Source organism: Solanum lycopersicum, chromosome 6 (assembly GCF_036512215.1).
Source record: "Solanum lycopersicum chromosome 6, SLM_r2.1".
Classification (NCBI taxonomy): domain Eukaryota; kingdom Viridiplantae; phylum Streptophyta; class Magnoliopsida; order Solanales; family Solanaceae; genus Solanum; species Solanum lycopersicum.
Window position 1 is genome coordinate 30,421,013 of NC_090805.1, and position 72,089 is coordinate 30,493,101.

Consider the following 72,089-nt stretch of genomic DNA (forward strand, 5'->3'; position numbering starts at 1 on the left):
ATGTTGTTATATATATTGAGGAATGCATTTGAATTTTCTATGATTCCTAATTCCTTTTATGAGGAAAGAAACCCATCAAAAAGCTTTCTCTTGATTATATTAAAATAAATGGTTGTTCAAATAACTGCATGTTTTATTAAGGAGATACTATTAATGAGGAATCATGCAAACAGTGTCACCTTTCTAGATGGAAGCTTAAGAAGAAGAGCATCAATAACCAACCTGCTAAAAAAAAGAAACAAAAGAAGATACCTTCAAAAATTCAACATTACTTCCCACTAAAATTAGGCTCCTTTCTCATGAAACTAAAACTATTAGTATCATAAACTTTTTTCCTCATCGTATCAGAAAAGCCATTACTATTGCTTAGGTTTCATATGACCAACCCAACTTATTTGGAATTGAACCATATTTATTGCTATGGTTATAATGTAATTATCATCCAAGCAGTAGGCGACATCATTCATAATTGGACATTCTAAACAAAAAATTTACACATAACATATTAAAATCTCAAAGCATAATATTTTGAGTACTTGAACTAACAAATATCCACAAATAATAATAATGACAACCTTACTTTCCTTACAATCAATAAGAAAAACACACGTTGCTTAACATATTTTTGAAAAAGATAGTCTATCGGACTGTATCCAAGTTTACAGTTCACAAATTTAATTGAAACAAGCCAAAATAAAGAGTTATTACTTCTTTATCAAAAAGCAAAAAAAAATTATCAAAAGAAAGAGTTATCACTACAGAGAAAATGATCTTTAGAGAAAATTATAAATGTCTCTAGAAAAAGTCCATAGCAACATTGAATGTAATGACAATTAACTAATGTAGGTAAAGGCTCTAGCACTCTTCGTTACTATGCATATTCATTGCCGATAAAAATATTTTTGTTTTAGTGCATTTTTTATATTTATTTGTTTCAAGAAAACATGATCTCTCAGTATGCCTAGAAAGAAGAGACGAAGAAATATGACAAATTAGTTTACTTGAAAAGTAGTGAACTAATTTTCTCTATACTAATATTCTGGGAAGGGTTCAATGGCATATAAATGTTTAGACCTACGAATGAACAATCAATACTAACTGTGGTAAAGAAGAGAGCAATCTGTTTGGTTCTGTTAACAAACTTAACATTGGTTGTGTATTTGTTATCACATATTTATTGTTCTGTGGTATCAAATATAGCACAACTCACAAGAAATTTTTCCAAAAAGTATACGAATAAAACAAATAAAGATACAAAAAAGAAGATAAATTTTCAATCATCCTCGATAAAACACCAAAATAAAAAAAAATTGCAATAGATACATGAATTAATATGACTTACAGTAAAAAATTAAGCTTCATTATATAGGAGGAATTAAATTTTGAGGAATGAAAAACACTTCATAAGAAACTTAATCAATGTATTTAAATTCAACTCCCCTATAGCGAGAAAAAACCTACCAATAATAGTAGCAGAAATAAATGTTTTGTTATTAAAGAACGAAATATAATTAATTGAACCATTTCAACAACTTTCTGAGAGCTTCAAGATTAGTAATGTCACATTGGGATTAAAACCATTTTCTTTGTTTACTTGAAGCAACCTACAGGAAGGAAAGAAAGAGATAATCGATTTTAATCATCCTTGCTGAAATTTTTAACAGAGTATAAAAAAGGTCACTAAAATAGTAAAAAGAAATTGTCATAAATACATGAATAATTATGACTTATTGAAAAGATTAATCTCCATGAAGTAAGAGAAAGAAAATTGTAAGGAATGAAATAAACTTCAAAAGAAACATAATTAATGTATTTTAATTTGACTACCCTATAACCAGAAAAGACCTACAAAAAACAATGGCAGAAAATCCCTCTATTTATCTTAAACAAATTGTAGGTCACAATTCTTTGAAAAAGTTACAAACTCTTCGGAAAGATTACAACCTTACATAAAAGTCACAACTTTTCATAAAAGTCACAACTCTTCATAAAAGTCGTAAATCTTCGTAAAGGTCGCAACTTTTCATAAGAGTCACAACTTTTCATAAAAGTCACAACTTTTCATAAAAGTCACAACTTTCTACATAAGTCATAGCTCTTCATGATGTCACAACTTTTCATATAAGTCATAACTCTTACTGAAATAGGAATGCTAGTTTTGGTAATAGATAAATTTAAAGGGAAATTCTTGATTATGATGACGCAACGTAGGCGAGCCTAGGGTTCTCTTTTATATATATTTATGATTTAGGATTTTATAAGCATTTTGTTTAAGGCTTTACTCTTTGCACTTAAAGTATTAAATATAAGTCTTATATCCCTTTTATCAATTAAATAATCTTTTTTAAAAAAAAATTAAATTAAATAATAGATGTTACATTGTAAAAAATCTTATATTCTATGACTTTACTATTTGCTTAGTTCAATTATACAGCTAAAATATGTAGTGACTTGAGTTTAGCTTCGTTGCTTCAAGTTAGGTTCCAAATTTTCATTGTGTCTTGTCCAATGCTTGTATATTTGTGTCCAAAATTATATTTTCTGGCATGAATTTACTTGGCTATATGCTCTTTATTCAATATCATGAAAGTTTTGAATTGTCATACTAATTATTTTACTCTTTCTTTATTTGCATGAACTTGGGACCGAATGAGAGCCTCCGTAAAAGGCTATCGCTATTGCCTGAAGTCTTGCTTTGTGAGTCGACACTACTTCTCATCTGAGCAAGAAAAAGTCAACATTCTATATTTTTTAACTCATACTCGATAGAAAGAAAAGCAACAACTTGCATGGAATGCCTATGACTTGTCAACATACGACAATATGTAAATCAAACTCGTAAAAAAAACATTTCTAATTAAACTCTCATATTGCTACATTCATTAACTTATATATATATATATATATATATATATATATATATATATATATATTATAATTATCTACTAATTCAATGTTGAAGTCTAAATTATTTTCTTATAAGGTGTTTGGCTTATAATACTTATAATATGTCTTGAGAAGTTATATTTACACTTGTATGTTTTATCTTCATCAAGTCTTTTTTCATTAACCTATGTTTGACCTTTAAAATAATAAGGTGGCGACTCTTCAAAATAGCATTAAGATTCAGCAATATGTTATACATTATTTGAACCTCAAGTTTAAAGGAGGTATAACAGTTTGGATAGTATTGGGGACTTAGGTTCTGGTTAATTATTAATGTTTTTAGCATTTATTTTTTCATTTCATTTGTTTGTTTATCGTAAATGTCTAATGTTTTATTCTTCTATGCTTATTTGGTATAACTACTTATCTGTTACTATTTTTCATATATTGTATATTTGTTATTGATTTATAAGCTGACATCCATTCACACTTTCTCAAATTCAGAAAATTCACACGTACAAGTAAAGTGTGTTCTGTGCACCTGCAAATTTCTTTCAAAAATCCAAAATTTAGGAGAATTGGCGTATACGCAGGGTGTGTAGACCTTTTTCTCTATGACCGCGTAGCCATGTCACTCGAGTTGTATACTTGAGAAAGTTGTGTCTAGTAAGCCCACTCTTAATTTACCCAAAATAAAGCTAAATCAAAACCTTTTAATATACATGCATCATGCAAACTTAGAAGGCTTACTATCCTTGGTACATTAAGTTCATCACTCATCTTTATCTAATTATCCAAGTGTATTCAACACTCTGAGTGACTCTTATCATTTATGTACATTATTTGAAAATAGTTGTGCCAAAATATAAACCATTTGTTTTAAATTAATTAAATTTTTGGAGAAAGGGTATTACTAACCGTTTGGTGATGAAAATAGCTATGAAGATCCCAAGATTTCACATATGGAGATTACACAACTAACATGTCATGAGATGAAGATGCATCGATGCAATGGAGAACTTCAATTTTAATTCCTTTTTGGCATGTAATAAAGCTAAAGGTTATTTTTGTATTTAACTTTGAGAATAGATTCGTTTAATTAATTTAAGAGGAATGGAATGGCCTATTTTTACAAATTTATTTTTTCAAATACATGTTAAACCTACCTCTAGCATAAAGAGGTCACCTATTATAACACCTCAGAACCTAACTTAGATAAAACAAAAAAAGAAATGGTAAACCAGCCAAACGTAAACCAGCCAAACATGGAGGACCATAGGCCCCTCCACAGGTCATGAATCCCCACAAAAGTCGTAAGGTGGGCCGTGAAATTCAGGTAGATCCACCAGGGCTCAATTATTTAACCACGACCCCTTGACGGGTTGTGGTTCCACTGATGAGTCGTGGATGGGTTCGTTAATTGACCTAGAAGATCACTAGCCCTAAGAGAAGAACCATAGAGAACTTCACGACCCATGGTCCTGCACGGTCCGTGAAGTGGAACAAGGATGGGAGTTCCAATAACCAATAGCACTAGACACGAACCATGACCTACTTTACAGGTCATAATCTCAACGACAATTCGTGAGTGGCCCGCGTGGATGACCCTCGTCAGTTTTTAAGTCATTGTTATTTTGGTCTTTTTCATATTCATTGGGCATTTAGAATACATTATTTAATATTTAAACTAAGTAATTTTACTCATTCTGAGATTATTATACTAGTGAGAATCTAACAAAAACCGTCGTACTCCTACAGTCACCTAACTTAGAACAAAAAGAACTGAAAAGAGACGATAGTTTTCCCAATAAGAATCAGAGGTCTTCTTTAAGTTAAGCCCCAAACTTTAAAGAATTTTTGGGTTGATTTAATCACCAGGCATTTGGAATTTTAGTAGTGGATTATTCACATCCACTAGGTCCTTATAATTTACTCAATTCCTTGATTTCATATAACTTTTTTAGACCTAGAGTTTGTAAAATCGTGGGAATTGCACTGATTTAAGATGATATAGTATCCTTAGTTTAAATAACATGTTTTGTTGGAAAATTTTCTTAATTTTCTATATAAAACTTAGAAATTTAGTTTGTGTAAATTCTCGTATTTCATGAATTATACTTGCTAGGCAAGTAAATAGAAAATCATTCTTTTGATTTCAAATATCACATTCTTGGTATATAAATGTTGAATTTTCAATTAGCATGTCATTATTCAGAGTTATCCAATATTTAATGCATTTTAGATTCATATGTATTCAATTGGGGGTAGACGTAGTGTCGAGTTTTATTGAGGTTCAACGTACCCTTAGTCCCAAAACTACATGCCCGCGTAGGATTATAAGTCCCCTCTATTGGGCATCCATATTATTGATCATGCTACAATAATGCTTTTATTCTCCTAGCAAGGTATATTGGGTCTTCTTGATGAGACATATATATCGGACTCCATGTTTAGCTCACTTAGTTTATGCGATTAATAGTAGCTTCCAAATTTAGACTATTAGTGCATTTACCAGGTTTTCAGGAGTTACTTCAGTATATAGTTCAACCAGTTATCTCTATGATTAGTATTTGGTCATTGCATCCTGTTCAATTTTTAGTCATAATTCAGTGTATATATCCTTGTTCATATTTTATCATTGCTCATTAATGCATTGTTCAGCCTATATATTATGTTCACCTTAGCATATCTATATCCCGTATGCTAGCATATTCCAAATACTGACACATACTTTGCACTACATCATTTCATGATATAGTTGCAAGTACTCATCATCCAGAGCATGCTGACATTGATTCTGGATTCGACTTCAGCAACTTTAGTTCTGAGTCCTCATACTTCGAGGACAATAGAAATGATTTATATTTTAGTTCTTACTTCCAATTTTTTTGTTTTGTTAGAGTTAGCAAAAGGCATGTCCTTGCAACTTGCCTCAGTTAGAGGATTTTTAGACATAGTAGTAGATGTATTTATAGTTGTTAATTGGTTTTTTCAGTTATCACTAAACTCTTATGGTTTCACACACATATATATATTCAGACTTATTTGGTTTTTCTCCATTTTAGATATTCACTATTTTTCCCTTCCGCATATTACATGTTTTAATAAATTATTCTCAGTATGCTTGATATATGTCAGACTCATGGTTAGCTTGGGATCACTCGTGATCTTAGGTTCCGTGTTACATATACGGGGTAGACTCGGAGCATGGAAAACTTGGTATCAGAGTATTATGTTCAAGATTCCTATGGTGTCTAAAAGAAGCAATAAGTAGAGTCTCTCTCATGAGTATGAAGGATGCCAAACCTATGAGGGGGAGGTGATTAAGTATTTTAAGAAAAAAATCACTTTCTTTCTTTTCTTGTAGTGCGTGAGGTCTGATTCAACTTCTCCTTACTAATCCGTTGATATACATTTCAGATCATGCCTCCTAATAGAGCTAATGCACGATGTGATAATGCACGCAATATGTAGTTCCTCCGGTCCCGGACCATGAGGTTACGACGCAAAATTTTGGAATGTGATCCATTTCTTGACTCTAGAGCATAGCCAATAATAATAATCAATAGGCTCAATTCATGCAAAGACAAATGGTAGATCCGCTGGATATAGGGTTTGAGACTTTTTCGTATTAATAAGCTAGAATATTCATGGTCAAAGGTTGGTAAAAACCTACAAAACTTCATTGATGATGTTAAGAAGATTCTTTGAGTAATGCAAATGACTAGATCTGAGAGTGTTTAACTAGCATCCTATCAACTTAAGGACATGTCTCATATTTGGTTCACACAGTGGAAGGAAAACATGGGGGATAATGTAGCTCTTGTGACATGGGATTGTTTTTCTAGAACTTTTTTGGACAAGTTCTTTTAGAGAGAATTGATGGAGGACAAAGATCAAGAGTTAATGAACTTCAAATAGGGTATAATGTCAGTCCAAGAATGTGGGTTGAAGTTTTGTAAGTTCTCCAGGTATGCTCCACATAGGTTGCTGAGTCGAGGGCAAAAATGAGCCAGATCTTGTTAGGAGCATCCGATTTAGTTAAGACTAAATGCAGGAATAATATGTTGTTAGAGGATATGTCTATCTTCAGACTCATGAATCATGCTCAATAAGTTGAGGGAGATAAGCATAGGAATGACTAAGGAGAAAAAGAATGCTAGAACTGTGAATTATGAATACTCATAGTAAAGATCGAGTCGTGAAAATCGCTCACACTTTTAATAGAAGTCTACATCCCCAACACCTTCATTATCAAGCACTCCGTCGCCCAGGTTTTAGTAGGATCATAAAGTTGGGGCATCAAGATCTAAGTCACAGGGGAGTGTTTCAAGCAATCTAACTTTTCTAACATGCCTAAAAAGTTGTAAGAAACATCTATCTGAGTATCTTTATGGCATACGGGGGTGTTTTGTATACAGTCAATATGTTCATAGGTCCAAGGATTTACCATCTTCCAGGTTAGCATAAGGTGGTAACACGACTCTGTCTACTACAGCAGCGCCAGCAAGTTGCCCAACTCAGTAGGGTGCCTCATTTGATACAAGTGGCAGTCAGTGCAAGAATAGGTTGTATGTTCTCTAGGATTTCTAGGACCAGGAAAATTCTCTTATTGTGGTAACTAAAACCTTAGAACCAGGACGATTCACTTGATGTGGTAACTAGTACGTTACGATTCTTTCGTTGGATGTTTATGCATTGTTATACCCAAGGGCTACACCTTTTTTTAAGCTGCCCATATAGCAGTAGACTTTGGTTTCAATAAAATCTCTCAGATTTCTTTTACTCTTTACTTCAGTTGGTGATCCAACCATAACTAGATGAATACACAAGAATTACCCTATTATAGTTTCTCTGAAAGTCAGCTCCACAGACCTTTTAGAGATAGAAATGGTAGATTTTGATATCACTCTAGGAATGGATTGGTAACATTCTTGTTATGCCTTAGTCAATTATAGAGCTCGGATTGTTTGGATTAGTTGCCAAATAAGTTTGTCTTAGAATTTAAGGGTAGTACTTCAACGCATATAGGTCGATTAATATCTTACCTTAAGGCCAAAAATATGATCTTCAAAGGGTATATATCATCTCATTCGGGTTAAGGATTCAAACACCAAAACCAGAACTCTTAGTCAGTCACTAGTAAATGAGTTTTCAGAAGATCTTCCAGGAGTTCCTTTGAAAGGGAAATCGAATTCGGAATAGATCTCCTTCTACATACCGAGACCAATTCAATTCCTCCTTAGAGAATGGTTTTGCTATGCTAAAGGAATTGAAAGAAAAATTAACGAACTTCTAGATAAATCCTTCATTAGAACCATGACTTTTCTTTGTGGTGCTTCAATATTGTTCGTGCGCAAGAATGACGGTGCTCACAATATATTTATTGACTACCATTAGTTGATCAAAGTCACAGTCAATAATATGTATACCATCCCAAGAATTTATAAGTTGTTCGACGAAGGAGTTGGTTGCTTTTCTAAGTTGTCCTCAAATTCGTATACCATCAACTCAGAGTCAGAGATAGTGACAAACCGATGAAAAACATCAAGACTAGGTATGGTCACTATGAATTTGTAGTTATGTCTTTTAGACTAACAACTGCTCTTTCAGCTATCATGGAATTAATGAATAGAATGTTCAAAAATTCTTTGGACTTATTCGTCATTGTCTTTATTGATGATATCTTAATTTATTTACGAAATGAGGAAGAGCGTGCGACTTATCTGAGAGTTGTTTAACAAACCCTCAAAGATTACCTGCTTTGCTAAGTTCAGCAAATGTAAATTCTGGTTAGCATCAGGCACTTGGTCGTGTAGTATCCAGCGAAGGGATGCGAATAGATTCTCATAAAATTAAGGGGGTAGAACGTTATCCCAGACCCACCTCTCCAAAACATATCATAATTTTCTTAGTCTTGGGTGGTTATTACACGAGATTTGTCAACGGATTTTCGTCCATAACTTCTCCATTGACCAAGCTGACTCAAAAGAAGGTTAAATTTCAGTTGTAACATGAGTGCAGCGATTTAAGATCATTGTTCTTCTACACATCTTAAGGTCCACAATAAGAATTACCCGACTCATGACCCTGAACTGCAACCGTGGTATTTTTCCTAAATATTTTGAGACACTACTTCTATGGTGTCCATATTGATATGTTCAAATATCATAAGAGCCTCTAGGATGTGTTCACCTAGAAAGAGTTGAATCTTAATTAGAGGATATGGTTTGAATTCTACAAAGACAATGGCATGAATGTGTTTTACCGTCTGGATAAGGCCAACGTAGTGGCTGACACTCTCACCACACTATCTATGGGTAGTGTAGAACATTTTGAGGAATGAAATAAAAGGTTATGAAAATATGTTCACCGACTTGCTCATTGGGAGATTTTGTCATGCCCGGAGCTTACACCCTGGGCGACACTGATACTCGAGATCCATTGTTATCCCCAAGCGAACCCTTATCCTGGCTAAACCCTTAATAGAAAGAAGACTTAGTAAAAAAAATACTTAAATACAGTCTTAACATAGATAAACGGAGAATGTATTAGAAGTTAACATTCAACTAGCCAAAGTTGCAACTCTAGTCTATTACAAAAGAGCTGAAATGCAAAGACTAAAAAACAATAGTTATCTATATGTGAAGCCCTTAATACTATAAAGGATGTCGCAAAAAAACATCCATCATTCTAACAAATAAAATACTAAAATAAATATGACAATCAATCCTCCAAAAAAAAGGCATACCAAAATGACTTTGAATTATTAATCGGATCAACTAAGCACTGGATGCTGATCCTAATTGGATGTATCTGCATCATGAAAAGATTCAGGACAAATAGCATAAATATATTGAATGTACGATCATGCGAGGGGAAATCTAAAAAAGTATAAGCATGAATGTCTACGAGATACACTTACCTCTTCTTAACTAAAGTCATCTTCAATATAATGTAGAAATAAGGGTGCGATATAAAGAAAACATTAATGCATGTAGATAACAAATTAATATATAAAAGACCCAACAATAACTTAGTTTTGTATATGAAAATACAAGTAACTCTATAAATATAAGAATACAAAATATCTCCCTGGGAGTTTCTCTAACCGACAACAATCACTACAAGCTAAGTGGTGGGGGTACAGTATGTTATCTCACGCTGCCAGGAACATCATATACCTTGTCATGGGTATAGAACCTAACTCACTAAGTGGATCCGTTGGTCTATGCTAAAAGCCTTAAGGAATCATCAAAAAAGTATGACCCTTTTATAACATGTTATCTACACTGTTTATGGAGATATTGAATTATCTGAACACAAACTCATCCCCAAATAGGTTCTAAATTCTACTCCAAAAATATATTATCTCATACGTTTAAAAATATAACTCTTTCTGTGATTTGAGTAACTCTTTCTGTGATTTGAGATTATTACTCAAAAACTAGCCAAAAGCTCTTTTGGAAATCGGTGTTTCCTCTTCTGTTTAAATGTGAAAACATTTTAACTCTTGGAATAATTTGTTTCCATAGAATCTTTTGAAAGACTTAAAAGGTAGTGATGTCATCCCAACTGATACTATTTTCCTCTTCTTTAAGTTTTGATCTATTTTAGAAACAAACACTTAGACTTGTACTTATTTTTAACATATAACTTTATGTATTTAGTGGCCTGTAGATGTGAAAAAAATGATTTTAGGGGTATTGTTTAGAATTAGTAAATTTTCCTTCTTTTTGTTGTAATAGCTTTATATTTCTTCATTTCTTTCATTTTGTTAAGTTGACATTGACTTGTCTTGGTGCGGATATACAAGTGTCATCAGGTCTATTTTTTTTATCGTGAAAAATGGTATGGTAGCTCAAATTTCATAGGTCTCACAGGCATAAGCCATGTCTAAGTAGAGTCTTGAGGATTAGTATGGAGACATCCGTACTTATCTTCAAGAGGCTGTAATATTTCCAAGAAACTTCCTTTTTGTTCATACTTTCTGATCGTATAGTAGTAAAAATTAGAGGTTGTGCTCTTCGACTGGCACTAGCCTAAGATAGAGCTAGAAGTGATTCTCCAGAACGGACATTGAGGTTGTCAAACACCGAATTACTCTCATGTTTGGAGCTTCCTTGTTTCATGAGAACTTATTGAGGATCTTAGGCATGCTGGAGAACTTCTCTTAGAGTGGTGTGATACGTACCCTAAATCAACAGCGAGTTACATGTATTCAGGATCATTTCGGTCAGCCACATATGGTTATGACACAGGTTGTTGGTGATCATATTGCTTCTGAGGTTTTTTTGCTGATTTCTAAGCTGAAATGTTATGAGAGGATTCGAAAGATGAGACCGCCCCTATTCCAGGTGGTAAGAGTGAGGATTCTCAATGAGTTCTTGACTTTTTGCCATGATATACTTGAGGTAGTTTGTGTGATGGATGCTTGTAGCGTTGGATTTGTTACACTGCAACTTTGTTGACACGCTAGAGAATGTTGAAGATATTTTGTGAGGTCTAGAAATGTTGGATCTTCCCCGTTGGAGGACTCTTGAGAGATCTCGACTTGTTTGATCTTCCATATTTGAGTGGAATGCATTTTCTAGTTCCTTCCAGTATCGCTTCATTATTTAGAATGTGAGGGAGGTGAATCCAATGAGGTTCAAGAGCCTGACTAAGGGAAGTTTGTTTAGGAACGCGTATGATGCCCATTTTCTTTGATCTTTCTAGGCATGCCATGACTATTAGTTCAGATGAAGAAAAAGTGTTTGCAGGTTTTTGAGATGGTTGAATTTCTCTGTCACTTTGTTCAACCCTTTTCACTATTAATTCTTATTTTTTACAAAGTACAAAAGATGTTAAAGAGGATAAAATAATATATTCTAAAAACAATTATACTTTTATCGTAAATAATCAAATTTTTTCTATAGAATTTTGAACACATAATTTATTCTTTACAAAAGCATTATATTTCATAGCATAGAGTTGGCCCTGCCTCAAACTCAAGAAAATAAAATAATGTAGCTTTCTAGAATCTGGTGTCAGAACCAACGAAAACAACCTATAGACATTTGGTAGAACCATGGTTCAGTCTTAGACTTGGGAGAATTTCAAATCAAAAAATGACATCTATGATCGTGAACCACGGTCCGTTGATTTACTCACAGAGCGTAGGTTTGTTCCATCATTGAGGTCCAGAGTTTTATGGTCTCTAAACCCATCCACGGTCGACCATTATGGTTCGTAGTTTGAGCTAAAAATTGTAGGTATTATTGTAGATGAGGGCCAACAACCAATTAGAGAGAAATGGATGTTGGGTCAACTTCAAATTGACGTATATTTTAGCAGAAAATGAATTATATGGTCCAAGACCTATCAAATTAAATATAATTTATTCCTCTTTCCAATGCGAAAGAGTTTGCATTAAGTAAAATGTAGTGCTCGTCTTAGTGAAGCCCTATCGGGCACACCACAAATCATGACTGCAGTCGGTTGTTGGTAGTCCAAACGATGGTCCACAGGTTCCTCCATGAATGGTCATCATCATCTTTTAAGTTAGAGGTATTTAGGTATTTTTCCTATGCATTGGGCCCTTAAACTGCAGCTAGGGTTTGAGTCTTCGGTCTGATGAATCCGCCTTAGTTTCTAAGGACGAAGATAGCTGAAGACCCACAAAACTTTATTGTTGAGGTTAAGAAAAGTCAAACAGACTTACAAAGAAAAATCAACAATTTTATTTAAGTTTCAACCCCGAATTCCAGAGGATTTCCCCGTAGATTTTTTCACCAGGTACATGGGATTTCACTAGTGGGTTTCTTTCATCCACTAGGTCGCTAGAATTTAGTCAGTTCCCTGATTCTCCATATTTTATTCAGACCAAGGGTTTCTTAAACCTTGGAGTTTTGTTCTGATTTAACTATTATAATATCCTTAATCTAAATGACATGTTTTCTCGGAAAGGTTGCTTAATTTCTTATGTGAAAATCAGAACCCTAGTTTGTATATAATCTTTTAGTTCAAAATTTGTACTTTCTAGGTAATTAATTAGATAATAATGGTCCAGATTTTGAATATTACATGATGCCCCAATAGGAAATCAATTCACTATGTGGGCTTGTATTAACATCAACTTTGTTATAGTACTAAATCTGTACATGTATGGTATTTTTTCCTAAGATTACAATAGAAGTTGGAACTCAAAAGTAATTGCAAAAACATTATTTTCCCCTTTACCTGTCAGGTATCCCCTGGATCTTTTACTCTCCCTCATAAATTATTAACTATTTGATGAAAAGTTTCCCCTTTCATCATGCTAATTAAATATTGAAACACAAAAACATTCTCAACCTACTCCTTTGATGGTCTCTACCTCAAGAAACCATAATAAATTACTTCAAATCACAACACGAAAAGCAAGTACAATCTCTTTACGTTATTATCATTTTAAATTAAGAAGGGGGGCTTGAAACAATTGTATAGTTGTCTCGGTAGAATCAGCCTATAATATCATCAAGTAAGGATGTCTACTTATAATCAGGGAAGATAAACAGACCATGCCTAGATTCAACAGAAAAGCACCAGGCAACCCTTATAATTTTAACACCAAATTTATAGATTTGATTGACTATACTCGTTGTTAATACAATAACAACTTATAAACAAAAAAATATAATCCTAATAATGGACTTGAATACAATAAACATCAACATAATGTTTCTTCAAGTATCGAGGATCAATATCTTTACAACTATTTGGATTTTAATCAGCCACTTCTTATTTATCATTAGTATAATAACAAATTTTGTTCGTGACCTGACTTATCCTTAATCATTAATGCATAAATCCATCAATGCTAATCTGTCTCACTATTGAAACCTAAACCGTCTATGCCTCGTCTGAATGTATTAGCTGCTTAATATTCATCGTGAAGACACTTCACTTTAAGGCTGCTTACACATCACCCTACTCAGACATGACTTATAAAATTACATTGAGTTTGTTGGGGTTGTTTTTTGCACTTTAATTCGTGCATAATAATGATATTTTAATTTTTCGAACTTTTAGGAAAATAAATAGGATGATTCATAAAGAACTTTTTCTTCAAAATCCCCGTGCTAATATAAAAAATTATGCAACAAAGAATGTTCCCTTGTTCCATTCAATACCAAGTACTTATGAGTCAAGCTTTGATTACAAAAGGAGTTTAATGCTTAAAAAGATCAACAAATAACAAAATTCATAGGTATACTCTCACGGATATAGTATACATTTACTGCATAAAAGCTAATGATATGTAAGCTTTCTCAAGGTACCACCTTCTATTTTCCATGACAAGAGAAAAATAGAAAATCATGAGATGTTGACTGGATCGAGGAGTTTTCTGCATACCAGAGGTGGACGATCCTAATAAGAATATCAACAAAAAATTTGTCATGAATTTCCATTACAACCGAGAATTGATTGATGATCCATGAATGACTAATAACAGAAAAATATCGTCAACATACAAGACTAGAAACTATTTAGGTGAGCTCGCATGAACTATCAAGACCAAACACAAGAGACTCTAATACATAAATTGATCAAGGTATTTTATATCAATATAAACCTTTTTAGAAGGGTCTCGCACCACAGCAAAGCCTTATCAAAGGTATTGACGATTGGTTCCATATTCATAGTTTATTCAACATTCTCTGCCTCATTCTGTAACGAATAACACTTTGTAAGTTATGTCACAACATTAAAAGAAACTATTGTTGTGTCAAATTGTAAACATACTTTTGCCTCCCTTTGTCGAGACATCTTTGGAATCTGCTCAACTTGGTGTCTGTAGGGTATATCGAGATCAAAAAGAGTTAGAAATCATTTGATTCATGAACTTGAACAACCAAATGGATGCTTTCACTATGTAATATCATAGCAATAACAAGTTATCTTGCAAATAATACAAACTAATTCTTTTGGTAAAATTTGTGTTGCACGAAACCTAATGGAAACGTGATTTAGTTATAGAAAAAAATAGAATGAAGTTACCTAAGATCAATTATAAATGCTGCCCTCTCAGAAGAAGATGATGGCACAACAAAAGGGACTTGACGTACCACATTATCCATAGTCTGTGCAACCTTAGAATTTAACCAAATCATGCATTTAGATTATCATATTGTAGTCTAAAAAAAGGAGAAATTTAATCTAGAAAAAGTTAGGGAAAACCTCAGCATATCGATCTTTGGCATGTTCTACCTGAATAGAGCTAACATACTATAGAAAGTATCCCACCAATCTACTAGAAAACCCTCCCGAGATTCGATAGTTGAAACAAATTGCAGAACTAAATTATTGTACATTAGTACATCACAACAAATAAAAAAATCAGTCATTATATTTTGCGCAACACTCGAAAATAAAGAACAACAATTAATACAATTCTATAAACACGAAAACAGTTGTTGTAAAATAATTTACCCTCGATAGGTGAACCATCAATTTCAAAGAATTACATCAGCTATCATTCCCTCCATTATATTTCTGTGGATAGTTTTTTTAAGTTAAACTCACTTTAATTCCCATTTTATGTGCCACTTCCCTTTTTAATTTATCCCCCCACCCCAAAATGTAGCATTTATGCATTTAAAAATAATTTTAGCTTTAAAATCCTCATGTTAATATGTTATATTTTTAGTCATACATGTTTAAACCTTTCTTTAGACCACATGTTTCAAAAGTCTTCTTTTCTTTCTCTAATTTTTGGCCCGGTGACACATAAATTTGAATAAGGTGGGGTGGGGAGTATAATTGGAGAAACTAAATTGTTCTCTTAATGCATAAGAAAGAAGCTTCCCTCAGAATGTCCTTAGATTATCATGAATGTGAAAGACTATACATTCATGTTTACTCAACTGTCCACGTATGCTTGGACAATGGTTGATTTATTTAGGGTACACATGAATAAGCTTGTCTATGGTATTATTTAGATGGTAGAATGTAGGATTGTGATATTGATCAAGAACATGGACATTTCTCTCTTGATAACTCATTCTCAAAAGCTCAAGGAGAGTGATAGGGATAACAAGCGGGCTACAATAGATAGTGTTGACTACTCTTAGTAGAGTTCGGGAGTGGTAGTCGATCACCGTTTCATTATAAGTACTCAACCCCGACCCCATATTATACTAATTCCCGAGTTCCTAAGTTCAGAAAGCAAAACATGGATAGGCATCAGGCTCTATAACATACGGTAGTGTTACTACTGGCCAAACTTTCTAGTTTGTCAGGAAGTGTTAAAAGAATATTTAGAGAGAGTGTATGATGATTTTGATATCATTTGTGGCATGTACTTGATACACACATTTTGTGCCTTATTCAGTTGTAGGATATGAATCGTTATATCTGAATTTCCTAATGAGTGAATCATAGGATGTAAGAGTAGTGTGTCAGCACAAATAGGTCGATTTGTCTGTTACCTTAAGGTCAGAATGACTACTTATAAGAGTTGCATCAACCATCTAGTTTCTTTTAATGATTCCATTAACAATGCCCCCACTCTTTAATTAGTCCCTTTAGTGAGTGAACTACCAAAAGTGTTTCCCTAGGATCTTCGCCTATTCATCCAAAAGGGATATTAAATTTTGAATAGACATTTTTCATAATATCGAGCCTATCTTCGTCCTTTCTTATAGAATGACTCCAACAAATCTAAAGGAGATGAAAGATTAATTAAAGGACCTTTTGAAAAAAGGATTAATCTGATCCACCGTCTTTCCATGGGGTTCTCCAATTCTCTTCATGCATAATAAAAATTGTTCTATCAAAATGTTCAAAGATACATGAAGAACCCTCATAAACCAATCTCTTCTCTCTCAAGTTTTCTATAAAGCAACACCAGGGTTCCAAACTTTAAGTCTCCATTCAAGAAATTCAAGCTAGGTTTCTTCATTCTAGGCATAGTGGTATTTCAAGAATGGATATCCTTTCACCCATTGAGTCGCAATGAATATCAATTTTTTAAAATTTCTTTTGAAGTCTCCAAATCTATGGTTTCTATGACTTTATGGGTTTTCATGGTAAATCAGTTCTTCTTCATAAATGATGCTTAATTACATGTCTAACTTGTGAATTTCCTGTTTTAAATGTTATTTTCATGAAAGCTTCAATATCAAGTGTTTTCACCAGTTCAAATTATGTTATTTTACATACATGTCTCAAATTATTTTTCCTGCATAATTTATTATGCTTAATATAAAGTCTTTTTTAGTAAAAATTTTAGTCTTCATGATTTATAATCTACTCAATATATCAATTATTAATGTGATTTAGTATTATTAGATTATTTTTGTTTCCATTATAATTGCATGTTTCACTGAAAGTTCACTTAGCACTAAGTGAATTAAATGATGAAAGATTCGGGTCTAACATCTGTGGACCTTTATTTAATAAAACTGTAAATCCCAAAGCTACATTGATCTTCCATGAATGTCTAGCATGATCCATCTTTAATTCATCCAAAATCCAATAAAGTCTCGCAACACAAACATATACGACTTAGGCAGCCTATCATAACTCAAATATCGAAGATTGATTTCGCATCTCACCCTATGTTACATGTCACATCGAGACTATTTTTAATAATTATAATCTGTCATAAATTTAAAGACACTTATAATCATCTGAGAGATGCAACATCAACATCATTGGCGAATGTCGTAGCAGTCTCATACATCCCCTTCTAAACAAAGTAAGCATAAAGACACTTGTCCAACCTGAAGAATAACCAATAAAATCTCACTAATTTGATGTAAACTATTTAATCTAAAATATATTTCTGATGAAGTCCCCATCAAATTTCAATCAACAGAAAAAGAAAATATAATTTGACTCTATACTATTTTATATTGGTCAATTTAGCCTTTGATTGTACTTTTTTCACCTCATGACCTTACAAATATCAAATTATCTATTTGTTCTTTATATTAGTTGAGCTCAAGGTGAATATGAGAAAAATGAGTTAATACTAAAGTAAAACATTACTTTAAGTTGGATCTTAATTAAAGGTTACGAAAATGAAAATATAGTAACATTAAATAAAAACTTTAATAACAGAGAAATTTCCTAAATTTTGGATAATATAAGTACAAATTATTTTTCTTCCTTCTATATCCATCTACCTTGTCCATATTTTAGTAGTTTGGATTTAATATATTTCATTATTAGATCATTTTGGGCATGACACAAGGCATTTGTACATAACTTAGGGTCATTTTTATTAGATTTGTAGCCCAAAATTTCATAAAAGAATAAATCTTAACATAAAAAAATATGTATTTTTTCTTGATTAAATTCACGGTAAATGAAGGAAAATGTATTTCGTCGTTTCATTTAAAAAGTATGAAAGTAAGACTTTAAAAAATGAAAAAGAATTTTGAACTCGATGGATTGAGTTATGACCTATTATATTATAATTTTAATGCAACAATTTATTTTCTATTGATCTCACCAAGATTGACCCCAAGCAAGAATCAGACATAACACCATTATAAAAATTTATGTTTTACATCAACTGTAACGACCTGTTTAGTTGTTTTGAGCAACAAACTTCAATTCTGGAAAAACAGGCTGAGGCGACGGACCAAACGACGATCCGTCATGGGCACAACGGACCGTCGCAGGGTCTCGTTTCAAAACACTTAGAAAATCTGAAATTGGGTACTGAAAATCGACTCTCTGAACTTCGTGACGGAATGGCAGGACGGACCGTCACAGGCGTGACGGACCGTCATAGATTGTTCAGTGGAAATTGACTCTCTGACTCTTGCGACGACCTGCAGGACGGACCGTCGCAGGCATGACGGCCCGTCACAGGTTGCGCAAATCCCAGGTAGAATCGGATTTCCTTACACGTTTTAAGGGACGTTTTTGGACTATTCCTTCCTTAATTATAGATTTTGTGGGTTTATATTAATAACTCAAATTCTTGGGGGTTAAAAGAGGTAACCCTAAGTTAATTAGTGGGGTATTATTGCCATCTTTTACACTTAATTATTAAAAGAAAGAGGGTTTGAATAAAGAAAATAGAGAGAACAAGGAGAGAGAGAAATTTATCGATCAAGAGGCAGAGGGAATATCAAAGCTTGGGAAATTGCTTGTTGATTCCAATTCTTTGGTGAAGGTAGGTTATGGTTTTCATGCTTTCATAGTAAACTCTTAATAGAGAATGATATGTATTAGTAGTATTGTAAACCCTGCGATGTGCTTAATTGTATGCATGCATGAACGTGATTATATAATTGTGATTATATTAAGCATGATGAAGTTATTGAATCCCAAATCTTGATAAAAACCTAATCTCTTTTAATGATGATGCCTTGGTAAGGGAGAAGGCTTGATGAATTGATGGAAGGAGATTAGGGGATCGGGTGTCACGAACCGACACGTAGAATTAGGGGATCGGGTGTCACAAACCGACACGTAGAATTAGGGGATCGGATGTCACGAATCAACACGTAGATTCAGGGGATCGGGTGTCACGAACCGACACGTAGAATTAGGGGATCGGGTGTCACGAACCGACACGTAGATTTAGAAGATCGGGTGTCACGAACCGACACGTAGATTTAGGGGATCGGAGTGTCACGTACCGACACAAGAGGATTAATGAATATGAGGGAGCGGAGTGTCACATACCGACACAGGAGAAATAAAGATAATGAATCTTGAAAGATGTAAATATACTCAATCTAATGAACATGATTCCCAAATGAGTATGGTATTGAGGCTTGAGTCCTCATGTGTGAACTTGACGGTAATTGTTAACGATATAGTGCTTGTTGTTGCTACATGTTGAGTATCATAGTTGATTTTATGATATTACTTGATATATATTGATTTCTATTTTGAGTTGGCCGATGATATCTACTCAGTACCCGTGCTTTGTACTGACCCCTACTTTTATTGTTTTCTTCTTGTTTAAATGTGGAGTGTAGCAAACGTGCCGTCATCTTCGACTCAACAGTAACTCTAGCCAGTCTTCGTCACATCGGATCTTCAGGGTGAGCTAATGCTTCTAGCTTGGACTGGATCTTCTTCTTCATGTCTTGATGCCTTGAATCTCCGGCATGGACTAGCTTCTTATTTATTTTTAGCTTTTAGAAACTCTTAGAATTAGTAATTTAAAGTAGATGTTCTTGTGATGATGACTTCCAGGTTTTGGGAATAATAGATGTTGAATATTGATAGTTATTGAATTGGTTTTTATTAATGATTTTAAGTCTTCCGCATTACTTTCTGTTGCTATTACATTGAAATGTTAAGGTTTAGATTGGTTGGTTCGCTCACATAGGAGGGTAAGTGTGGGTGCCAGTCGCAACCCGGTTTGGGTCGTGACAAAACTTGGTATCAGAGCATTAGGTTCGTTGGTCTCATCACACAAGAACAGGTCTAGTAAAGTCTTAAAGAATGGTAGGGGGACGCCTTTACTTTTCCTTGAGAGGCTATAAGACGTTAGGAAAAAATTCACTCTTTCATTCTTTCTTTCGTGCTACTACTTGAGTCCAATTGGTATCTAGGCGATACTAATTGGTATCTGACCATCTTCACTCTCTTTCGCAGATGGTTAGAACTAGAGCAACGACTACGTCAACACCAACACCGTCCAGACAAGAAACAACTGAGCCAGCCACTGGGGCTGTGGCTCGAGGAAGAACAGCGGCAAGGGGCCGTGGTAGAGGTCGTGGGAGGACGTCCTCTAGAGGAAGAGGACGAGCACCGAGCCCATCTGGTACTAGGGCGGTGACTCCTCCACCGACTGAGGAAGTGATAAGAGAGGGGGAGGATGGGGTGAATGAACAAGTGCAAAATGAGGAAATGCCACCCCAACCTACCCCAGAGATGATCAATCAGGTTCTGGCTTATCTTAGCGGGTTATCTGATCAGGGCAAGACACCCCCAGTGTTTTCTGCACCAGCACCTCAGGCTCCGGAGGTACAACATGCGGCTACTATGGCTCCCCGCATGGATGTTCCATTGGAAATAGGCACGTTTCCACGTCTGACTACTGGGCCTATGATGACAAGTGATCATCATGAACTTTTCAGTAAGTTCTTGAAATTGAAACCTCCAGTCTTCAAGGGTGCTGAATCGGAGGATGCTTATGATTTTCTGGTTGACTGTCACGAGCTACTACACAAGATGGGTATAGTAGAACGGTTTGGTGTGGAGTTTGTGACTTATCAGTTTCAAGGGAACGCCAAAATATGGTGGCGGTCATATATTGAGTGTCAACCAATAGAGGCACCACCTATGACTTGGGCCTCGTTCTCTAGCTTGTTTATGGAGAAGTATATCCCCCGGACTTTGAGGGATAGGAAAAGGGATAAGTTCCTGAGCCTAGAGCAAGGTAGGATGTCGGTTAATGCTTATGAGGCTAAGTTCCGTGCACTATCAAGATATGCCACTCAACTCTTTTTCAGTCCTCAAGAGCGGATTCGCCGATTTGTGAAGGGGTTGAGGTCAGAATTGCGGATTTCGGCCTTACAGATAGCGGCAACGGCCAAATCCTTCCAAGAAGTGGTAGACTTTGTGATAGAAGTGGAAGGAGTGAAGCCAGACGACTTCACCACAACATCGACATCAAAAAGGCTTCGAAAAGGAGGTGAGTTTAATGGTTCTTACACTAGAGGACAGGGTTCGGGAAGTTACTCAGTCCGACCAATTCAGTCTTCACTACAGACTGTAGTTGGGGGACCACCCCAGACCGGTCAACACTTCTCCGAGGGGCATATTATTGACTCCAGAGAATGTTATGGATGTGGGGAGATTTGACATATTAGGAGAAATTGTCCCAGACCAAGTTATAGACCCCCAATAGCTAGAGGTAGAGGTGGTCATGGCAGAGGCCGTTATTCTGGAGGACGTGGTGGTCGAGGAAATGGTGGTCACCAAAACGACCGAGGTAATGGGAAAACTGGGACCACCACATCACAACATGGCAGGGGCAACGGACAGACGAACGATCGGGCCCATTGTTACGCTTTCCCTGGGCGGTCTGAAGCGGAGGCATCTGATGTTGTCATCATAGGTAATCTTCTGGTTTGTGATTGCATGGCTTCTGTATTGTTTGATCCTGGATCCACGTTTTCTTATGTATCTTCCTCATTTGCTAATGGTCTAAATTTACATTGTGAATTACTTGATATGCCTATTCGTGTTTCTACTCCGGTGGGTGAGTCTGTGGTAGTTGAAAAGGTATATAGGTCTTGTTTGGTGAACTTTGTGGGGAGCAACACTTATGTAGATTTGGTTATCTTAGAAATGGATGATTTTGATGTAATTCTGGGTATGACTTGGCTTTCTCCGCAATTTGCGATCTTGGATTGTAATGCTATAACGGTGACGTTAGCCAAGCCTGGGACAGATCCGTTAGTTTGGGAGGGTGACTACACTTCCAATCCGGTGCGTATCATCTCCTTTATTCGTTCTAAGAAAATGGTTAGTAAAGGGTGTTTAGCTTTCTTGGCACATCTCAAGGATGACACTACCCAAGTACCTTCGATTGAGTCGGTTTCAGTAGTTCGTGAGTTTCTGGATGTGTTCCCTGCAGATCTTCCTGGTATGCCACCGGATAGGGATATTGACTTCTGTATTGATCTTGAACCCGGTACTCGCCCCATTTCTATACCCCCTTATAGAATGGCTCCCGCGGAGTTAAGAGAGTTAAAGGCACAACTTCAAGAGTTATTGAACAAAGGCTTCATTAGACCAAGTGCATCCCCTTCGGGTGCTCCAGTTTTGTTTGTAAAGAAGAAGGATGGGAGTTTTCGAATGTGTATAGACTACAGACAACTAAACAAGTTAACCATAAAGAACAAGTATCCGCTTCCCCGCATTGATGACTTGTTCGATCAGTTACGAGGTGCTTGTGTCTTCTCTAAGATTGACTTGAGATCCGGTTATCATCAATTGAAAATACGGGCAACGGATGTGCCAAAGACTGCTTTTCGAACGAGGTATGGGCATTACGAATTTGTAGTGATGTCCTTTGGTCTTACGAATGCCCCTGCTGCGTTCATGAGCTTGATGAACGGGGTTTTTAAGCCATATTTGGACCTCTTCGTGATCGTATTTATTGATGATATATTGGTATACTCAAAGATCAAGAAGGAACATGAAGAGCATTTGAGAATGGTATTGGAAATGTTGAGGGAGAAAAAGCTTTATGCCAAGTTCTCTAAGTGTGAGTTTTGTCTAGATGCAGTGTCCTTCTTGGGGCACGTGGTTTCTAAGGATGGAGTGATGGTGGATCCTTCTAAGATTGAGACAGTGAAGAATTGGGTAAGACCTACTAATGTGTCAGAAATAAGGAGCTTTGTTGGGTTAGCTAGCTACTACCGCCGATTTGTCAAGGGATTCTCTTCTATTGCTTCCCAATTGACGAACTTGACTAAGAAGAATGTTCCATTTGTATGGTCGGATAAGTGTGAGGAAAGCTTTCAGAAGCTCAAGACTTTGTTGACTACCGCACCTATCCTTACCTTGCCAGTAGAGGGTAAGAACTTCATTGTTTATTGTGATGCATCCTATTCTGGTTTGGGTGCAGTACTAATGCAAGAGAAGAGTGTGATTGCTTATGCTTCAAGGCAACTAAAGGTGCATGAACGTAACTATCCGACCCACGATTTGGAATTGGCTGCGGTGGTGTTTGCATTAAAGCAAGGGAGACACTATTTGTATGGGGTTAAGTGTGAGATCTATACGGATCATCGTAGCCTACAGTATGTCTTTACTCAGAAAGATTTGAACTTAAGACAGAGGAGATGGATGGAGTTACTAAAGGACTACGATATCACTATCTTGTATCATCCGGGAAAGGCGAATGTTGTAGCGGATGCTTTAAGTAGAAAGGCGGGAAGCATGGGAAGCCTAGCTCACTTGCAAGCTTCTAGTCGCCCACTGTCTAGAGAGGCTCAAACTCTAGCTAATGACTTGATGAGATTAGAAGTAAATGAGAGGGGAGGATTGTTGGCTTCTATGGAGGCAAGATCTTCTTTTCTTGACAAAATTAAGGGAAAACAGTTTGATGATGAGAAACTAAGAAGAATTCAAGATAAAGTATTGCGAGGGGAGGCTAAGGAAGCACAAATCGATGAGGAAGGTGTTTTGAGAATCAAGGGAAGGGTATGTGTACCCCGCGTCGATGATTTGATCAACACTATTCTGACAGAGGCTCATAGTTCAAGGTATTCTATACATCCGGTTGCAACCAAGATGTATCGTGACCTAAAACAACACTTTTGGTGGAGTAGAATGAAGCGTGACATTGTGGATTTTATTGCCAAATGTCCAAACTGCCAACAAGTAAAGTATGAACACCAAAGGCCCGGAGGAACACTTCAGAGAATGCCCATTCCGGAATGGAAGTGGGAAAGAATTGCAATGGATTTTGTGGTTGGTCTTCCAAAGACAATGGGTAAGTATGACTCCATTTGGGTGATTGTTGATAGGTTAACTAAATCTGCTCATTTCATTCCGGTCAAGGTAACTTACAATGCAGAAAAGTTAGCCAAACTTTACATCTCGGAAGTGGTGCGATTGCATGGGGTTCCACTATCCATCATATCAGATAGAGGTACGCAGTTTACTTCTAAGTTTTGGAAAACATTGCATGCGGAATTGGGTATTAGGTTGGACCTTAGTACTGCGTTCCATCCTCAGACCGATGGTCAGTCTGAGCGAACGATTCAAGTGTTGGAAGATATGCTTCGTGCGTGCGTGATAGAATTTGGTGGCCATTGGGATAGCTTCCTACCCTTAGCGGAGTTTTCATACAATAATAGCTATCACTCAAGCATTGATATGGCTCTATTTGAAGCATTGTATGGTAGGAGATGTAGGTCCCCCATTGGTTGGTTTGATGCATTTGAGGTTAGGCCTTGGGGTACTGACCTTTTGAGGGATTCGATAGAGAAAGTGAAGTCTATTCAAGAAAAGCTTCTAGCGACGCAAAGTAGACAAAAAGAATATGCAGATCGAAAGGTTAGAGACTTAGAGTTCATGGAGGGTGAACAAGTCTTGTTGAAAGTTTCACCCATGAAAGGGGTGATGCGATTTGGTAAAAGGGGTAAACTAAGTCCAAGGTACATTGGACCATTTGAAGTACTTAAGCGAGTAGGGGAGGTGGCTTATGAGTTAGCCTTGCCTCCAGGGCTGTTAGGAGTACACCCGGTATTCCATGTGTCGATGTTGAAAAGATACCATGGGGATGGGAACTACATTATCCGTTGGGATTCAGTTTTGCTTGATGAGAACTTGTCTTATGAGGAGGAGCCTATTGCTATTTTAGATAGAGAAGTTCGCAAGTTGAGGTCAAGAGAGATTGCATCCATCAAGGTGCAATGGAAGAATCGACCCGTTGAAGAAGCCACTAGGGAGAAGGAGGCGGATATGCGAGAAAAATACCCACATCTGTTTACAGATTCAGGTACTCCTTTTCGCCCTTGTTTTCCTTCTTTTGATCGTTCGGGGATGAACGATGGGTAAATTGGTATCTATTGTAACGACCTGTTTAGTCGTTTTGAGCAACAAACTTCAATTCTGGAAAAACAGGCTGAGGCGACGGACCAAACGACGATCCGTCATGGGCTCGACGGACCGTCGTAGGGTCTCGTTTCAAAACACTTAGAATATCTGAAATTGGGTACTGAAAATTGACTCTCTGAACTTCGTGACGGAATGGCAGGACAGACCATCACAGGCGTGACGGACCGTCATAGATTGTTCAGTGGAAATTGACTCTCTGACTCTTGCGACGACCTGCAGGACGGACCGTCGCAGGCACGATGGCCCGTCACAGGCACGACGGCCCGTCATAGGTTGTGCAAATCCCAGGCAGAATCGGACTTCCTTACACGTTTTAAGGGACGTTTTTGGACTATTCCTTCCTTAATTATAGATTTTGTGGGTTTATATTAATAACTCAAATTCTTGGGGGTTAAAAGAGGTAACCCTAAGTTAATTAGTGGGGTATTATTGCCATCTTTTACACTTAATTATATGTTAATTAGGGTAAAATAAAGAGGGTTTGAATAAAGAAAATAGAGAGAACAAGGAGAGAGAGAAATTGATCGATCAAGAGGCAGAGGGAATATCAAAGCTTGGGAAATTGCTTGTTGATTCCAATTCTTCGGTGAAGGTAGGTTATGGTTTTCATGCTTTCATAGTAAACTCCTAATAGAGAATGATATGTATTGGTAGTATTGTAAACCCTGCTATGTGCTTAATTGTATGCATGCATGAACGTGATTATATAATTGTGATTATATTAAGCATGATGAAGTTATTGAATCCCAAATCTTGATAAAAACCTAATCTCTTTTAATGATAATGCCTTGGTAAGGGAGAAGGCTTGATGAATTGATGGAAGGAGATTAGGGGATCGGGTGTCACGAACCGACACGTAGAATTAGGGGATCGGGTGTCACGAACCAACACGTAGATTCAAGGGATCGGGTGTCACGAACCGACACGTAGAATTAGGGGATCGGGTGTCACGAACCGACACGTAGATTTAGGGGATCGGGTGTCACGAACCGACACGTAGATTTAGGGGATCGGAGTGTCACGTACCAACACAAGAGGATTAATGAATATGAAGGAGCGGAGTGTCACGTACCGACACAAGAGAAATAAAGATAATGAATCTTGAAAGATGTAAATATACTCAATCTAATGAACATGATTCCCAAATGAGTATGGTATTGAGGCTTGAGTCCTCATGTGTGAACTTGACGGTAATTGTTAACGATATAGTGCTTGTTGTTGCTACATGTTGAGTATCATAGTTGATTTTATGATATTACTTGATATATATTGATTTCTATTTTGAGTTGGCCGATGATATCTACTCAGTACCCGTGCTTTGTACTGACCCCTACTTTTATTGTTTTCTTCTTGTTTAATTGTGGAGTGAAGCAAACCTGCCGTCATCTTCGACTCAACAGTAACTCTAGCCAGTCTTTGTCACATCGGATCTTCAGGGTGAGCTAATGCTTCTAGCTTGGACTGGATCTTCTTCTTCATGTCTTGATGCCTTGAATCTCCGGCATGGACTAGCTTCTTATGTATTTTTAGCTTTTAGAAACTCTTAGAATTAGTATTTTAAAGTAGATGTTCTTGTGATGATGACTTCCAGGTTTTGGGAATAATAGATGTTGAATATTGATAGTTATTGAGTTGGTTTTTATTAATGAGTTTAAGTCTTCCGAATTACTTTCTGTTGCTATTACATTGAAATGTTAAGGTTTAGATTGGTTGGTTCGCTCACATAGGAGGGTAAGTGTGGGTGTCAGTCGCAACCCGATTTGGGTCGTGACATCAACAAAATTTATCAAAAAAAATTCTTCACCTCAAATTATAAAAGCATAAAAGTAGAAAAGAACACTACAATAACACCATATATCGTTTAATCTACCCTATAATAGATCCAGCTAAAGCAGCGCTTGGAAGATTTCTTTCTCAATCATGAAAAAAGTAATAAATTTTATACTCACAGTTTTTGATTATTAGATGAGTCCATGATCGAAAATGAAAATGGAGAAACAGAAGAAAATGAGAGTGAAGATCTAATGGAAGACAAGACTTGCAAATAAAATATACTTTTGACTTGAGAATAATGAGTGATAAAAGAGACAAGAAAAACAAAATAGAAATAAAGAAAAGAAAGAAAAAAATGATATCAATATTTTCATTGTTAAAATGGAAAATTATTTATTAAAATGTATATGTAATAAAAATAATATGGAATAAATGAATGACAGGTTACATTTTACAAATAGAAAAAAACTTGACTAGAAAGAGCCAGAAAGAATAAAGAGAGGACTAAAAGGATTAAAGATGGAAAAAGAAATCTAGAATTTCATTGTTAAAATAGAAATCATTTATTATAATAGTGTCTAACACAATGTACCCAAAATATACAAAAAGATCAATGATGGATAATGATTTACAAACAAAAAATTGTATTGGCTTAAGGAGATTGAGAAAGAGATGATAAAAAGATGTAGAAAAATAAAAAAAAATCATACTATCATTGTTAGTATCAAAAAATAACATTTTAATGTGTGTATAAAAAAACATAAGCCATCAAAATGGTGGATCGTTATAATATTGTTAGTGCAAAAAATAAAAAGAATATGACCAAAAGCATTGAAAGTAATAAAAAGTATTCTTATTTTATCTTCACAGCTATGATTTTCAATATGACTTGAATGTTTTTTTTCTTTTAATTAATTTTTCACATTAAACTTTTTTACTTATGAATTTCCCTTCTATATAGTAGTTCAAAAACAATTTATTTACTTAATGTGACTTGGACTCCTAAATTCATTGGTCAATTTAAAATATCTTTTTGGAGAAAATACGGGTGATATTTAATAGAAAAATTACAAAGTTTGATCCATTAATTCTATTTATAATAAATTGATGTGTTTACCAAATTTAAAAAGTTTCTGAATATCAATTTATAACTATTTGAGAACATTTTAAACGAATTCTCATATTTATTCATTTCCCAATTAGTTATGAAGATAATTAAAGGACATTGCATGGTCAAACTCTTCAAGTTTATTAATCTTCTTTATCCGATTAACTCAGGAGTGGAGAATTAATATTTCTTTAAAAGAAAAAGAAGAGGAACAACAAACAATTTTAATGTATTTAAAAGAATGGGATAAACACAAATCACAGAAAATATTGTTGTTTTGAAAGATATCGTTTAGGGGAAAGAAGGTGGCCTTTTTGGTAACCCTAATTTCCCCCCCCCCCCTTCTTCACAATTTTCTTCTCGAAAGGTGAAGATATAAATTGCTTTTGAAAGTTTTATACATAAGTCACCCATTAGCTCTTAAAGTCCGTGTTATTTTGATCATTTCCTATGTTTTTAATACCTAAGTTATGTCATTTCAATTCTTATTCTAAGCCTTCTATAAATTAATTAAATCCCAAATTGTTCATTGTTTACACACAATTTTGGCCCCAATTTCTTGCTATTTATTATTTTCGAGCTTCTAAATTAATAATGTACTAAATTATATTTTATAGAACTATTTTGAGTATTTATCTTTACACAGTTGTTGTTATCTCAAAATTCTATAATTACACCTAAATTGTATGTTTTATTCTTAAAATTATATTATCGCATTTTACACCTCTTATCTTAAATAATTGATTGTCGTCATTTTATTTCAAGTTTCACATTTATTTAAATTAATTATAAATCCATATTCTTGTATCTATATTCCTATTAACGTAAAGTCATAGTATTAATATTTTTGTTATGTAGATTTTTAGTAGTTATCATATCATAATATATATTGTATTAGTTATCAAGTTAGAAGCCTAAATAATAAAAAGAAAGAAGATAAAAGACCTTCTAAAATCAACCTAAGACCCTCACTCAGCTGAAACTTAGCCAGCAAAAAAAAGCCCAAATCCACTCCAAATTATGGCCCAAAGAAAGCTTGGACCGGTGCAGTTTCTCGTTAAAAACCAACAACGCCCCTCTTCTTCAACTTTTCATTTTTTGTCATAGAATATGTACTTCATCGGGCATTGAAGACCTTGTCATACCATTTTGGTGCCATTACTTTCACCTTTAATGTTTAAATTTCTATCTTCGGAATGATGGTGAAGCTTCACCATTTTTTGATGAATCCAAAAAAAAACTCTTGCAAACTCAGTCAAATTTTATAAAATATTGTGAGGTTGTTTTAAACTTCAAACATTCCAATCTTTTTGATTTGAAAGTTCAAAATATGTTTTCCCGCTCAACATAATGAAGAACCCTAATTTTACCTTATAAATACTTGCAACAAAAGTTCATATTGGGGGGATGTTGTCCTAGTCATCTTGGAATAACCATTGTAGCCACTATCCTTAACCTTTTGTTTTAAACTTCAAACATTCCAATCTTTTATATTTGAAAGTTCAAAACATATTTTTCCGCTCAACATAATGAAGAACCCTTATTTACCTTATAAATACTTGCAACAAAAGTTCATAATCGGGGGATGTTGTTGTAGTCCTTTTGGAATAACCATTGTAGCCACTATTCTTAACCTTTACAAAAAAAATATCTCTAGACCTTTAGTTAGTTTTCTATTCTGTCTCAGACCATAACAATTACACATTTCGCTTGCTCTATTGTTGTTTAAATTTCTTAATCCGACTCGAGGTCATCATGTTCGCTGCCCTGCAACAAGTAATCTTTTTCCCTTTTCCTCTATTTTGTTTGGTGTCGAGAATAAATTTTATTTGGTTCAGTTATGAAGACTTGTATAAAATATTTTTATTTGTTCCATTGGAGATCTCTATAGTTGGAGATGTTTTCCTTCACATTTCACACCTTGTATTTGGATAATATGTTAGTCCTAGAAGTAGGTTTTCATACGGAACATGTTAATGATTTAGTAATAGAGGTAGTTTTATATGAAATTTCTTTCTAGAGGAGTTTTCTACTGTCACATGTTTTAGTTAGAAATAGTTACGTGTACCATTACCCCCAAAAAAGGATTTGGGATACGTTTAATTGAGGGGATTATGATAACCTCCTAAAAAATACATTTTAATGTGGGGGTTATCTTAGACCCCACAATTTTTTTTAAAGTTATTGGAGTCCAAACCTACAATATTTTTTTTTTAAAAAAAGAAAGGCACCTGTAAATATTTATTAACTTCATTAATTTGCTTTTTACTCTAAGCTAACTAACAAGCGATACAAACTCATTTCTATATCTCTAAGCTGAATATTTCTCTCTCTAAGATCACTCTCAAGCACCCATTTTTCTCTCTCTTTCGGCTCTTTCTCTCACTCTGATAGCTCTTCTCTCTCACTCTACTGATTTAATAAGTTTTGGCATACATTGAACAGAAATGAAGCTGTTCACTCTGATAGCTCTTCTCTCCTCTATTGAGTTAATGTATTCATCTTCTTGATTTGTTTGATTTTTCTCTTTAAATTCTAGTTTGCATGTGGGTTTTTGAACTTTCTAGAGCAATCACTAGTGAAAAAAGTTTAAAATAGGTTTGTTCTGAAATTTACGTAAATTTTTGGGGAATTTTAAGGATAGTGTTAAGTCTGATTCACCACTTTTAATTGGTAGAGGTTTGGATAAATCGGTCAATTTTATCGTTGAGAGAGTGCATATTGTTTCTTCTTCCAGTGGTTTTCTAAGATGCAATAGGCTTAGAAGTTGGCATAGGGTTTATTATGTCTAAAATCCTAGGCAACGTTTGGATGTCCCTAAAACTCGAATTCAATGGATGATACTTTTGTTAGATTTACTTGTAATGTAGATGAAGATGCCACTGTCTCATTTACTATAATTCGTTATGTAATTAGGGAATATTATTAGTTTAGCATAACAATTGAAATTTAATCTTCGGAGAATAATGTGTGGATTGCTAATAATGTCATTCATGATTTTATCCATTGAAACCTAGAAGGGATGAGAATTACTTATCATCGTGTTTTGTAATCAATGGAGTATTTTGTTGGATTGATAATTCTTGACAAGGAACGAGTGTTTATTGCAATTAGAAAGAAAGCTTGTTAGTTTGAACAAATAGTTCTTTAGGGGAAGCTTTTGAATTTAAACTTGAAGTTTCACAATTCAACCTTTAAGGTATTTAACTCTAAACTCACTCTACTTATAATTCCAAGAAGATTATATATAATTTTCAAACAACTAATTTTTTATCTGAATCTATATTTACTGTCTTTGTTTTAATTTTTAATTAGTCTTTATGTTTGTCTTGATCTGCAATTAATGTCTTTCTTTTCAATGTATTGATGTACTTTTTACATTTGCAACATTTTTTCTTATTATTGTGTTGTATGTACTTACTTTCTTTCCTATCTCTTACATTTGCAACAATTGTACTTTTATCAGGGGGTTTACATTCAACTCAAAGGTTTATCAGTTTCACTTCTAGTTACATTCAACTCAAAGGTTTATCAGTTTCATTTCTAGTTAATATGGATAAATCTTAGGTTGGAAAGCCTAGAGCCACAACAAAATATTTGATTGGGTTGCAACAATTTCTAGATTTTGCATTATGAATGGAGCTTTTGAATATAAAATAAAATGAGAGTGTCCTTAATGTAGATTTATGAAGTGGCAGACTAAAAATATAGTTTAGGATCATTTGATTAGCAAGCCATTTCCTAAATAATATGTCACTTGAATTATGCTTGGAAAAACATAAGCATTGAAAGTTTTCAGAAACACATATCTTATTCTAGATACGCTACCTCCTAAAATCGCATAGAACTATTGATTAATGAAGCATTTTAGGATTCAATTATATCTGAAAACATTAATGTTGGTCCGTCACATATAGTTGGAGAAGAAGAGATGTCATATGATATGCCTTCTTCAAGCAAGAACGATTTTTTGAGTTGCTTAGAGATGGAAGTGAAGAATTTTATGAAAGGTCTAAGTACTCGAAATAAATTTTTTTATTGAAGTTATATCACATAAATTGTTCATCTGGATTAAGTGATAAACAAATGACTATGTTGTTAGATCTATTAAGGGATGAATTTGAATTTGCTAGGATTCCTAATTCCTTTTATGAGGCAAAGAAAACCATCAAAAAGCTTTCTCTTGATTATATCAAAATAGATGCAGTTCAAATAATGGTATGTTGTATTGGGAGATGATATTAATGAGGAAACATGCAAGCATTGTCACCTTTCGAGATGGAAGCTTAACAAGAAGAGAATTAATAACCACCCTGCTAAAAAAACAAAAGAAGATACCTGCAAAAATTATGCGTTACTTCACACTAAACCAAGGTTGCAAAGATTGTTCATATGTTCCAAAATTGAGAGCATATGAGATGGCATGCAAAGGATAGTAATAGAGATGGAATTAGGAGGCATCGTAGAGATTGTGAGGAATGGATGAAGTTCTATACTTTTTTTCCTGAATTTTCTACTTATCCCCGAAATGTTCGTTTAGGCCTAGCTAGAGATTGTTTCAATCCTTTTGGAAATATGAGTACTACTTACAGTATTTGGCTAGTTGTTTTGATTCCATATAACTTTCCACCTTTTATATGTATGAAGCAACCAATATTAATTCTATCAATTATCATTCCAAGTCCACGTATGGTGGGGAATAATAGAGATGTATACCAATAACCTCTTGTTAACGAGTTGAATGAGTTGCGGTATTAAATTGGAAACTTTTGATTCATCAAAAAATGAAATATTTAGAATGAGGGCTTCTCTAATGTGGACAATCAATGACTTTTCCGAACTTGATATTTTATCTGGTTGGAACACACTAATTGTTTATGCATTTCCTTCTTGCAATTTTGATACAGAACCTTGTTGGATTCATCATAATAAAAAGTAGTGTTTTATTCGTCATCGTCGATTTCTGACAAAAAATAATAAATTTAGATTGATGAGGCATCATTTTTTTTTGAAATATTGAAGAGAGGACCCAACCAAGAAATTAATCGGAATATTCTGCAACAATTAAAGAAAACTGATGTTACATTGGAAGACCAGTAGAGTTATCTTAATAATAAAAAGAAATAAAGGTAAAATATAACCCAACAATGGAAAAAAGGAGCATATTCTGCGATCTTCCTTATTGTGAGTTCAACTTATTATGTCATAACTTCGATGTTATGCATATTAATTATGCATATTAAGAAGAATGTGTTCTATAATGGTATATACTCTTTGCTAAATGATAAGTACAAATAAAAGAATCATGTTAATGCTTGAAAAATCCTACATGATATGGGTGTAAGGAGCAATCTTTGGCTTGATGAGAATGAGAATGTTGGCTTGGTGCATTTTTCATTCTAGTCATAAGAGACTTGCCTTCCTCAATCATTAAAAATTGTCTTTGTGTCGGATGGTTACTCAAGTAATATTTCTCACCATATTGATCTAGAGAATAAGAGGATATTTGAATTAAAGACTCACGATTGTCACATTATTATGCAACAATTGTTGCGTATAGCAATCGTGGCATCTGATATCATCAAAATGCCTAAGGAGTTCATCTATAAAGAGCTTAAATTTTCCAAGAAAGGTTTCATTCCAACGAGAATTACAACTACATTGATACTTATTTCATTCTAAAGTGCATTTGGGACTATTTTTAGAGAATGTAGTAGTTTACTTATCTAAGTTGTAGTTTACTGAATATGATTTTATTGTGGTCTTTTTGATTAATTATAACTTAAAATTTTTTTCTAGCCAAGTCATGCAGCTCGTGGATCAATTTCATGTATGAATGCAAGAAGATCCGCTGATTGAAGTAATTCAAATAACAATTAATTAAGTATCGTCGTGCAATTGTGTTGGATAATTAAGTATTTAAATTTCTTGAATGGATGTAGTAGATCTTTTATAATAATGGTTGGGATGAATTTGCTTAATGTTTAGTTTTTGAGACAAATGATGATACTAATGTTTGTGTTTACTCGTTGAAATATATGTTAATGACTAATGTTATATTGTTTTATGTTAATGTATTTTAGTTTGATAATATCTTAAAGTTAGCCTATGTGATTTCAATTTGTATGATAAAATTCTATTATCAATCAATTTGTAAGAGTTATAAATAAATATATAAATAATAAATGAACAATAGTAAAACGGTCACTGGTCAACAGGGACATTATACAATGTTGTGTAGGTCTTAACCCCGCACTAAATGAGCATATATCGGTTGTTTTGTACCCCTTAACTTTTAAATAAATAACTTAAAAAAAATACATGTTTCGAGATTTTAACCTCCGCTATAAAACCATTGTTAAAATATTGCACCTGCAAGGATTACAACCTCTGCAAACTTGTAAGGGCGAACATTTTTAGGGCGGTTTTGAAAATCGCCGTGGCAGCTAATTGCAGGGATTGTTGACCGCCCAACATAAACCCCCGCAAGGGATGCATTTTTTTTGTAGTGTAGTAGGTGTTCTTTTATTTTTATTAAATGTTATAAGCATTTTGTGTAAGGCTTCACTCTTTGTACTTAAGTATCAAATATGAGTCTTATACCCCTTTTATCAATTGAATAATGTGTATATATTTTTCTTTGTTTTTAATTTAAATCTTAGATGTTACATTGTAAAAAGACATAATACACATATTGGAGGCTAAACTTGGCTTCAAATTTTAACTTTGACCTTCAACTTTCATAATGCACAAATAGGCACATTAACTATCCAACTTTTAAATAAATAAACACAGGAGTCCTACATGTTACAACACACATATGACAAAAAAATGACATGTAGGACATGTGTATTCTATTTGCTCAACTTTATACAAGTTTCTGTGTCTATTTGTGCACATCCAAAGTTGAAGGGTATAAATGTGATTTGAAGCCAAGTTAAAGGGCACATCATGTATTATACCTTGAAAGAAATTTGAAGATCTATGACTTGACCTTTTGCTTAGTTCAATTATATAGCTAAAATAAGCAGTTACTTGAGTTTAGCTTTGTTGCTTCAAGTTAGGTTCCAAATTTTCATTGTATCTTGTCCAATGCTTGTATATTTGTGTCCAGAGTTGTATTTTGTGGCATGAATTTACTTGGCTCTATATGCCCTTTATTCAATATCTTGAAACCTTTGAATTATCTTATTAATCTTTTTACTCTTTCTTTATTTGCATGAACAACTTGGGAGCGAATGGGGAGCCTCCGTAAAAGACTCTCTCTATTGCCAGAAGTCTGGTTTGAGAGTTGATGCTACCTCTCATCTCTTGAAATAAAAATTACATATTCTTAAGTCATATTCGATAGAACAAAAAGCAAGCAACATTCTTGGGATGCCTATGACGTCCTCTATCCTTATTTCTCATGTGTAGCTTATTTGTGTTCTTTATTTTTTTGGTGTGTTTACATTTATTTTCACGGTTTGGATTATAATTTGAGGCGTAGAGTTAACATAGGAATATATCTAAAAAAAACTAGTTAATTACTTGATATCTTGTCTAACAAAATATTTAAGTTGGTTGTGAATGTCTAGTTTCTCAAATATTTCCCTAACTTTATGAAAATACTTTTTATGCCTTATTATTTTATCCTATATTTAAACAAACATGTTTCCTTAAATAAGTCAAATTTATATTCATAGAAGCACTTCGTTAAGGATTGTTACCTTAATTCATTTAAGTGTTAGAATATCAAATCCTTTTATTCCAATAAGCATAAGTCGCATTTTTTAGTCCATATTTGACTCGAAAAAAAAATATAATGACTTGAGTTAATTTTTATTTAATATTAAAAAGGACTTACCAACATACGGTAATATTTAAAAATCAAACTAGTGAAAAATAACTTTTCTAATTAAATGCTCAAATTGCAATATATATATACTACTTAAATTTACTGCGCTTCGCGCAGAGGAGAACTACGTCAATAATGTATTTACGAACTTTTGATAATATATAAGTGCTTTTGAGTGGCTATAACACTACAATAAATTGTAAAGAATGTTTTATCGAAAGACAAATGACTTTTTTTTTAAAATCTAAAAACCAAAAAGATTTTATTCTAAATTTTTATGTATTTTGTTATTAATTTATCATTTTATTGTGGATAATCATCACCAATGTCTTTATAAAATATATATAAGTGTTTCATTGTCTATACTATAGTTGTATTTTAAAAAATTGTTATAAACGTTTTATTCATCAATTGCGATAGTTTTTCTCCTATTAATTACCTCTACATATAAAATATAAATATTATACAGCTTATATAATTAGATGTGTACTTGATAATCTAATTAATATTTAAAAGGACAACTCTTGGAGTTCAATGAAATAAGGTATTTCTCTCAAATAATTTGGATTAAATGATGTCTTGGCAAGTCCCTTATTCAAAACCATTCGCAATCGATGACACTACTTTGATATCCATAAGGCATATTATGTTGTTTATGTTTCGATCAATATGGATAAAGCTTTATATTTTGCGACTTTAATCTAATATATATAAGGATATAGTTATTTAATTAATATTTCATTATTATGGATCCATCCTACTTCGAGGAGTAATTCATAGACTCTAATCAACCATTTGAAAGCAATTTTTTTATTAAGGGTGAGTATAATACTTACCATCCCACTAATTTTTTTATTTTTAAATGTCATTAATCGATTGAATGCGTTGGTAACATAGAAAGTTGAATAACTAAAGCTCTAAGATAGTATGGAATCACCATAACTTTGATCATTCAAAAGTCCATTCTTGGACACTCCTTTGTCTATTAGCCATTGAAAACATTAAAGCCATTAATTTTAAAAGTTAAAGAATTATAATCTACATGACACTAGTAGTCTAATGATTACATAAAACTCTTGATTAACATATTTCCACATAATGAACAAAAGCATAAATATAAACAACAAAGATTAAAACATGTTCTAAAAATAGAAATTAATAACATAAGTATAAATTAATGATTGTAAAAAATATACCAAGTTCTCTAATAATAGAATAAATGCTTATTTATAAACAACAAAGAGTAGTGCGAATAAATATTTATTGTGTCTTATCAAAAATGTCAGAAGTCCTAAAAGTTAGAACATTTCATAATTCCCACAAATTTTATAAAATAATATTTTAAACCTATTAGTAATTAACACGAAAAAACTATATTATCATTTATTATAATATAAGCATAAATTAATAATTGCAAAATTTCATACCAAGATCTGTAACATAAGCAATGATGTCAGCGAGTCACTCAAATTGAACAAATATTTAGTTGGGAATAAGAAGAAGAAAATGCAGTTTATGATTTTTATGGTTTTAAATTAGAGGGAAAACCTCTATTTATATACAACAAAGGACAAAACAAATAACATATCCGGACCTAAGATTTTATTATATATATATATATATATATATATATATATATATATTTACTTATTCAATGTTGAAGTCTATATTATTTTCTTATAAGGTGTTTCTGATTAAATACTAATAATATGTCTTCATAAGTAATGTTTACACTTATATTTTGTCTTCATCATGTTTTTTTTTAATTAACCTATGTTTAATCTTCAAAATAATTAGGTGGCGACTCTTTAAATAGCATTAAGATTCACCAATATGTTATACATCTTTTGAACCTCGGGTTAAAAGGTGGTATAACAGTTTGGTGACTATAGGGGACTTAGGTTCGAAATCATAACAAATTTAGGTTAATTACTAAGGTTTTTAGTATTTTATTTGTTTGTTTTTATCATAAATATCTAATGTTTTATTCTCCTATGCTTATTTGTTATAAAATGATTATTTGTTACAATTATTCATCAATTTTATATTTGACCATTCACACTTCCTCTTATTCTGGAAATTTACACGTACACGCGAAGTGTGTTCTACGAACCCGCAAATTTCTTTAAAAAGTCAAAGTTTAGGAGAATTTGCGTATGCACACAGTGTCCTGATATTTTTCTGTACGACCGCGTAGCCTTCTCACTCGAGTTGTCTACTCTAGAACATTGTGTCTAGTAAACCAACTCTTAATTTACCCAAGTTAGAGCTAAATTAGAACCTTTTAGTAGACATGCATCATGCAAACTCTAAAGACATACTCTCCTTGTTATATTAAGTTCATTACTCATATTTATCTAATTATCCAAGTGCATTCAAGACTCCGAGTGACTCTTATAATTTATGTACATTTTTTAAAAAAAAGTTGTGCCAAAATATGAACCGTTTTTTTCAAAATTGATTATACTTTAGGAGGGAGGGTATTACTAAACCTTTTTTGTTATAAATAGCTATGAAGATTCCAAGATTTGGCATATGGAGATTATACAAAGAACATGTCATGAGATGAAGATGCATCAATGCAATGGAGAACTTTGATTTTAGTCCCTTTTTTGCATGTAACAAAGCTAAAGGTAATTTTTGTATTATGCATTGGGAATAGATTTGTTTGATTAATTTTACGAGAAATGGAATTACCAATTTTGACAAATTTATTTTTTCAAATACATGTTAAACCTACCTCTAGTATAAAGAGGTCACCTATTGTAACACCTCAGAACCTAACTTAGACAAAACAACAAAAAAAGGGGTAAACCAACCAAACATGGAGGATCATAGGCCCCTCCATAGTTTGTGAATCTCCACATAGGTCGTAAGGTGGGCCGTGAAATTCAGGCAGATCCACCAGGGCTTAAGTGTTGAACCATGACCCCTTGACGGGTTGTGGTTCCACTGATCAGTCGTGGATGAGCTCGTTAATTGACCTAGTCACTATCCCTAAGAGAAGAACCATAGAGGACTTCACAGCCCATGGTCCTTCACACAGTCCGTGAAGTGGACCAACAATGGGAGTTCAACAACCAATAGCACTAGACACGGACCATGACCTACTTTGGTGGTCGTGATCCCAATGATAATCCATGAGTGGCCCGCGTGGATGGACCTCGTTAGTTTTTAGGTCAGGGTTATTTTAGTATTCTTCATATGCACTGGGCATTTAGAATACATTATTTAATACTTAAACTACGTAAATTTACGCATTCTAAGATTATTATACTAGTAAAAAACTACCTGAAACCCTGATACTCCTACAATGACCTAACTTAGAACAAAAAGAATTGAAAAGAGGCGATAGTTTTCCCAGGAAGAATCAGAGGTCTTCTTTAAGTTCAGCCCCACAATGCAAAGAATTTCTAGGTAGATTTCATCACCAGGGATTAGAAATTTCACTAGTGGATTCATTTCATCCACTAGATCCTTATAATTCAGTCAGAATCCTTGATATCATATAACTTCTTCATTTGATCTTATTTTTACAGCTCATCTAAAGTAAAATTTGTAAATATATATTCATTTTATTAACTAATCGGATTGGTTTAAATTTCCATCTTTTCTAATATATAATAAAAGCCACATTTTCAGAATATATATTTTTAAGTTAATAATAAAAACAATATATGATTCATATTTTTACCTAATACACATGAAAATAATATTTTAAAAAATTAGTTTGTTTATATCTTCATATTTCCCTATTGTTAATCAACCTTTAATTTATTATAATCTAATTCATAACTGGAGATCCAAACTAGAACAAATACTCGTCAAGACTGCTTGTCCATCTATGTTTTTCTATTATTCTTATTAATATAAATTTTTCTATCAATTATGAAATTGTCTTGTTCATCTCTTTTTTTTTTAATTTTAAATCCTTAATAATAATTAGGATATTAAGGACTCAAACATTAAATGAACTTACCCTACATCCATTTTATGAGTTTGAACTGTTAGACATAATGTTGTATTTTTTAAAAGAAAAGATTGATGTCAAGGGTATTTGAGGTTCAAAAGGTTGATGAAGGATAGTGCTGTACTAATTCAAATAGTTGAGGCGCATTTTAGGTCTTTCTCAAAAGTTTATAGACTCCTTTGATATCTCTTGTACCTGATCGATCCCGTCTAGCAGTTACTTCTTGAAATTGGAATGGCCTCGAAAGATGCTTTATTAACACCCGAACCTACATGAAGAATACACATGGGATCAAAGTGAACAAGAATAACTTCAAAATTGTTATCTAGAAAGTAAGCGGAGTCTTATGGTGTCATTATTGACCATTGATATTGTAATACCTCAGACTAGAGAAAAGAAAAAAATGTAGCTTTCCAGAAGCTGGTGACAGAACCAAAAAAAACAACCCATAGACTGTAGGTAGAACCCATGGTTCAGTCCTAGACTTAGCAGAATTTTAATATCTAAAGATGACACTAATGGTCATGAACCACGGTCTGTTGATTTACTCACGGACCGTAGTTTGGTTCTGTTGTTGAGGTCCAGAGTTTTAGGGTCCTTAAACTCACCCTTGGTAGGCAAGTATGGTCCATAGTTTGACCTACAAATCATAGTTCTTTTTGTAGATAAAGTTCAACAACCAATTAGAGGGAAATGGATGTTGGGTCAACTTCAAATTGTTGTATCTTTTAGCAGAAATGAATTAGGTTGTCCATAACCTATAATATTAAAGATAATTGACTACTCTTTGAAATGCCCAAGAGTTTGCATTGAGTAAAATGTTATGCTCATTTTAGTGAAGTCCTATCGGAAAGACCATGAACCATGACCACAGTCTGCGGTTGGTAGTCCAAATGACGGTCCGTAAGTCCCTCCATTGAAGGTTATGTCAACTTTTAAGTTAGGGTCATTTAGGTCTTTTTCCTATACATCAGAGCCCTTAAACTGCAGCTAGGTTCGAGACTTTGGTCAAATGAATCCGCCATAGTTTAAGGGTCAAAGATTGCTAAGGAACCATAAAACTTTATTGTTGAGTTTAAGAAAAGTCAACCAAACTTACAAAGAAAAATCAACAATTTTCTTCAAGGTTCAACCCTGAAATCCAAAGGATTTCCCCGTAGATTTTTTGACCAAGTACATTGGATTTTACTAGTGGGTTTCTTTCATCCACTAGGTCCCTAAAATTCATTTTGGATTCTCCATATCTTGTTCAGACCTACGGTTTCTTAAACCTTGGAGTTTTGTTGTGAGTTAACTGTTGTAGTATCCTTAATCGAAATGACATGTTTTCTCAGAAAGTTTGCTTAATTTGTTATATGAAACTTAGTACCCTAGTTTGTATATATTCTTTTAGATCACAAATTGTACTTGCTAGGTCAATTAATTAGATAATTATGCTCCAGATTTTGATTATTACATGATCAGTATATGAATGCTGCATTTCAAGATGGCATGACAATATTTTAAGCTATTCAATATTTCAATTGCATTCGTCTCATTACACATTCGGTTGGGAGTAGTAGACTCAAAACTTACTTGGACTAGGATTAATTATACTCTCATATTTCCAAATCTATGTGTCTCGTAGGAGTATAAGTCCCCTCTTTTGCGCATCAAATTTTGTGATCACGCTAGTTAAGACTTTATGACTCTGGCAAGGTATATTGGCCCCTGATAGGAATAGACATTAGACTTCATGTTTAGCTCACATAATTTATGTCATTTAGTAGTATCTCCCATAGTCAAACTCTTATTGCATTTGAATAGGTTTCCAATGTATGCTTCAATATTCAGTTTAGTCTGTTATTTTCATGATTAGTACTTGGTCATTGCATTACACTTCCCTTTTAAGTTAGTATCTACATTCTTGCTCAGTTATGCTATGTTTAGCCTATACATATTATTCCACATAGTATTTATATCCTGCATGCTCAGTACATTTGAAGTACCGATACATATTTTACACTACATCCTTTCAGGATGTTCAAGTACTCAACATCTAGATTGTGCTTAGATCGATTCTCAGTCCGCATTAAGGAGTTTAAGTGTCAATTACTCAAATTTCGAGGACAATAGACATAGATTTCATTTTAGTCTTTTTATTTAGTTCTCAGTTTTGTTTGATTTGTTGGGGGCATGTCCCACCAACTCAGCTGCTGTAGAGGCTTTTAAGACATAGTATTAGAATCAACTTGGATTGTTAAGTTTATCATACATTTATTATTAAACTCTTAATATGGTTTATACACTGAGACTAGTTTAGGTTTCCCAATTTTATAGCTATCTATTGTTTTAGTTTTTGCATGGTATGTCTTATTCAGTTATTCACAGTATAATTTATAGATACCAAACACAGGGTTAATTTGGGGTCACTCGTGATCCAACGTATTGTGTTACATCAAGGGGTAGCCTCAGGCATGACAGATTTGAATATTAAAGCCATAAATCAAGGAAAACAAGGAACTATTACTTCATGATAGAAGTCATGCATTTTAGATTGCTTTTTGCTCGCCTTCCCTGAACCTTTGCATCGCTGGAGCTTTAGTGCATTGGGTTTCACTTCAAATAATGATTCACAAAATAATCCCTCCAATAGGCAATCATTTTACTGCGCTAGCTTGTATTAACATCAACTTTTTTATGATACTAAATTTGTACATATATGATATTTTTTCCTAAGATGAGATAATAGGAGTAAAGGAACTAGAAAGTAATTGCGCTAACATTATTTTCCCCTTCACCAATCCGGGATCCCCTACATCTTTGACTCTGCCACATAACTTATTCACTATTTGATGAAATGTTTCCCTTATCATCATGTTAACTAAATATTGAAATTCAAGAACTTTCCTCACCCTACTCTTTTGGTGGTCTGTACCTAAAGAAACCGCATGAATAAATTACTTCAAATCACAACAAGAAAAGCAGGTACAATCTCATTACGTTTTTATCATTTTTATATTAAGAAGGAAGGCTTGAAAAAATTGTATAGTTGTCTCGGTTGAATCAGTCGATAATATTTGCATCAAGATAGGATGTCTACTTATAATCATGGAAGATGCACAGACCATGCCCAAATTCAACAGAAAAGCAAGATATGTCATGCACCATGCAACCCTTATACTTTTTATACAAAATTCGTAGATTTAATTGACTATACTCCTTGTTAAGTCGATAACAACTTATAAATAAATAATATAATCCTAATAATTGACTTGAATACAATGATCATCAACATAATGTTTCTTCAAATATCGAGGATCAATATCTTTACAACTATTTCGAGTTTAATTAGCCAGTGCTTATCAATCATTAGTATAATACCAAACTTTGTTTGTGACCTTAGAATTATCCTGGATCACTAACACATAAAGCCATCAATGCTAATATGTCTCACTATTGAAACCTAAACCCTCTATGCCTATTCTGAATGTATTAGCTGCTTAATATTCATCATGAAGAAACTTCACTTTAACGTTGCTTACACATCACCCTAGTCAGACATCACTTATGAAATTACATTGAGTTTGTTGGTGTTGTTGTTTTCATTTTAATTCATGCATAACAATGTTATTTTCATTCTTCAAACTTTTAGAAAAAATAACACGATAATTCTTAAAGAAACTTTTCTTCCAAATCCCTGTGTTAATGAAAAATAATAATGCAACAACTACCTAATAAAAGAGAGAGACCGACAACATAGAATGTTCCCTTATTCCATTCACAACCAAGTACTCATGAGTAAAGCTTGGATAACAAAAGGAGCTTAATGCTTAAAAAGATTAAGAAATAACAAAATGCATAGGTCTAGTCTCACAGATAAAGCCTACATGTACTGCATAAAAGTTAATGATATGTATGCTTTCTCAAGGTACCGCCTTCTATTTTCCATGACTAGAGAAAAATAGAAAATCACAAGATGGTGATTAGATCAAGGAGATTGCTGCATACCAGAGGTGGACGATCCTAATAAAAAGATTAGCAGAAAATTTGATATGAATTTCCATTACAACAAAGAATTTATTAATGATTCATGAATAACTAATAACAGAAAAAATATCGTCAACATATAAGACTATAAATTATTTGGGTGAGCTCACATGTACTATAAATACCAAACACAAGAGTTTCTAAAACATAAATTCAAGGTATTTTATGTCAATACAAACCATTATTCTAAGGGTCTCACACCGCAGCATAGCCTTGTTAACGGTATTGACAATTGGTTCCATATTCATAGTTTGTTCAACATTCTCTGTCTCATTCTGTAACGAACAACACTTTGTAAGTTATGTCACCACATTAAAAGAAACTATTGTTGTCTTTAATTGTAAACATACTCTGGCCTCCCTTTGTTGAGACATATTTCGAATCTGCTCAATTTGGTGTCTGTAGCGTATATCAACATCAAAAAGAGTTAGAAATCATTTGATTCACGAACTTCAAAAACAAAATGGATGCTTTCACTAAGTAATATCATGGAAATAACTAGTTATCCTGGAAATGATACAAACTGGTCAAATTTGTGTCGCACAAAACATAATGGAAACGTGATTTAGTTAAAGACTAAATAGCATGAAGTTACCTAAAATCAGTTATAAATGGTTTCCTCTGAGGAGAAGATGATGGCACAACAAAAGGGACTTGACTACCACATTATCCATAGTCAGTAAAGCTTGGGAATTTAACCAAATCACGCATTTAGATTATCATATACTAGTCTAAAAAGGAAAAATTTAATCTAGGAAAAGTTAGGGAAAACCTCAGCATATGGATCTTTGGCATGCTTCGCCTTAATGGAGCTGAACATACTATAGAAAGAATCCCACCAATCTTCTATAGATCCCTACCGAGATTTGGTAGTTGAAACAAATTGTAGAACTGTCACGACCCAAATCGGGCCGCGACTAGCACCCACACTTATCCTACTATGTGAGCGAACCAACCAATCTGAACCCTAACATTTTAAACATAATGAACAAAATACAATGCGGAAGACTTAAACTCATTAATGAAAATCAATTAAATAAACTTCTAAAAAATACTCAACAACTATTATTCCCCAAAATCTGGAAGTCATCATCACAAGAACATCTATCCTCAAATTACTAAAGCTAAGAGTATCTAAGAAACAAAACATAAATAATAGCTAGTCTATGCCAGAACTTCAAGGCATCAAGACATGAAGAAGAAGATCCAGTCCAAGCTAGAAGCATTAGCTCACCCTTAAATCTGGTGTAACGAAGACTGGCTAGAGTTGCGGTTGAGTTAAAGATGACGGTACGTTTGCTGCACTCCACAATGAACAAAAAGAAAACATACAAGTAGGGGTCAGTACAAAACACAGGTACTGAGTAGATATCATCGGCCAACTCAAAATAGAAAACAGTATATATCAGATAATATCATAAAATCAACTACAATACTCAACATGCGGCATTTACAATTATCATAACCCTTGGTCGCAACACCAAGCTCATCAATGAGGATTCACGCCTCCCCATCATACTCATTTGTGAATTAGGTTCATTAAATTGAGTATATTGACATATTTCAAGATTCATTCTCGTTACTAATCCTAGTGTCGGGACGTTACACCTGATCCATATATACTATCCTGGTACCGGAACGTGGCACCCGATCCATATTCTATCCTGGTGTCGAAACGTGACACTACGATCCTCATATACTATCCTGGTACCGGAACGTGGCACTCGATCCATATTCTATCCTGGTGTCGAAACGTGACACTTCGATCCTCATATACTATCCTGGTACCGGAACGTGGCACCCGATCCATATTCTATCCTGGTGTCGGAACATGACACTCCGATCCTCATATACTATCCTGGTACCGGAACGTGGCACCCGATCCCCTAATCTCACTACTTTCATTCATCAAGCCTTCTTTTATACTAAGGCATCATCATTAACAAAGTAGATTAGGTTTTCTTTATCAAGATTTAGGATTCAATAGCTTCGTCGTGCTTATTTTATCACAATTATATAATCACAACATGCAAACACATAATTAAGCATATAGAAGGGTTTACAACACTACCCAATACATATCATTCGCTATTAAGAGTTTACTACGAATAGTATAAAAACCATAACCTACCTCCACCGAAGATTAGTAATCAAGCAAGCAAGTTCCCAAAGCTTTGTTCTTCTTCTCGTTTCTCCTCTTTCTCGTTCGATCCCCTCTCTCTCTTTCTGTTCTTTTCTTTTTCTTATTCCAACCCTCTTTCTTTTACCCTAATTAGCATATAATTAAGTATAAAAGAAGGTGAATTAACCCATTAATTAATTAAAGGTTATCTCTTTTAACCCTCAAGTAGTTAAATTATTAACATTAACCCACTAAATTTATAATTATAGCAGGAATAGTCCAAAACGCCCCCTTAAAACATTTAAAGAAATCCGACTCAGCCTGGGATTACGCAGCATGTGACGGGCCGTCGTGCCTGCGACGGTCCGTCCTGCTGCTCCGTCACAGAGTTCAGAGACTCCATTCAATTAACGGGTCTGTGACGGTCCATCGTGCCCACGACGGTCCGTCCTGCCATTTTGTTACGAAGTTCAGAGAGTCAATTTCAGTACCTAATTTTCAGAATTCTAAGTATTTTGGAACGAGACACCCTCGACGGTCCGTCGTGCCCATGAAGGTCCGTCATGGGTTCTGTCGTCTCAGCCAGTTTTTCTAGAAATAAAATCTGCTGCTCAAAACGACTAAACAGGTCTTTATAATAGATACCAATTTACCCATCGTTCGTCCCCGAACGATCCTAATAAGAAAACAAGGGCGAAAAGGAGTACCTGAATCTGTAAACAGATGTGGGTATCTTTCTTGCATGTCCGCCTCTTTCTCCCAAGTGGCTTCTTCAACTGGTCGATTCTTCTATTGAACTTTGATGGATGCAATCTCCCTTGACCTCAACTTGCGAATTTCTCTATATAGAATGGAAACAGGCTCCTCCTCATAAGTCAAATTCTCATAAAGCAGAACTAAATCCCAACGGATAATGTAGTTTCCATCCCCATGGTATCTTTTCAACATAGACACATGAAATACCGGATGCAATCCTGACAGTCCTGGGGGCAAGGCTAATTCATAAGCCACCTCCCCTACTCGCTTAAGTACTTCAAATGGTCCAATATACCTTGGGCTTAGCTTACCTCTTTTTCCAAACCGCATCACCCCTTTCTCTAATGAATCCCTCAAAAGATCAGTACCCCAAGGTCTAATCTCAAATGCATCAAACCAACCAATGGGAGACCTACATCTCCTCCCATACAATGCTTCAAAAAGAGCCATATCAATACTTGAGTGATAGCTATTGTTATATGAGAACTTTTCTAAGGGTAAGAAGTTATCCCAATGTCCTCCAAATTCTATCACACATGCACGAAGCATATCCTCCAACACTTGAATTGTTCGCTCAGACTGACCATCGGTCTGAGGGTGAAATGCAGTACTAAGGTCCAACCTATTACCTAATTCAGCATGCAATGTTCTCCAAAACTTAGAAGTAAACTGCGTACCTCTATCTGATATGACTGGAACGAAGAGAGCAGACTTAGTTAACCTATCAACGATTACCCAAATAGAATCAAACTTCCCCAATGTCTTTGGAAGACCAACCACGAAGTCCATTGCAATTCTTTCCCACTTCCATTCAGGAATGGGCATTCTCTGAAGTGTTCCTCCAGGCCTCTGGTGTTCATACTTTACTTGCTGAAAATTTGGACATTTGGCAACAAAATCAACAATGTCACGCTTCATTCTACTCCACCAAAAGTGTTGCTTTAGGTCACATTATATCTTTGTTGCACCAGGATGTATAGAATATCCGGAACTAGGAGCCTTTGTGAGAATAGTGTGGATCAAATCATCCACACGGGGCACACATACCCTTCCCTTAATTGTCAAAACACCTTCCTCATCCATTATTGCTTCTTTGTCGTCTCTTTGCAACATCATATCCCAAATTCGGCTTAGTTTCTCATCATCAAACTGTTTCCCCTTGATCTTTTTAAGAAAAGAAGATCTCGCCTCCACACTAGACAAAAATCCTCCCTTCTCATTTACTTCTAAACTCATAAAGTCGTAAGCAAGAGTCTGAACTTCTCTAGCCAATGGGCGTCTAGAAACTTGTAAGTGGGCTAAACTACCCATGCTCCCTGCTTTTCTACTTAAGGCGTCAGCCACAATATTAGCCTTTCCTGGGTAATACAAGATGGTAACATCATAATCCTTCAGTAGTTCCATCCATCTTCTCTGTCTCAAATTCAAATCCCTCTGAGTAAAGACATACTCTAGGCTACGATGATCCGTGTATACTTCACACTTAACTCCATATAAATAGTGTCTCCATTGCTTTAATGCAAAAACTACCGCATCCATCTCTAAATCATGGGTTGGATAATTATGTTCGTGCACCTTTAATTGCCTTGAAGCATAAGAAATTACATTCTTCTCTTGCATTAGTACTTCACCCAAACCCGAGTAGGATGCATCACAATAGACAATGAAATTCTTACCTTCCACTGGCAAGGTAAGGATTGGTGCGGTAGTCAACAAAGTCTTGAGCTTCTAAAAGCTTTCTTCACACTCGTCCGACCATACAAATGGAACATTCTGCTTGGTCAAGTTCGTCAATTGAGAAGCAATGGAAGAGAATCCCTTGACGAATCAACGGTAATAGATAGCTAAACCAACAAAGCTCCTTATTTCTAACACATTAGTAGGTCTTACCCAATTTCTCACTGTTTCAATCTTAGAAGGATCCACCATCACCCCATCCTTAGAAACAACATGCCCCAAGAAGGACACTGCATCTAGCCAAAACTCACACTTGGAGAATTTTGCATAAAGCTTTTTCTCCCTCAACATTTCCAATACAATTCTCAAGTGCTCCTCATGTTCCTTCTTGCTCTTTGAGTATACCGATATATCATCGATAAATACGATCACAAAGAGATCCAGATATGGCTTAAAGATCCCATTCATCAAGCTCATGAAAGTAGCAGGGGCATTCGTAAGCCCAAAAGACACTACTAAGAACTCATAATGCCCATACCTTGTCCGAAAAGCAGTCTTAGGCACATCTGCTGCCCGTATTTTCAATTGATGATAACCAGATCTCAAATCGATTTTTGAGAAAGTACAAGCACCTTGTAACTGATCGAACAAATCATCAATGCGAGGAAGAGGATACTTGTTCTTAACCGTTACCTTATTCAATTGTCTGTAGTCTATGCACATCCGAAAGCATCCATCCTTCTTCTTCACAAACAAAACAGGAGCACCCCAAGGGGATGCACTTGGTCTAATGAAGCATTTGCTCAACAACTCTTGAAGTTGGGCCTTTAACTCTCTTAACTCCGTGGGAGCCATTCTATAAGGAGGTATAGAAATGGGGCGAGTACCCGGTTTAAGATCAATGTAGAAGTCAATATCCCTATCTGGTGGCATACCAGGAAGATCTGCAGCGAACACATCCAGAAACTCACGGACTACCGAAACCGACTCAATTGAAGGTACTTGGGTAGTGTCATCCCTGAGGTGTGCAAAGAAAGCTAAACACCCTTTACTAACCATTCTCGTAGCACAAAGAAAGGAGATGATACGAACCGGATTTGAAGTGTAGTCACCCTCCCACACTAATAGATCTGTCCCAGGCTTGGCTGACGTCACAGTTTTAGCATTACAATCCAAGATTATGAAATTTGGGGAAAGCCAAGTCATACCCAGAACTACATCAAAGTCAACCATTTCTAAGATAACCAAGTCTATATAAGTATTGCTCTCCATAAAAGTCACAGGACAAGACCTATACACCGTCTCACCTATCACAGACTCACCCACCGGAGTAGAAACACGAATAGGCATGTCAAGCAATTCACAATTTAATTTAAGACCAGTAGCAAATGAGGAAGATACATATGAAAATGTGGATCCAGGGTCAAATAAAACAAAATCCATGCAATCACAAACCAAAAGATAACCTGTAATGACAGCATCTGATGTCTCCGCTTCTGACTGCCCAGGGAAAGCGTAACAATGGGCCCTATCACCTGTCTGCCCGTTGCCTCTACCAGGCTGCACTGCAGTAGTTCCCATTTGTCCGTCACCCCGACCGTTTTGGTGACCACCATTACCTCGGCCATCACGCCCTCCAGAATGACGGCCTCTTCCATGACCACCTCTACCTCTGACTATTTGAGGTCTGTAACTCTGTTTTGGACAATACCTCTTAATATGTCCAGTCTCCCCACATCCATAACACTCTCTAGATTCAAGCATAGGTCTCTGTGAAAATGACGAAGTCTGGGGATAACCTCCAAACTCAAAGAAGTGTTGACCAGTCTGCCGTGGACCCCCAACTACAGTCTGTAGTGAAGACTGAATTGGTCGGACTGAGTAACCTCCTGAACCCTGTCCTCTAGAGTAAAAACCATTAAAATCACCTCCCTTTTGAAACCTTTTTGATGTCGATGCCATGGTGAAGTCATCTGGATTCACTCCTTCCACCTCTATCACGAAGTCTACCATTTCTTGAAAGGATTTTGCCGTAGCCGCTACCTGTATGGCCGAAATCCGCAATTCTGACCTCAACCCCTTCACAAAACGGTGAATCCGCTCTTGTGGTCTGAAACACAGTTGGGTGGCATACCTGGAGAGTGCACGAAACTTAGCCTCATAGGTAGAAACTGACATCCTGCCTTGCTCTAGGCTCAAGAACTCATCTCTTTTCCTATCCCTCAAAGTCCGGGGGATATACTTCTCTATAAACAAGCTAGAGAATGATGCCCAAGTCATAAGTGCTGCCTCTGTTGGTTGACACTCAACATGTGACCGCCACCACATTTTGGCGTTCCCTTGAAACTTATAAGTCACAAACTCAACACCAAACCGTTCTACTATACCCATCTTGTGTAGTAGCTTATGACAGTCAACAAGAAAATCATAGGCATCCTCAGATTCAGCACCCTTGAAGACTGGAGGTTTCAATTTCAAGAACTTACTGAAAAATTCATGTTGATCATTTGTCATTATAGGCCCTGTAGTCAGACGAGAAAACGTGCCTATTTCTAATGGAACATCCATGTGGGGAGCCGCAGTAGTTGCCTGTTGTACTTCCGAACCCTGAGGTGCTGGTGCAGAAAACACTGGAGGTGTTTGACCTTGATCAGATAACCCGCTAAGATAAGCAAGAACCTGATTTATCATCTCTGGGGTAAGTTGGGGTGGTAGTTCCTCATTTTGCACTTGCTCAGTGTCCCCTTCCTCACCTTCTGTTACTACTTCTTCAGTCGGTGGAGGAGTCACCTCCCTAGTATCAGATGGGCTAGGTGCTCGTCCTCTTCCTCTAGAGGACGTCCTCCGACGACCCCTAACACGGCCTCTTGCGCTACTCTTCCTCGAGCTACAGCCCCAGTGGCTGGCTCAGACGCTTCTTGTCTTGCCGATGTTGGTGTTGGTGCAGTCGTTGCTCTAGTTCTAACCATCTGCGAAATAGAGTGAAGATGGTCAGATACCAATTTGTATCACCTATATACCAATTGGATCCAAGTAATAGCACGAAAGAAAGAAAGAATGGAATTTTCATAAAGTCTTATAGCCTCTCAAAGAAAAGTAAAGGCGTCCCCCCACCGTTCCTTAAGACTCTACTAGACTCGTTCTTGTGTGATGAGACCAACGAACCTAATGCTCTGATACCAAGTTTGTCACGACCCAAATCGGGCCGCGACTAGCACCCACACTTATCCTACTATGTGAGCGAACCAACCAATCTGAACCCCAACATTTTAAACATAATGAACAAAATACAATGCGGAAGACTTAAACTCATTAATGAAAATCAATTCAATAAACTTCTAAAAAAAAGAACTCAACAACTATTATTCCCCAAAATGTGGAAGTCATCATCACAAGAACATCTATCCTCAAATTACTAAAGCTAAGAGTATCTAAGAAACTAAACATAAATAATAGCTAGTCTATGCCAGAACTTCAAGGCATCAAGACATGAAGAAGAAGATCTAGTCCAAGCTAGAAGCTTTAGCTCACCCTTAAATCTGGTGTGACGAAATCTTGCTAAAGCTGCGGTTGAGTTAAAGATGACGGTACATTTGCTGCACTCCACAATGAACAAAAAGAAAATATACAAGTAGGGGTCAGTACAAAACATAGGTACTGAGTAGATATCATCGGCCAACTCAAAATAGAAAATAGTATATATCAGATAATATCATAAAATCAACTACAATACTTAAAATGCGGCATTTACAATTACCATAACCCTTGGTCGCAACACCAAGCTCATCAATGAGGACTCACGCCTCCCCATCATACTCATTAGGGAATTAGGTTCATTAAATTGAGTATATTGACATATTTCAAGATTCATTCTCTTTACTAATCCTGGTGTCGGGACGTGACACCTGATCCATATATACTATCCTGGTACCGGAATGTGGCACCAAATCCATATTCTATCCTGATGTCAGAACGTGACACTCCGATCCTCATATACTATCCTGGTACCGGAACGTGGCACCCGATCCATATTCTATCCTGGTGTCGGAACGTGACACTCCGATCCTCATATACTATCCTGGTACCGGAACGTGGCATCCGATCCATATGCTATCCTGGTGTCGGAACGTGACACTCCGATCCTCATATACTATTCTGGTACCAGAACGTGGCACCCGATCCCCTAATCTCACTACTTTCGTTCATCATGCCTTCTTTTATACTAAGGCATCATCATTAACAAAGTAGATTAGGGTTTCTTTTTCAAGATTTAGGATTCAATAGCTTCATCATGCTTATTTTATCACAATTATATAATCACAACATGCAAACACATAATTAAGCATATAGAAGGGTTTACAACACTACCCAATACATATCATTCGCTATTAAGATTTACTACGAATAGTATAAAAGCCATAACCTACCTCCACCAAAGATTAGTAATCAAGCAAGCAAGTTACCAAAGCTTTGTTCTTCTTCTCGTTTCTGCTCTTTCTCGTTCGATCCCCTCTCTATCTCTTTCTGTTCTTTTCTTTTTCTTATTCAAACCCTCTTTCTTTTACCCTAATTAGCATATAATTAAGTATAAAAGATGGTGAATTAACCCATTAATTAATTCAAGGTTATCTCTTTTAACCCTCAAGTAGTTAAATTATTAACATTAACCCACTAAATTTATAATTATAACAGGAATAGTCCAAAACGCTGTAATGACCCGAAAAGTCATTTAAAAAAACATAATAATTTATACGAAATTTCAATTGTTATCCATATCGATAGTTGCCCCGAGTATTTTGATTAGTTGGTGAAATTTATTTTGAAATTTTAAACCATCTAATAACTATAATTATTTAATTAACATAAAATATTTTAATAATTAATTTAATTAATAGTTGATGAGTGAAATATATTATTTATTAAATATCCGATGTTTTGTGACCCGTACAAAATGAACTAAAATTTATAGGGTTGAGTATTGACTCTTTCGGATTCAAAAAAAAATATAGAATGTCGAGATGGCCACAACTGTTGCGGCGGCAATTAATATCTATAATGTTGTGCTTCAGGTAAGTGCCTCACAAAATCACAAATATGACCTTTCTTTGGTATCATATTATATAATATTGTTAGTGTTGATTCTGTTAAAGCTAAGGGACAAGAGATAGTGGTCTAATTATGACATTATGATGAGTAAATTACTAATCTAAATTAATAGAAGGGTGGGGTGCATAATTCCTACTAATTATAATAGTTTCTGTGTTTTAATTCAGTTTGGGAATACATCTTACAATCGTGTTGTAACTTCAATTCTTTTAATATGCATTGAGATATGTAATATGTGTTATGTTATATGAGAACTATTAGGATTTTAGTGTTTAGAGAAATTATGACTTAATTTTACACTTAAAATTTAAGAAATATAGAATTTGACATATTAGTTGGGATCAAGACTTAAGAACGTGAATATAGTATTATGAGTGTTGTTAGTATTAAAATCTTACTATAATTCCTCACTTGAATAGATTGCTTTAAGTAGAAGTTCACTAAAAGAGGAAGGCTCAAGTTTTGGAGTCATTGTTCAACTATTTGAGGCAAGTGGATTTCTAAACTCTTGTTAAGTGTATGAAATGCGTATATTTCCTTGTGGTATATGTTTGGGAGTAACGGGATTGGTGATGGGTTGACTTGTCCACATTTATTAATTCTAATGATGAAAAAATTGGGATAACAAAAGTCTATGTGATTAATTGTCTATGTGTGTTGTGTTGAGAAAGGGTTGAAGTCTTGTTGAATCATTGTTGATGTAACTTCATGTTTGTGTGGTTGTGAACTGTGCGATGTTATGAAAATGGTCATCTTCTCATTATTTGTGTGAATTTGTCATCTGCATTATTCTGAGGCATTGGTTGTGACAGGTATTATGTGCATTGAGAAAGAATGGGTACTTAAGAGAATGTACCATTTCGAAGGACATATCGCGTGCCACGATGGATACTATATTTCGAGGGACGTATCGCGCGCCGCGATGGATACTATATTTCGAGGGACATATCGCGCGCCGCGATGGTTACTATTATCGAGGGTCGTGTCGTGCGCCGTGACAGATGCATGGACAGATATGTCCCCCATGGGTCCCGGACTGAGAGACAGCGGGTGTGTATCACTAGGTCAGACATGCATCATTATACTTGACATTGAATTACACATACTTATCATTGGTGAACTTCATATTGTGTTTTGCTGATCTTGTGATTGCCTTACTGTGGAATTTGTGATTGATAATACTGAGCTTGTTATTGAGGATATGTAATTTGATAAATTGTGGTTGTGGAGGATATATATGTAATTTGTATAAGTGTTATTGTAGAGTTACGTGCTTTGTAAATATGAACTGTTAGGTTAGACTGAATTTTATGCTGGTTGTAGTTGTGGAGGTTCAGTTGGGGAGGTAGGGGTACCCGTATTTCATCCCCTTAGCTTGTGTTTAAACGTTTACTTGCTGAGTACCGTGTGGTTTGGTACTCACCCCTTGCTTCTACAAATTTTTTGTAGGTTATGATTTTGGATTTTTGTTGTACTTGTCATTCTCTTCTTTTTCGAGGCTTCTTGGAGATTTGTCAGGTAGTTGTTTCCATCGCAGCAGACTTTCTTCTCCTTAATTATGATCTTGTTCTATTCTAGAAACAAGTTCATTTGAGACTTGAGTTTTTCTTTTGAATCAATTGTAATACATTAGAGGCTTGTACACGTGACTACCCGGTTTTGGGGGTTTTATTAAGTTACTTATATTTTATTTCCGCACTTCATTGTAATGATTGGGTTTTAGGCTGACATGTCTTGGTGGGATAAGACGAGTGCCATCACGCCCATTTTTGGGACTTGACAAAATGGTATCAGAGCCCCATGTTCATAGGTCTCACGTGTGTGCAAGTCGAGTCTAAGTAGAGTCTCGAGGATCAGTACGGAGACGTCTGTACTTATCTTTGAGAGGCTATAGTGACTTTTAAGAAAAATCTTCACTTCTTGGATCTCAATCATGCGTACTTGGCTTAGTTTTGACTATCATCGCTTCACTCCATTCACTCTCATTTATGTGATGACTCGTGCATAGTTCCTCATTTGAGTAGTCGATGTCGTGTATGGTTGGAATGTTAGATCTGGTACTAAATTTTAAGTGATATACTTATGGAAATGATATGTGGTTAGATTTAAAATGTTTAAAAATTTAAAGGGATAATGTAAGGTTAGTTACCCTAGTACATTGAATAGTACTTGTGTGGTATATGGGATATATGAAATGGTTTGACAATTGGAAGGGAGATGATTAATGGGGTCGCTAGATAATGAACAATATAACTTGAAAAGTACAGTTTGTTTAGTTTTCATAAGATAGATGGGCTGCTTAGCGAATGATATTGCACCAATAGAAGTTGAAATCTTTCATACATCGAGTGGGGAAAAAAATCATGGTACGACTATTACAATGGTACTGATGGGTACTTGGTTAGAATTATGGAGTGTGTTACTTTTGATATTGACCTTGCTTACGAAAGAATACATATAGCTTGGGTTAGATACAAAACTAATCTGGTAATATTTTACAGCTATTTGATGGACAAAGTGTGTGACATTTTTGGAAATGATCTTCTTCAATAGATATGATATGTTCTAGTGGTGGATGTAATGAATTTTCACGATGTGTTACTAGTGGTACATGAAAGCAGACATGTTTATTGTTAAGTGTAAATATTAACTACTTAAGGAGTTATCTATGGTATACATGCTCATATGATAAGATTTGGTGTTGAACTCATATTTGAGAACCCAACTAGCTTGTTGGTACGGGTGGATGTGTTAAACATTATTTATAAGGAAGCTTTTAGTAGTTGATTCGTGGTATCATATTGATATATTCAGATTGTGAAATGTATTTTATGAATTTTGAAATAGGTGGTGATTTCATCGTAATTTCCAAGAAATTTGATCAATATTGAATGACAGGCATATGGGTAAAGGAAGTCCTAAAGAGTATACTTATGTGAAGACAATTAAGAGTTTTAGTAAGGAAGTGCGGATAAAAGTGGGTTAGTTCATTGGATTGGGTTGGTATAACTGGGTTTAAGGATTCATATTGATGAAATAGCTAACTTCGTGGTGATAACAACAACTAACTAAGCATGATGGTAATAAGAGTTTGTAATGGATTGCGATTGAGACTAAATCATAAAATAAGAATTGAGGGTTAAACAATTTTTTATGGTAATAACGACTTGCGAGCATCTAAGGTTGTGATTTTTCACTATTTGATGAACAATGTGGTTGTATGAAAAGTTGTATGATGTGTTGAAAATTTCGCTTGAATAGAATTGAAAGAAGCTAGAGTCATAAATGGAAAAGAATTAGTGGGAAGTATTTTAGTCGTTGGAAAGAGACAATCGAGAAAAAGAATATTTACTATAATTATAAAGGACAAAGATATATCTTTAGAGAGTTGAGAATTTAGTTCAAGGATACGTGATTTCATTTGTTTCATTTTGATTATGGTAATTGTGTCACACGTTCATTAGATTGATAAAAAAAATATAAACTATTGGATAAAACTTGAGAAAGGAGTGTATGGACGTTCAACTCGAGTATGATAATTAGTTCTTTTGAGGTTTTGATTTGGTGAGGAGTACGACAAGATTTATAGAAAAAGATATGGTAGGGTCAATGAAGAGGCGATCAACGAAAAGTAAAATACGTTAAGTAAATTTTCTTTAAGGTACGAGTTAATGTTGATAGATATAGGAAATGGGTACACATCTGAATTAAAAATTCAAGTTTTTCGTGTTAAGTTTAGATTTATGGTAGTGTATTTTTTTTTATTTTTTTCAAGGTATGGATTGATAAGGTAAAAAAAATGATCGATCACATTGAGTATGAAACATTTGGAAAGACTTAAAGTAATTTGAGTAGTAATTTTGGTTACCTTTGATTGTTATATCAAATGAGCGTTTCACGCAATGTTTGATTTAAAGGATAAGATAGGATTATCATGGATTGTTAGTCCAAGGATTAAAGTTACTAAGCAAGTCAAGGGGAAAAAAAGGTGTATGATGTATTGAAGAGTTCAAGCTATTTTGAATTTTGCACCATGGAAAGAATTTAAGAGAAATAAAAGAATAAAACCTCTCGTATAGACTTGCTCAAAGTTGAAGGTTGTATGAATGTTCATATATAAGTTTCAACGTGGCTATGGTTTTTAATTGGCTCGGTATACACTTACTAGAGATTTATAAGAAATTTTTAATGAAGATTGAGCTTTAATTAAGGTGAAACAGTGAAGTGTGTAAGATTATGTGTTGTTATGTCAAGCAAAATAGTTCAAATTACGATAAGTGACTTATGAATACAAAACAATATAGACCTACAGTTATACATATGGTTATTGAGGATTTTGAGGGGATTGAAACTATTATTTCTTTTATATGACGATATAGACTGTTATGATGTATTACAGTCATTTGATGGAAATTAGAGATTATGAGCTTCTAGTATACAAAATTATTGGAGTGACTAAGAATTTCTCTAGTTTTGACATGAGGTATATGATAGTTATGAATATTAGTTAAAATTTGATATAAAAGAATATGTGGAGTTGACATTAAGTGTGATTCAATTGTTTTATCTCAATGGTAATGTACTTTTAGATTTAAAATTGGTGCTATCAAACCTAGGTGTGACATGTATTTGTCATGAAATGCTTAAATGGAAAGAAATGGAGCCACAGTACAACTTTTTTTTTGAATGCGTAATGTGTATGCTAAGAAGACTTTAATACTAATGGCAGTTTGAGAGTAAGCTAAATGGATGGAGTGACTATGAGGTTCTGTTAGTCTTAAGAGTGTTGAACCTAGTGAAGTGTTGTGAAAAACATATGTGGTTCAATAAAACAAATTTGTGAGTAATTATAATCGGAAATAGATTGGTGATTGTCGATAACGACAATATTAAAGGGATGGAGTCATATGAAAGAAACTGTTTGGTATGGTCACTATGGGGGAAGAATCTAGTGTTATTCGACTGTGGTTCTGTATACTTTTATATGACCATCTACTTTATTTTGGATATGATTTGGAGTATGATTCGCTCTATATCCACACCTGTTTTCATATCAATGGGTGAACTCCTAGTGGTGGATTGTATGTACTGATCCTGTGAGTGGTCCTCCTGGTAAGATGACATCCTTGGTTAGACTTGTTCATTCTTGATGATCTGGTGTTGTTTGGAATAGTTGAAATGTATCAGTAGGTCTATTCACACAACCTTGCTTACGAGAACTTATATAATAACTACTATGAAGAGTTACAATTGTCTAGGAGTTTTGTTAGAGGTTCTGCATTTTGAGTTGTATCATTTGTTGAGTGATTACTTGATCAATTCATTCCTTGATTTAGATAAATTTGATTCTCCCTTGATGAATATATAATACCTAAAGGTCAAATTCCTATAACTTAAGCTCGGGAAAAGATGATGTTTTGAGCAGAGAATTTTTGACAAGACTTGTGATGATTTATGCATTATGAGTGTTTGATGGTTGGTTAAGGTCCACTTCTTGTTGTAGCCAGTATTGATTCAGAAGTCTTTCTTAGTTATGTAAGAAAAGATTCGTCATGATGGTTGCGTTATGGTCCAATTAGCTTCACTTTAGATTGAGTTCATGAGTTAGTTTGTGACTTGATAATCACTCTTGAGTTATAGACCTTTTAAAGTTTGATTGGAAGATTTAATTCTTAGTAGTTGATCTTGATGAAATCGTATTAAGTAGGAGCTCACTTAGAGAGAAGAACACCAACTAGTAACAACATAGGCTTTGGCAACATCGGTTACTCTTCCTTCTTTTATCTAATGTTCGATGACGAACATGATTTTTAGTGGTGGATAATGTAATGACCCGAAAAGTCATTGAAAAAAAATAATAATAATAATTTATACGAAATTTCAATTGTTATCCATATCGATAGTTCCCCGAGTATTTTGATTAGTTGGTGAAATTGATTTTGAAATTTTAAACCATCTAATAACTATAATTATTTAATTAACATAAAATATTTGAATAATTAATTTAATTAATAGTTGATGAGTCAAATATATTATTTATTAAATATCCGATGTTTTGTGACCCGTACAAAATGAACTAAAATTTATAGGGTTGAGTATTGACTCTTTCAGATTCAAAAAAAAAATATAGAATGTCGAGATGGCCAGAACTGTTGCGGCGGCAATTAATATCTATAATGGAGTGCTTCAGGTAAGTGCCTCACAAAATCACAAATATGACCTTTCTTTGGTATCATAATATATAATATTGTTAGTGTTGATTCTGTTAAAGCTAAGGGACAAGAGATAGTGGTCTAATTATGACATTGTGATGAGTAAATTACTAATTTAAATTAATAGAAGGGTGGGGTGCATAATTCCTACTAATTATAATAGTTTCTGTGTATTAATTTCAGTTTGGGAATACATCTTACAATTGTGTTGTAATTTCAATCTTTTTAATATGCATTGAGATATGTAATGTGTTTTATGTTATAGGAGAACTATTAGGATTTTAGTGTTTAGAGAAATTATGACTTAATTTTACACTTAAAATTTAAGAAATATGGAATTTGATATATTAGTTGGGATCAAGACTTAAGAACGTGAATATAGTATTATGAGTGCTATTAGTATTAAAATCTTACTATAATTTCTCACTTGAATAGATTGTTTTAAGTGGAAGTTCACCAAAAGAGGAAGGCTCAAGTTTTGGAGTCATTGTTCAACTATTTGAGGGAAGTGGATTTCTAAACTCTTGTTAAGTGTAGGAAATGCGTGTATTTCCTTGTGGTATATGTTTGGGAGTAACGGGATTGGTGATGGGTTGACTTGTCCACATTTATTAATTCTAATGATGAAAAAATTGGGATAACAAAAGTCTATGTGATTAATTGTTTATGTGTGTTGTGTTGAGAAAGGGTTGAAGTCTTGTTGAATCATTGTTGATGTAACTTCATGTTTGTGTGGTTGTGAACTGTGCGATGTTATGAAAATGGTCATCTCCTCATTATTTGTGTGAACTTGTCATCTGCATTATTCTGAGGCATTGGTTGTGACAAGTGTTATGTGCATTGAGAAAGAATGGGTACTTAAGAGGATGTACCATTTCGAGGGACGTATCACACGCCGCGATGGATACTATATTTCGAGGGACGTATCGCGCGCCGCGATGGTTACAATTATCGAGGGTCGTGTCGTGCGCCGCGACAGATGCATGGACAGATATGTCCCCAATGGGTACCGGACTGAGAGACAGCGGTTGTGTATCACTAGGTCAGACATGCATCATTATACTTGACATTGCATTACACATACTTATCATTGGTGAACTTGATATTGTGTTTTGCTGATCTTCTGATTGCCTTACTGTGGAATTTGTGATTGATAATACTGAGCTTGTTATTGAGGATATGTAATTTGATAAAGTGTGGTTGTGGAGGATATATATGTAATTTGTATAAGTGTTTTTGTAGAGTTACGTGCTTTGTAAATATGAACTGTTAGGTTAGACTGAATTTTATGCAGGTTGTAGTTGTGGAGATTTAGTTGGGGAGGTAGGGGTACCCGTATTTCATCCCCTTAGCTTGTGTTTAGACGTTTACTTGCTGAGTACCGTGTGGTTTGGTACTCACCCCTTGCTTCTACAAATTTTTTGTAGGTTATGAGCCTGGATTTTTGTTGTACTTGTCATTCTCTTCTTTTTCGAGGCTTCTTGAAGATTTGTCAGGTAGCTGTTTCCATCGCAGCAGACTTTCTTCTCCTTAATTATGATCTTGTTCTATTCTAGAAACAAGTTCATTTGAAACTTGAGTTTTTCTTTTGAATCAATTGTAATACTTTAGAGGCTTGTACACGTGACTACCAGGTTTTGGGGTTTTTATTAAGTTACTTATAATTTATTTCTGCATTTTATTGTAATGATTGAGTTTTAGGCTGACTTGTCTTGGTGGGATAAGACGAGTGCCATCACGCCCATTTTTGTGTCGTGACAAACGCCCCCTTAAAACATTTAAAGAAATCTGACTCAGCCTGGGATTACGCAGCATGTGACAGGCCGTCGTGCCTGCGACGGTCCGTCCTGCTGCTCCGTCACAGAGTTCAGAGACACCATTCGATTAACGGGTCTGTGACGGTCCGTCGTGCCATTCCGTTACGAAGTTCAGAAAGTCGATTTCAGTACCCAATTTTCAGAATTCTAAGTATTTTGGAACGAGACACCCTCGACGGTCCGTCGTGCCCATGACGGTCCATCGTAGGTTCCGTCATCTCAGCCAGTTTTTCCAGAAATAAAATCTGCAGCTCAAAACGACTAAACAGGTCGTTACAATAACTAAATTATTGTACATTAGTACATCACAACAAATAAAAAAACCAGTCATTATATTATGCGCAACACTCGAAAATAAAGAACAACAATTAATACAATTCTATAATCACGAAAAGAGTTGTTGTGAAAAAAATTAACCATCGTTAACTGAACCATAAAATTCAAAGAATTACATAATCTATCATTCCCCCCATCATATTTTTGTAGATATTTTTTTTAGGTTACACTCACTTTCCATTTTATGTGACACTTTCCTTATTAGTTTGTCCCCCCCCCCACCCCAAATGTAACATTTACGCATTTAAAAATAATTTTAGCCTTAAAATCCTCATCTTAATATGATATTTTTTTAGTCATACATGTGTAATCCTTTTTTTAGACCACATGTTTAAAAAGTCTTCTTTTCTTTCTTTGTTTTTTTGCCCGGTGACACATAAATTCGAATAAGGGGGAGGGGGGCTATAATTGGAGAAACTAAATTGTTCTCTTCATGCATAAGAAAGAAGGTTACCCCAAAATGTCCTTAGATTATCATGAAAGTGAAGGAGTATACTTTCATGTTTACTCAACTCTCGAAGTATGCTCGGACAATGGTAAATATATTTAGGGTACGCATGTGTAAATTTTTCAATGGTATTATTTAGATGATAATGTAGGATTGTGATGTTCATCAAGAACATGGACATTTCTCGCTTGATAACTCATTCTGAAAAACTCAAGGAGAGTGATAAGGATAACAAGAGGTCTAGAATAGATAGTGTTGACTACTCTTAGTACAGGTTAGGAGTGGTAGTCGATCTCCGTTTCATTAGAAGTACTCAGTCCTAACCTCATATTATACTAGTTCTCTAGTTCCTAAGTTCAGAAAAGAAAGAAAGGATAGGCACAAGGCTCTATAATATAGGGTTGTGTTACAAGTGGTCGAACTTTCTAGTTTGTCAGAAGTGTTGTATGAATATTGAAAGAGAGTTTATTATCTTTATTGGTGGGTATTTTCTATGTAGTATGACATGTCAGAGCCGAGTAGTCATTCGAAAAGCACTAGGAGTTCATGTTCTCAATTTTCATGATTTTCCAAGCTTGAGCGTCTCTTCCTATTAATTCAGATTGAGGGATTGGCCGTTGACCAAAGGAAAGAGCAAGGATATTCATTAGAAAACTCAACTAACACTACAATATCTCTAGAAGGTTACTGAAATAAACAAGCCACCTCATCTACCTAGTGGTGGATAGCATAACAACAACTTGTATGCTCTTCAAATTCGATTTCTCATGATATAGTCTTTAGTATATTATGTGTCTTTATATTGATGTTTACGCATTATTATATCACACTTTTCTCTATGATTCCGTACTTTTTTGTTAAATCTGGTGTTATTCCTGATATCTATAAGAACATATCTCAATGTCTACTCTTATTTGGTGATGCAGTGTTGGCTTAACAAATATACAAAATTTCCCAGATTTCGTCTTTCACAAAGTGACCTCAGTTGGATGACTAGAGTTATCCAGATTTCGTCTTTCACAAAGTGACCTCAATTGGATGACTAGAGTTATCCATGCTGATTTTCATATCATTCGTGGCATGTATTGGCTACACACATTTTGTGCCTCAGTCGATTATGGAATAGGAATCGTTATATTTCAATTTCCTAATGAGTAAATCATAGAATGTAAGGGTTGTACTTCAATGTCAATAGGTCGGTTTGTCTCTTACCTTAAGGTTATAATGACCATTTATAAGAGTTGCATCAACCATTTAGTTTTGTTTTAATGATTCCATTTCCAATACCCCAACTCTTTAATTAGTACCTATAGTGAGTGAACTCCTAGAAGTGTTTCCCTAAGGATCTTCGTGTGTTCATCCCAAAAGGGAATTTAGCTTTGGAATAGACATTTTTCATAATACCGAGCCCATCTTTGCCCTTTCTTATAGAGTGGCTCTAACTAATCTTAAGGAGATGGAAGATCAATTTAAGGACCTTCTGAACAAAGGTTTAATCAGATCCAACGTCTTCCCATGGGGTGCTATAGTTTTTTTCGTGCATAAGATAGGTTGTTCTATCAAAATGTTCAAAGATTCATGCAGAACCCTCCAAAAGCAATCTTATCTCTCTCAAGTTTTCTATAAAGAAAAACTAGTGTGCCAAGCTTTAAGTCTGCATTCAAGAAAATTAAGATAGGTTTCTTCATTCTAGGCATGGGGGATTTCATCAATGGATATCCCTTCACCCATTGAGTCAAAAAGAACATCCATTTTTTAAATTTCTTTTGAATTCTCCAAATCTATGATTTGTATGATTTTATGGGTTTTCACGGGAAATCAGTTCTTCCTCATAAATGATCCTTAGAATATGTCTTACTCATAAATTTCTTGTTTTAAATGTTATTTTCATGAAAACTTCAATATCAAGTGTTTTCACTACTTTAAATTATGCTATTTTAGATGCATGTCTCAAATTATTTTTCTTTTCATGATTTATTATGTTTAATATAAAGCATCTTTCAGTAAAAAATTTAGTTTTCATGATTCATAAGATACTCAGTATATCAATTATTATTGTGATTTAGTACTATTAGATTATGGTTGTTTTCATTTTAATTGCATGTTTCACTGAAAGTCATACTTAGCACTAAGTGGATTAAATGATGAAAGATTCAGGTGAACATCTGTGGACCTTTATTTAGAAAAACTGTAACTCCCAAAACTACATTGATCATCCATGAAAGTCTAGCATTATCCATATTTAACTCACCCAAAATCCAATAAAGTCCCGCAACACAAATATATATGACTTAAGCAGCCTATGATAACTCAAATATCGATGACTCACATCTCATCCTAAGTTATATGTCACATTGAGACTACTTTTAATATTGAAAATCTATCAGAAATTTAAAGACAAGCTTACAATCATCTGTGGGAGTTCCAACATCAACATCATTGGCAAATGTCGTAGCAGTCTCGTACATCCCCTTCTTAACAAAGTAGGAAACCAATAAAATCTCACTAATTTGATGTAAATTATTTTATCTAAAATATTTCCTGATGAAGTCCCCATCAAATATTAATTAACAGAAAAAGAAAATATAATTTGACTCTATACTATTTTATATTAGTCAATTTATCCTTTGATTGTACTTTTGTGTCCTCATGACCTTACAATAATCACATTGCCTCTATTTGTTAGTTGAGCTCATGGTGAATATGAGAAAAAGGAGTGAATTCTAAAGTATAATATTACTTTAAGTTGGAGCGTAATCAAGGATTAAGAAAATGAAAATATAGTAAGATTAAACAAAATCTTTGGTAACAAAGACATTTTCTAAATCTAGGATATATAGGTACAAATGATGTTTCTCCCTTTTATATATGCCTTGTCCATATTTTAGTGGATTTTTTTTCATTAATAGATCATTTTGGGCATGAAACAAGGCACTTGTACAGAAATTAGGTCATTTTTATTATATCTGTAGCCCAAAAATTTACAAAAAAATTAAATCTAAACATAAAAATATATGTATTAATGTTTGATTAAATTCATGTAAGTGAAAGAAACATATATTTCGTTGATTGATTTAAGAAGTATCAAAGTAAAACTTAAAAAAAAAAAGAGGAAGAATTTTGAATTCGATGGATTGAGTTATGACCTATTATAATATAATTTTAATGCAACAATTTATTTTATATTTATGTCACCAAGATTGAACCCAACCAAGAATAAAACTTTTTTTAAATAAACTCAAACCTTTTGAATGAATAATAAAAAATATATATCAAAATTTATGTTTTACATAAAATTTATCAAAAAAATCTTAACCTCAAATAATGAAAACATAAAAGGATAAAAGAACATACAATAACTCCATATATCATAAAAAAAGTAATAAATTTTACACAATTTTTTATAATTCGATGATTTCATGATCTTAAATGAAATGGAGAAAGAGAAGAAAATGAGATTGAAGATCAAATGGAAGACAAGACACAAACAAATAAAATATACTTTTGACTTGAGAATAATGAGTGATAAAAGAGATAAGAAAAAAGATAGACATAAATAAAAAAAATGATATCTACGTTTTCATTGTCAAAATGGAAAATTATTTATTAAAAAGTATATTTATTAAAAAGTATGGAATGTAAATGAATGATAGGTTACTTTTTACAAATAAAAAATTTATTTGACTTCGAAACTAGTGAGAAAGAATTAAGAGAGGACTAAAAGTATTAAAAATTGAAAAAGAAATGTTCAATTTCATAGACTTATTTGAGTTATCACTTTGGTTGACTGGCCATTTATGTTAATATTCAAAAAAATAAAAAATAATGCACAGAGAATGTGTGTATTACATTTTTTCGTGAATAATCTCTATAACAACATATTCAAAATTATTTTATAAATATAATTTGTGAAGAATAAAATATACATCGATTTTTTCTTCCCTCTTTTCTTAGTTAGTGATTGTTAAATTGAAAAATCATTTATTATAATAGTGTCTAATACAATGTAACGCAAAATATCAATAATACGAATGATGGTTGATGCTTTACAAACAAAAAATTTTATTGTCTTAATGAGAGTGAGAAATAGATGAGAAAAAAGATGTTGAAAAAGAAAAACAAATTCATACTATCATTGTTAGTATGACAAAAAAATGTTTTAAATGTGTGCATAAAAAAACATAAGCCATCTTAATGGTGGATCTGTAATAATATTGTTAGTGAATAAATAAAAACATATGCCAAATAACATTCAAAGTAATAAAAAGTATTCTATTTTATCTCCACAACTGTGATTTTCAATGACTTGAAGTGTTTTTCTTTTATATAATTTTTCACATTACACTTTTTTACTTAAGAATATATTTTCTATATAGTAGTTCAAAAACAATTTATTTACTTCATGTGACTTTGACTCTTAAATTCATTGGTAAATTTTAAATATTTTTTTGGGGGGAAAAGGGTGATATTTAATAGAAAAATTATAGGGTTTTGTCCGGTAATTCTATTTATAATAAAATCATGTGTGTACCAAATATAAAAAGTATTTGAATATAAATTCTTAACTATTTGAGAAAATTTTTAAAGGAGTTCTATATATATATATATATATATATATATATATATATATATATATATATATATATATTTGGTACACACATGATTTTATTATAAATAGATCTAATGGATTCGAAGCATGAATATGAAATTTTATCAAATTTATGAATTTTGGTGATAATAATATTAAAAGTACTAGATTAGAAGAGGTAGATATACCTGAAAACCTTGATTTGTTAAACAAATGGACTATCCCTAAAGTGGATATATGATTGATTTATGATTATGGTTGGTTTTACAAATTGTCTACTAAGCAGGTGGTTAAAACTACTGAGCAATCTTTAGCTCTAAATTCTTATGAAAAGGTTGTTCAACTATAGAACAAAAGAGATATTGATATTTATAAATCTAGATATAACTGGATGCATATTTTTATGGTGCAGATTGCTTTTAAACCATTAACTCTTAAAGGGTTACCTGAAATATTTTTAGCAGCTCTTCGAGATGCTAGAAATTTAAATTTCAGACATTCTCTTATGGGTTCGATTGAATCTACAGTTGCCTATGGACCAGTTTATTTCAATACGCAACCAAATTTGCATTTATCTTTATCTGATAGAAATTTTATTGATGCATTAACATTAAATGTTAAGACTCATGGTCATAATTATGCTGTCGGATCTGAGATTATTTGCTTAACTTATAGAATTTATCACAAATTGTTAGCTACTATAAATCCTAGATGTAAATTATATGATTCGTCTAATGAAACAATTTTAGTTGAAACCAATTTTATTAAATCCAAAATTACTACTAGAAGACCTATTAAATGGGATGAAACTAATTTTTCTTATAAATGGATTTAACATGATGTTGTGCCTCAAAAACAGGTTACCGAAGAAGTCACTAATAGTGACTATTCTCATATTACTCAAAATCCAGATGGTAAGGTTTGTATTGAATTTTCTGATAATTCTTCTGTGTATAACTCTCCTGTTTATAATAGGAGGCTTCTCTGGTTATAGAAGTGCCACGACCCAAAATGAGCCACGAGTGGCACCCACACTTACCCTCCTATGTGAGCGAACCAACCAATCTAAACCCCAACATTTCAACCATAATAAACACAATATAATGCGGAAGACTTAAAACTCATTAACGAAATCAATTAAATAACTTCTAAAGTTTATCAATTACTATCCCCAAAAACCTAGAAGTCATCATCACAAGAACATCTATCCTTAAATTTCTAAATCTAAGAGTATCTAAGAAGCTGAAATAAGTAAAAGAGATGGTCCATATCCAAACTTCAAGATATCAAGACGCGAAGGAAAGAATCCAGTCCGAGCTAGGAACAATAGCTCACCCTGAAATCTGATATGCTGAAGACTGGATAGAGTTGCGGACGAGTCGAATTCGATGGCACGTTTGCTTCACTCCACAAATAATAAAGAAGAAAATTACTAGTAGGGGTCAGTACAAGGCACATGTACTGAGTAGGTATCATCGGCCAACTCAAAATAGAAAGCAATATATATCAGATAATAACATAAAATCGACTAAAATACTCAACAGGTGGCAACAACAAGTACAATAACCATTGGCCACAACACCATGTACATCTATGAGGACTCAAGCCTCCAAACCATACTCATTTGGGAAACAGGTTCTTTAAACTTGAGTATATTAGCATAATTCAAGATTCATTCTCTTTACTATCCTGGTGTCGGAACGTGACACTCCGATCCCCTACTATCCTGGTGTCGGAACGTGACACCCGATCCTCTACTATCCTGGTGTCGGAACGTGACACCCGATCCTCTACTATCCTGGTGTCGGAACGTGACACCCGATCCTCTAATCTAATTCTTTCAGTTCATCAAGCCTTCTTTTATACCAAGGCATCATCATTAACAAAGAGGTTTTAAGGTTTAAGATTCAACAGTCTCATCATGCTTGTTCCTCACAATTACCTAATCACATCATGCAAGCACACAATTAAGCATATAGAAGACTTTACAATACTACCCAATACATATCAATCGCTATTTAGAGTTTACTATTAAATAGCATAAACCATAACCTACCTCCACCGAAGATTCGTGATCAAGCAATCTACTTCTCCAATGCTTTTTGCTTTCTCTTCGTTCTTCTTTCTCTCTCGCTCGTTCTCTTTTCTTTTCTTTTTAATTTTCTCCTCTTTCAAATTCCCTTTGTTTTACCCTAATTACCATATAATTAAGTATAAAATATGATAAAAGTAACCCACTATTTATTTTAAGGTTATCTCCTTTAAACCTCAAGTAAATAAGTTATTAAGCTTACCCACTAATTTCATACAATTTGACATAAATAGTCCAAAACACCCCTTTAAGACTTTAGCAGAAATCCGACCCAGTCAAGGTTACGCAGCTCGTGACGGCCCGTCGTGCCTGCGACGATCCGTCTGGCTATTTCCATCACAAAGTTCAGAGAGTTGTTTCCCCGTACCAAAATTTCAGAGTTTAAGTATTTTGGGACAGAGACCCTCGACGATCCGTCGTGACCACGACGGTCCGTCGTGTGGTCCGTCGACACAGTCAGTTATTTTCAAAACTAAACTTTACTACTCAAAACGACTGAACAGGTCGTTACAAGAAGGTTAACTGAAATTTAGCATATCTCTCCTATAAGTCATGAAGGTCCTAGTTATGGAACTGCAAGACGAAGGCCTTTGTCTTTTCACACTTTGAGTGAAGGATTGGTTGAAAGGGTAAACATAGACCCTAAAACAAATCTTGTTCAAGCAAGAGATAAGTTGTCAGATTTGGATCCAACTTAGTCAGAAATGGATTTCAGTGTTGATAAATCAACAAATCTCAATGATGTTTAATGATGATAAGTCAGCTTATTGATTTTAGTCCAGGATCCCTGGCTCGAAAACATATTCAAAAAGAATTTTTATAATAAAAAATGGAACCAATTTAGAACTTGGTTTTTCGAAACTTATAGTAAAGACGATTTAAATAATATTTCTCAAGAGTTTTATGAAACTTGTACTTTGCATAACAAAATTATTTATTTTGTTCCGTGGTTTATAACCACATATTTACCTTCATATATCAAAGTTATAGAAAGAACTTTTAAAGAAAGTGATAGCACTATTACTAAAGCCATCTATCTTCCTCAAGCTCCTTTTATATTACCAAATAATACTGGGTTAACTTTTTCATCTTTCCAAAAGATTATTCAAACAGATGTTGCCCAGATTACTATTCATGAGATTAATAATGTGATTACTCAAAATAATTATTTGAGTTTATGTTAATGTTCTTGGAGAACATATCAGTTCTTTAGATAAAAAATTAGATGAATTAATTATTTTGGTCAAGGAATTTCAAAAATGTCTTAAAGACGATAAAGCTTATGCTTGAAAAACCTCATTCAGTGTTCCTACTCATATTCAGCGTCCCATAGATACTTTTGATTTTAAAGTTAAATATTTTTATCATTTAGAAAATCTTCTTGATAAAAAATTGTCCTATTTGGGTTCAAAACCTATTACGAATGATTTTCCTGAATCGAATATTAATAAAGTTGAAAATCAACTTCTTGGTATTCAAGATCCGAAACAAGATGTTTCGGAAGTAAACACCAGAAGATTTAAAGCTGGTTACAATCAAAAGCAAAGGATTATAGGAAAAGGGGGTTATGCAACTCTCCTTTCCATGATGACTTATTATCATCCTCGTCCTACTCCTCAAGATATCCTAGTTGAAGAAAGAGATTGGAATCAAACTAACACATCTTACAGTGGTAATGAGGTGTATGAATGGAATTTGGATGCCTTGACAGAAAGGCAAGTTTCCATTATGGTACATCGAATGTTGATGTACTCATCAATTTGTCGTCATACGAATCAGAATAATGATCATGCTATATGTAAAATGAATATTGCAGGTTGTACAGGACAACTCAGAGGATTGTGGAATAATTTCCTAACACCTGAAGAAAAGCATGCAATAATGAATGCATACAAATAAGAAGTTAAAAGAGAAATAGTTACTGGTGAAGATGGAAAACCAGTAGAAAAAATTACAACCCAAATGATTAAAGATGCAGTTTATACACCTGTTCTTACTATTTTTGAACATTTTAATGGATGATTTTCCAACCAAAATGAGACTATTTGAACTTAACTAAATGGACTTAAATGTAACCATTTGGGACATTTTCGATGGTATAAGGACACTTTCATGAGTAGAGTTATGGATCCACCTGAAAGTAAATCAAGTTATTGGAAGAATAGATTCATCGATGGTCTTCCTTCATTATTCTCTGAAAGAGTTAAGAAAGTTTTAAGAGGAGATCGACCAGAAATCCCGTATGATACATTAACCTATGGAAAATTAATAGGGATTTGTACTCAAGAAGGATTAAATCTTTATAATGATCTTAAGTTGGCTCAACAGATAAAAAGGAATCAATGGTCAGAAAGATCTCAATTGGGAGATTTTTGTACACAGTTTGGTGTAAAAGGACCATCTAGTTCTAAACCAAAGACAGGTCAAACTGAAGAAAGACATCATAAAAGAAGACATCGTTCAAAATATACAAAGAAAAGAAAGAAGAAAAAAGAACTCATAGAAAGGCAACAAGGTTTGCCAGAAAACTTCACCAAAAGAGATTTGAAAAATATTAAATGTTACAAGTGTGGACGATTTGCTCATCTTGCAACAAACTGTAAGGCAGATAAATTTAAAGCTTTGGAGTAGGATGAACCAACTCAAGATAAACTCTATGAGTTACTTTATGAATCTGATTCAGATTCCAATTCTTCTGGTAATTCTTCAGATTATAGTACTGATAATAATGTTGATATTACTACTAATAAATGT